This window comes from Pseudophryne corroboree (genome assembly GCF_028390025.1).
Source record: "Pseudophryne corroboree isolate aPseCor3 chromosome 3 unlocalized genomic scaffold, aPseCor3.hap2 SUPER_3_unloc_14, whole genome shotgun sequence".
Taxonomy (NCBI): domain Eukaryota; kingdom Metazoa; phylum Chordata; class Amphibia; order Anura; family Myobatrachidae; genus Pseudophryne; species Pseudophryne corroboree.
The window spans coordinates 1,030,676-1,102,764 of NW_026967502.1; the positions used below are offsets into that span (position 1 = coordinate 1,030,676).

Below are 72,089 nucleotides of genomic sequence, written 5' to 3' on the forward strand. Positions count from 1 at the left end.
ATGTTTTGCACAGAAATCAGCTCATGTTAGACATGAGAGAGAGCACACAGGTGAGAAGCCATTTCCATGTTCTGAGTGTGGGAAATGTTGTGTAAGTAAATCACAACTTGTTACACATCTGCGCAGTCACACAGGTGAGAAACCTTTTCCATGTTCTGAGTGTGGGAAATGTTTTGCATGTAAATCACATCTTGTTATACATCACAGAAGTCACACAGGTGAGAAGCCATTTCCATGTTCTGAGTGTGGGAAATGTTGTGTAAGTAAATCACAACTTGTTACACATCTGCGCAGTCACACAGGTGAGAAACCTTTTCCATGTTCTGAGTGTGGGAAATGTTTTGCATGTAAATCAGATCTTGTTATACATCAGAGAAGTCACACAGGTGAGAAGCCATTTTCTTGCTCTGAGTGCGGGAAAAGTTTTACCTGGAAATCCAATCTTGTTAGACATCAGAGAGAGCACACAGGTGAGAAGCCATTTCCATGTTCTGAGTGTGGGAAATGTTGTCTAAGTAAATCACAACTTGTTACACATCTGCGCAGTCACACAGGTGAGAAACCTTTTCCATGTTCTGAGTGTGGGAAATGTTTTGCATGTAAATCAGATCTTGTTATACATCACAGAAGTCACACAGGTGAGAAGCCATTTTCTTGCTCTGAGTGCGGGAAATATTTTACACACAAATCACGACTTGTTACCCATCAGCAAAGTCACACAGGTGAGAAGGCATTTCCATGTTCTGAGTGTAGGAAAGGTTTTGCACACAAATCACATCTTGTTATACATCAGAGAACTCACACAGGTGAGAAGCCATTTTCTTGCTCTGAGTGCGGGAAATGTTTTTCACAGAAATCAGTTCTTGTTATACATCACAGAAGTCACACAGGTGAGAAGCCATTTCTATACTCTGAGAAATAAATCATCTCTTGTTGCACACAATAGACATCACTCAGGTGAGGAACCATTTTAATCTTCTGGAGTATACTTATCATTGCCATGCGTTGTTCTTCAAGGTTCTTATCCTATCTCCTATGCTTTTTGCAATATGCATGTTACCACTGGGTGAAATAATCAGATGTCATGCCCTCATCTACCACTGCTATGCAGATGACCTGTCTTTTGCTCCAGGTACCCAGTACCAATCCTAAATGGTTGTCTAGCTGAGCTCCAGGTGTGGTTGATGTCAGTTAGCTGTGATTCAGTCCTGGTGAAACAGGTCTTTAAGCTCACCACCAAAGGGCAGAGCTACAGCTCAGCTTTGCAAACCAACCAGACTTACGCTTGGGGGTTCAGAGTTACAAAATGCTGATCATGTGCGGAATCTTGGTGTCCTGGATAGTGGAGTGACACTTAGACATCAGTATCTGCCACAATCAGATCCTCATGTGAGGAACATAGCCAGACTCCAGCACTTATTTCCCTCAGAAGATCTACCTACAGTCATACATACACTTGTATCATCACACATAGACTACTGCAATGTCCTCTACCTGGGTCTCCCAGCAAAAGAATTGCACCGCTTGTAACTTGTACAGAATGCAGCAGCCAGGCTGTTACCTAACCAGCCCGTTCCTGCCACATAACACCCATTCTCTGCTCCCTTCACCGGCTGCCTGTAAGATGGTGACTCTATTACATAATCTTACTGACTCTCCCAGCCCTACATGACCAGGGTCTATGGTACCAGAAGCAGCTTCTGCCTCCATACTGACTTACTGTAGGGTCCTATTACAGAATCTTACTGACTCTCCCAGCCCGACATGACCAGGGTCCATGGTACCAGAAGCAGCTTCTGCCTCCTTACTGCCCTGCTTGCTTTCATCTGCAGATGAAGGACTGTTACCAGCAGTACCAAGAATCCCCATGAAGTTCTGAGATGTCAGGGGTGAGACAGGGTGGTAGCACTAGTGCTGTAGCAGGGGCTGCAGGAGGCACTGTCTGTGGGTAATATTGTTCCCAAGCAGCACTAAAGTGTCAGAGGGGAGACAGTGGTGGCAGTAGTGGGGGGGGGAGGCGGGCGGGTGGCAGTTGGGAGAGATGGGGCGGTGGTGATGACAGTAGTGGGGAAGACAGAGTGGGTGGCAGTAGTCGGGGGAAACAGGGCGGTGGCAGTAGGGGGAGACAGGGCGGATGCAGTTGTGGTGGAAAGACAGGGCAGTGGCAGTAATGGGGGAGACAGGACGGTGGCAGTAGTGGGGGAGATAGGGCTGGTAGCAGTAGTGGGGGGAGACAGGGTGGAAGGCAGTTGGTGTAGACAGGGCGGTGGCAGTAGTGGGGGAGACAGGGCGGGTGGCAGTAGTGGGAGGAGACAGGGTGGTGGCAGTAGTGGAAGGAGACATGGCGGTGGCAGTAGTGGGGGGAGATGGGGCAGGTGGCAGTAGTGGGGGGAGATGGGGCAGGTTGCAGTGAGGAGGAGACAGGGCGGGTGACAGTAGTGGAAGGAGATTGGGTGGGTGGCAGTAGTGGGGGGAGACAGGGTGGATGGCAATAGTGGGGGGGCGGATGGCAGTAGTGGGGGGACAGAGGGTGGTGGCAGTAGTGGGGGAAGACAGGGCGGGTGGCAGTAGGGGGGGGGACAGGGCGGGTGGCAGTAGTGGAGGGAGACGGTGGTGGCGGTAGAGGGGGGAGACAGCGCTGATGGCTGCAGTGTAGTACCAGGGGATGCTGGAGGCAGTAAAGAGGTGTATGGGTCCCACACAGAACCAGTTCATAATTAGACTTAATGATGATTATTCTTCCTTATTTCTAATTAATCCCTTGTGTGTGTTACTGTTATTTGCTGTGTCAGCCTTTATGTGTGTTCTGTGTAATAATCCTGAAAGTAGTGCTGCTACCGATCTCATATCATTTGTAGTAACTTGGAAAAGATGAGATATGAGGTGCACTCTGGAAGCTTATAGGGGGTTAATCAGAGATGAACGCAGATGTGACATCACGCAGCCCCTGGAAAATGGCACCGGCCCGCCCGCGTTCACCCCTCAGAGATGCAACCGCAACGTGTGTCTGCACGGCCGCTGCGCATGTGCATTTTGTCACCAACAGCAAACTGCTGCTGGCCGCTATTGCGGCTGGGTCTGAATGACCCCCATAGACTTTTGGCTCCTGATATGTATCTGTTTTACTTACCTGCATTACTATAATGTAACTTGAATTGTTTCTGTGCTTTAAAGGATATTTTATCCATGTGCAGAGTAAAGTATTTTTTACATTTAAAATATGGAGAATCTGTGTATTAAAGATATGAAATAAAGTTGTTTAAAAACAAAATATTTCCATTGAGTCTTTTTATGTGTCTGTGTATTATCTTATTTCCAGATAATTGTCGCTATGATGACAGAAACAACTTCCTGTTAATGTGTCACTTGTATTGTTACTTTTGTGTCCAGCGGGTGGGCTCGGAAATGTTATCCTTTTCCTCGCAGCCCCAGTTGCTGGAGAAAATGAAGGAGGAGCTGTTGACAGGTCACGTTCTGCTTGAGTTGACAATTTTCTCACCAGCAGGTCTTTCCACCTCTGCAGACTTGTGTCTGGAAAGAGAGATACAACCTAGGCTTTAAACCTAGAACCGACCATGGTGGCCAAAATGTAGTGCTCTGATTTCAACAGATTGACCACCCTTGAATCCTGGCATAGCGAATGAAGGGCTCCATCCACAAGTATTTCCAGGGAAGACGTTAAGTCTGAGGGACTATGCACAGGCCCAAATGATAATTGTTTTATGATCCTTCTATGTATGAACCAACCGATAGAGGGAATAATCCGAAAGTGTTAATACCAAATATTAGCTAATCTGGTTGGAGGTGCGCCATTAAGCAAATTGCAATGACTGGTTAAGGGGTTTAGAAAAAAACACTAGTGGGCTTATATCTAAAGAAGCCTTAATGTGTGGCGCACTCTTTTTTTTCTTTATGTTTCATGAATAAATGAAAACATAACTTATTATTTTTATTTAAGATAGATTTTTCAATAGGCATAACATAAGGCAATTGATTTAGATAAAAAATTATTGTGTTTTTTGCGCTAGATAAACAGTTAAAAAATGCAGCATTTACACTTCAGAAAAATCCACTAATTTTCCATACACCAAATACTACAAGATATTAAGTGTACTAATTGCGCAAATTCTGTTTGTATGATTACATATAATAAATGAATATTACTTCCCTTCTCTTTCTTTGTGGGGAGAGCAATAACTTCTAAGGTATCACCACATATTGAAATATTTAGACTGAAAAAGATAATACACACAATAGTGTAGACATCCAATTCAAAAACAATAAAAAATGTATTTACACGCCACACTCACAATATATCAAAGGGATGAAAGCGTATAATAATCTCTGCATTGAAGGGAGGTAGATGTTTCTGCTGGATTCTTTTAATATCCTCCTGTGCTTTGCTGAAACAAATAAAGCAATAGTGCAGACTCCCACTTAAAGGAAAGAAGTTTAATAAAAATGCACTCACAAACAAGTTTTAAAAGCATGTAATATCACTGGTGTTAGAGATGACTGTGTACTCATCAATCCAAAAGGCCCACAGAGTTCCGGATACTCCTAGGATTATTTCCAGGATCAGTCCTATGCCTCTATTCACCAGGTTAGAAATAACCACACCGCTTAATGCATTTCCAACCCTGCTGGGTTCTTCATCAGAAGCGTTTGTGGCTAAACAACAGAATGTTACATTTATACCCATCCAATTTACCCCCATAATATCCATCAGCTGTGTCCAATAGTACACCTCCCGTTTCCGCTTTCAAAAATCGCAGGGAGAGGTGGTGACATAACCATCCTCCAATAGGAGCATATCTTCCCACTCCCACCGCCGCTGACGGCGGGCAGAAAGTGACGTCATGCGTGCCATCTGGTCTAATGCGTTCCATGTGCCGAGGTTTCCACTGAACAAGTACTTCCTGTTCCCGTCGTCAATGGAAATGGGCGGGATATGACGTGGTGAACATCTTTCAAGGTCCCCCGGAGTCATTCTTATACGGAAGTATGCGTTCCATGTCTACACATGCGGTCCAAATCGGCACCATGTTTATTAAATAAGTCCATTCCCATTCAAAAAGAAAAGTTCTTTTATGCAATCGGCCTCTGGTAGTTTTCCATTATTAGTCCCATAGATATGCAAAACCAAAGAAAAGATATAAATCATTTTAGTACTATGATATTAAAATACATAGATGATTAGTTTTATACATGATACAAAAATATATATAAATAAATAAAATTACGAATACATATACACGGATGATGGCATAGGAATGAATATAAATATCAATATATCAAAACACTTTAAAAAACACTTTAAAATCCACTTCATTTCAAAATCGGTATTTAATCCTTTAGATTGCAGAGTACTTAATTAAAAAATCCATTTCATCTCATTCTCCGCTAATCTACTTTATATATCTTTAGACCGCCATGTGGGTTTAATCTGTTCTATTCCCCAGAACCTTTTTACAAAATATTCTTTCTTATCATGTTGAGTTTTAAAATGGGCTGAAAGAGAAAGTGTTTCCAGCCCTTTCCGAATGTTATACACATGTTCTGTGAGATGGGTCTTAAGATTTCTGCTTGTCCTGCCTACATAGATCAACCCACATGCACATTCTATGCCGTAGATGACATTTTTTGATTCACACATCATAAAATCATTAATTCTGTACGTGTCATTAACCATGAATTCAGTAATTTTACTGGACTTACTCTTAACTGTCCTACACATCAGACACTGGCCACATCTATGGAAGCTCTTAGTTCTGGTGCTGGCTCTCGTATTGTCATCTATCACACTCCTTACTAGTTTATCCTTCAATGATGGCGCTTTCCTATAGATGAAAGTAGGTCTATCAGGTATCTCTTTTTCTATAACTGGATCTTTCTGTAATAAATACCAATTCTTTCTAAAAATTCTTTCAATATCTTTGTGCAGGGGATTATACTGGCTGATAAAAGACCACTTATTCCTCTCATCTTTAGATTTCTTCTCTTTTTCTTTTAAAAGGTCATCCCTATTGATGTTTTCTACTTTAGCCTGTGATTTATTTAAGAGATCTACTGGATAACCTTTATTGATAAATCTGTTGGTGGTTTCTATAATTTGTTCATTACAGATAGTTTGGTCACTACAGTTCCGCTTAATATGTGTAAATTGGCTAAACGGAATACCGTCTAGCCAATTCGGGTGATGTAAACTACCCATTTCTATATATCCATTAGAATCTGTTGCCTTCCTAAAGGTTTTGGTTTTAAGGGTGTCTTCTACATATATACATAAGTCCAAAATGGAATTTTCTTTTGTACTACTAGTTGTTACAAATTTAAGATTAAAATCATTCTGATTCAGTCTATCCATGAAGGCTAGGAGGTCCACTTTCTGTCCATTCCAAAGGAATAGGACATTATCGATATATCGATGCCAGTATACCAGATCTGCCCCCAGTCCATCCACCTTAAAGATGTTATGACCTTCCCAATATGCCATGTATAAATTGGCATAACTGGGGGCAAATCTGGTACTTATGGCTGTCCCCACTTGTTGGATGTAATAAGTGCCATCAAAATAGAAATAATTATCTAAAATGAAACCTATACCATCCAGGATGAATTTTTTAGTTAAATCGTCATAATCACTTTTGTATAAAAAATAGGAAATTGCTTCCAGACCCTTCTCTTTCTTAATAACAGTATACAGGGTGCATACATCTGCACTGCATAAAATGGTGGAGCTAGTGTATTGCAAGTTGGTAAGTTTTCTCAATACATCGCCCGTATCTTTCAGATACGCCTTTGTTTTTGCGACCATAGGCTGCAAAAAATAGTCAATTAGTGCTGACAGATTTGATGTTAGACTATTGGTCCCTGATATTATTGGGCGACGAGGTGGGTGGAGGGGGTCCTTATGAACTTTCAGTAGAACATAAATTGTTGGTATAGAAGGTTCTTTTATATTAAGGAAATCATATTTTCTCTGGCTGGGTCCACAGGATTATCCACAGGATAACATTGGGATATTGTCGAGCGACAGTGATAAAGGCACTAACACAGTCACGAGCTTTCTGGCCTCCCAGGATGCATTGGGGCCTCCACTATATAGTCCCGCCCACTGACTCAGTCAGATCAGTTTTTGCTTGGTGCGGCAGGAAGCCACATGGTCACAGGGCTGCTGTGAGAGCAGCCTCGAGCTTTTATTATTTTATTTTTATAGACTTACTATATTGTTTTTTGAGAAACTTATCTTAACAGCGTCTTAAACGCATACTAGAAGGAGTCGCTCCAACAACTCCCCACCGGGTCGCAACAACGCTTAACTTCGGGTATCAGTGCTGTCTCGACGGGTGTCTGTGTCGGATGTTCTAGCAGGTCCAGCAGACATAACCAGGCTGTGGCCGGAGCATGGGGAGACGGTGAGTCTATGGACTTCCTCTTACTAGAGGGGTCAGGACACAGCTACACTGATTTGGTGGAGACTACAAACAGTGTGTTGATGCGCCGAACATCTCGAGTGTGACAGCACTACGCTCCGGGGATCATAGGCGCCAGGACTAGGTAGAGGCCGCGATCCTTTGAATTTTAGTCAACAGGGGGATTCAGACGCTCTCCTTGCCGCCCCTCCTCCGAGTTCATGGCCAGTTCCCGCGTGTCTCTCGTTTCATGAACTAGATGACCTCACTTCCGGCTCAGACGCTACCACGAGGGTACTCGGTCGCAGCTTAGAAGCTGCGGTTGTGTACACTGGATATAAACCCGCCAGACCGAGTCGCAGGCCTTAGCGTCTGCATACACGTGGAAGTCGCTCAGCATCCATGTCCGTTGGTGAGTGTCCGTGTCTGTTATCAGTTATCAAGAGTGGCAGTGTACACCAGTAGCGTCTGAATCCACTCAGCGTCTTACGAGCATATTTGCTTGGATATGGAAGTGTGGTGAGTCTCCCTGTATCCCGCTCTCCGGAGGCAGGGTATACAGTACTAAAAATTCTCTCTACTTCTTAGTATGCATTGTTCATTTTTAGTACCTATTGCATATGAGACCTGTATATTACTGTGCTTTCTGCATGCTATATTGAAAAAAGAACCAGTTTAAAACAGAAGTACAATTTTCCTACTTATGTATAAGTTGTTATGGAGGTTGTATTCTCATATGACAATGTCCAATGCTTTAACATGTGACTGACTGCTAGTATGTGTGCTGACTTTTCTGTGTAATGTCAGTCCTGTTCTGACCCTCAAATCAGGTGCACTGTGGTCAGATTGATCTCACCTCTATATACTGACATATAGGATGATTTTCAGTCACAAATTGTGTAGTCATTAACAGGTTAATACCATGTCTGTAAGCGGCAAAAGTGATGAGGAGAATTTATCAAGCACTCCTACAGCCCTAACATGCTTATCTTGTAAGTCAGGGGTAATTGATATGAATCAATTGGTCACTTATGAGGGCTTGTGTGCAAACTGTTTAGCTTTTCAGCGAAGTAAGAAACAGGGGTTGGTTCAACCGCCAACAGAGCCACCATGGAATATGTTCGCAAAGACTCTGTCTTCAATAGCGGACAGGTTAGCTCTGGTAGCACCACCTCAAGGGTTAGGTTACACTATGAACCCATAGATGCAGCTCCCTTCCTATGGTTTGGTTCCAGTAGCCTCTACAAGCAACCAGGGGACAGGTAAGACTAAGACAGATATGTCTGTGTGGCAGACTACACAAGATGATACATCGGATGATGATGATACAATAGATTCAACTCAGTTTGATGATCAGTCGCAGAGCTTTAGTTCAGAGGATGTAGCTGATCTTATTAATGCTGTGAAGGCTGTTCTCTCGTTGGAAGAGCCAGCCAAGACAGTGTTAAAAGCTAAAGCACCTGTATTTAAACAAACAAAATCAGTGAAAGCTGAATTCCCAGCATCAGATGAGCTGACGGAAATTATGGATGAGTCTTGGGCAGCGCCCAGTAAAAAGTACAAGATTCTTAAGAGATGGGATTCTTATTATCCATGTCCTGCTGTGGATTGTTCGAGGAGAGAAGTTCCTCCAAAAGTAGATGCACATGTTCTTCGACTCGTGCATAAATCTGTTTTACCACTGTCATCTACCTCATTGAATGATGTCACAGACAGGAGGGTAGAGAGCCTGTTGAAAAATATTTTTTCTCTAGTAGGAGCAGAAGTAAGACCTGCTATGGCTTCGGCCTGGATAGCAAAGGCAATGGGCGAATGGATAGAGGAACTAGAGAATAGCATCCCTTCTCCTACTAGGGAGCATGAGGATCATTTTTGCCGTTTAAGACAATCTGCACAATATTTGGAAGAAGCAGCAATTGATATGGGTACAGTTGCTTCTAAAGCTCCAGCCTTGACAGTAGTCGCTCGGAGAGCAGTTTGGCTATGTACCTGGAAAGCAGATGCGAAATCAAAGAAAGAATTGGAAGCATTGCCTTTTGTCGGTAATATATTATTTGGAAAACACTTATCGGATATCCTAGAATCAGAGGCTGAATCGAAAAAGGTCAGATTTCCGGCTGCTTATAACCCTAAATCCAAGGGTTTAAAATTTTGCTCATTTCGTTGGCAAAGCGAAAGCTAAAGAGGAGCCTAAGCAACCCCAGTTTTAATCCAGGGGCAGGAAGCAGTGGGCTAGCAAAAGCCAGCTTCCAAACCTGAACAGAAACCCTCAGCCTGAAGAGACGGGCCTCCGCCTGGAGGATTCCAGGGTTGGGGGCCGACTCCTTCTTTTTGCACACATATGGCAACAGTCAACAGCAGATGCTTGGGTGCAGAAGGTAGTATCTCAGGGGTATGGGTTCCCATTCAGGAGACAGCCTCCTCAAATATTTTTTTGCACCAGCCCGTCTCGTATAGAGTCGAAGGACAATGCCCTGCAAGAAGCAGTCCGAAAATTACTGCAGTCAGGTGTGATTGTCCCAGTACCTCCATCACAAAGGGGACAGGGGTTTTACTTCAATCTATTACTAATCCAGAAGCCAAATGGGTCATATCGACCAATTCTAAATCTGAAAATGCTGAACAGATACATATGGATCCCGAAGTTCCACATGGAGACGTTGCGCTCCATAATGTTGGCTATGGAACCTGGAGATTACATGGTATCTCTGGATGTACGGGATGCTTACCTGCATGTGCCTATAGCACTGTCACATCAGTGTTACCTCAGGTTTGCCATCCTCCAGGAACATTTCCAGTTCCAAGCTCTGCCTTTCGGGCTAGCTACAGCACCCAGGGTGTTTACCAAGATCATGGTGGTTATGGCAGCTTGTCTGCGCAAACAGGGGATAAGAATATTCCCATACCTAGACGACCTGTTAATCTTAGCACAGTCTCAAGATTTACTGTTGAGCCATCTTCAACAGACGATAGTTTGTTTACAGAGACACGTGTGGCTCATAAATTGGGAAAAGTCATCCCTGAATCCGTCATAGCGGATGGTTCATTTGGGAGCCATATTGGATTCAAACCTACAGAAGGTTCTCTTACCAGAGAAAAAGATAGTCAAGGTGCAGGTTATGGCTCAGGAAGCGTTGCAGGCCCATACAATGTCAGTCCATGCAGCAATGCGACTGTTGGGTCTGATGGTATCAACCTTCGACATGGTGCAATATGCGCAATTCCACTCCAGACCGTTGCAGCCCCTTATTCTGACCAAATGGAATGGAAATACTCAGACGATAAAGAAGCAGATGATAAAGATTCCAGTAAACGTAAAAAGGTCTCTAGCGTGGTGGCTACAGACAGACCATTTAAACAAGGGGAGACCCTTTTGGATAAAAGAGTGGCAAGTACTGACAACAGATGCCAGCCTGCAAGGTTGGGGGGCGGTACTCGAAAGCCTATGGTTCCAAGGAAAATGGACCGCAAGGGAAAGTCGCCTGCCAATAAATCTGTTAGAAATAAGGGCCATTCACTTGGCTCTGGTTCAGGCAAAGGACAATCTACAAGGAAGACCAGTCCAGATCCGCTCAGACAATGCGACGGCAGTAGCATATCTCAATCATCAAGGAGGAACTCACAGCAAGAGTCTGATGGAGGAAGTAACTCCCATTCTAAGATGGGCTGAACTCCATCTCCCAGCATTGTCAGCGGTGTTTGTCCCGGGTGTACTAAACTGGGAAGCAGACTTTCTCAGTCGGCACACCATTCAGGAAACCGAATGGGCACTACACCCAGAAGTGTTTCAGACACTGGTGAACAGATGGGGTGTACCAGAGATAGACCTTATGGCGTCTCGTCTAAACAACAAAGTTCCGAAGTACGGATCGAGAATAAGGGACCCAGGAGCGGTCCTTGTAGACGCACTGTCAGTAGAATGGAGGTTTCAGCTGGCATATCTGTTCCCTCCAATATCTCTGTTACCCAGAGTAGTGAGAAAGATAAAACAGGCAAAAGGAGCGATCATTCTAATAGCTCCAGCTTGGCCAAGAAGGCATTGGTACACAAATCTGTTGAGAATGTCCGTGGAAGCACCGATATTGCTCCCTTAACGTCCAGATATGCTATTTCAGGGACCTTGTTGTCACAGTCGTCTGTATCGCCTATCTTAGAGGCTAAAGGATTTTCGAAACAAGTAATCCAAACTATGCTTAGAGCAAGAAAGCCTTCTTCAGCCCGTGTGTATCATAGAATATGGCAAGCGTAGCCAGAGTATCCTTGTGTGGAATGAACCCCTGCTTTTAGATAAGCAGCAATGTAATTAAGAGATCTATGGCCCTCATTCCGAGTCATTCGCTCGTTCTTTTTTTTCGCATCGCAGTGAAAATCCGCTTAGAGCGCATGCGCAATGTTCGCACTGCGACTGCGCCAAGTAATTCTGCAATGAAGATAGCATTTTTACTCACGGCTTTTTCTTCGCACCGGCGATCGTACTGTGATTGACAGGAAATGGGTGTTACTGGGCGGAAACACAGCGTTTTATGGGCGTGTGGTTGAAAACGCTACCGTTTCCGGAAAAAACGCAGGAGTGGCTGGAGAAACGGGGGAGTGTCTGAGCGAACGCTGGGTGTGTTTGTGACGTCAAACCAGGAACGACAAGCACTGAACTGATCGCACAGGCAGAGTAAGTGTGGAGCTACTCTAAAACTGCTAAGTAGTTTGTGTTCGCAATATTGCGTATACTTCGTTCACACTTTTAAGAAGCTAAGATACACTCCCAGTAGGCGTAGGCTTAGCGTGTGTAACTCTGCTAAATTCGCATTGCGACCGATCAACTCGGAATGAGGGCCTATGTTCTGTGTAATTGGTCACTGTTACATACACATTTCTGGTGTATTTTACGGTGTGTAGATTACAGGTTTCCTTGCATAATGGGTATTTGTTAATGGTATGTGGTAATAAATGTGGAATTGTAGCCATTATGAGCACAATGTGATAAATCACTGAAACATTATCAATGGATATAATGTGCGGATTTCTGGTACCTATAATCTGTGCACGAGTACACACATTTATACTTTAACCATTGACTATTTCTCTACAGGGGGAATAACATTATAAGTATAGTCCCTATTACCTGTATTTAACATTGGTAAGTGCCATACAGCATTCTTTGAAAGGTTGGTGGACGTTATCAAAATTCCTGAGCAATAACGTTTGGGAAATAAGGTGTAGCATTATTGCATAAACATAAGTTGTAACCTGGAGAAAGTCCAATCCATTGAAGATATTGACAAAATGCAACAAATGTACATACAGTATGCTCTGGATTATAAGCAGTATTTGCTACATTTCTTTGTTACAATTATATTCAGTTAAATTAAATGTAAGAGTCCCCAGCCTGGATAATCAGTGATGTTGGTGCACTTTGTTATGGATTATGCAAGGCTCTTGGTACTAGAGGTATAATTATCACCCTACTATCCTGTATGAATTAATGCTGCATATAATAGCGTCTTTTAACAATTGAAGGACCACAGTTATATACAATAAGTTAGTTTATTAATACATTTTCAGAAACACTTCACCACATAAGTTCATGTTTATTACATGTGTGTTAGAGAGACATGGGGTTCAGTACAATCAATACGTTTTCCTAATTATCTTCGTAATGTCTTCATATTACCCCACTTATTTTATTGATAGATAATAAAGGTTACGTTTTAAAATATTATAATCATGTCAACTTAAATATCAAAAGTATCAAAAAGAGTGCTCCAAAAAGCAATCTATTTCTTCTATTGGTCTTTCCCAACAGAATGCGTATAAGTTTGTTCAGCTTTCTTTGATTGTAGGAGCACCTCCAGCTTTGTGAATCACTTGAAATCCAAATTTTGGTATAAATCTATAGCTGGTTTTGTTAATTCCATTAGACTAATACTATATTCTTTGTCTGGTGCGGGATACAAAAATATTAGGCTCCTGCAGCTCTACAGACCCAACCATGCCGGTTTCCATATCCTCTGGCTGGTTATCATTACTGGGCTGAGGACTCCATGGCTGCACCAGGCCTGGAGATTTCAAGGGGCCTCCTCTTCCCCAGGAAGGTCTATCAGTATATGTAGCTGAGTACAAAAATGTCAATATATAATTGAGTCTCTCTCTCTCTCTCTCTCTCTCTCTCTCTCTCTCTCTCTCTATATATATATATATATATATATATATTAGTACGCTTAGCTTAAAAAATATATGTGAATATACATAGCTAAGTTAAAATAGGTGACTATATATATATATATATATATAGATAGCTGTGACAAAAAATAAACAAGAGCACCTCCTAGTGCAAATAGCTGATGTAGATCAGCTCAATTGTGAAAAAGGCGTATAAGTGAACCCGTACCATATAGCAATCAGAAAATGGCTGATCTTATACTCTTTATCTTGAGATCCACACAGAGTTGTTGACACCACCAGGACTTTTTCATTAGTTTCATGAAGATCCAAAAGACATAAAAGCATAAAAACCCACATAGTGTAAAACCACAAGACAAGCTCAGAGCACTACAGGACTGCTAGTAGCTGCTGGTACATTAGTTAGAAAGGTATATCGCTTATCTGAATCTCAGCATCCAGCCATGAGTACCCAACGTGTTTCATCCAGGTGGAGCAAGTGTCCTCACCCCCAGACTTCCTCAGGGGTAATGACTGGCCTAGTGCCAGACAGGGTTTATATAGGGCTAACAATTAGCATAGTTAATGATTCCAATATGGCCAACACAGGATATCCTGTAATATGAATAAGGTATATCCCTTCTGTTAACTTATACCTAAACCCAATTTACAGACATTGTAACCAACCCTCTCAAGGTTATATATGTATAGAAATGCCTCTTTACCATAATACAGGTTGAGTATCCCTTATCCAAAATGCTTGGGACCAGAGGTATTTTGGATATGGGATTTTTCCGTATTTTGGAATAATTGCATACCATAATGAGATATCATGGTATTGGGACCTAAGTCTAAGCACAGAATGCATTTATGTTACATATACACCTTATACACACAGCCTGCAGGTCATTTTAGCCAATATTTTTTGTAACTTTGTGCATTAAACAAAGTGTGTCTACATTCACACAATTCATTTCTGTTTCATATACACCTTATATACACACAGCCTGAAGGTCATTTAATACAATATTTTTAATAACTTTGTGTATTAAACAAAGTTTGTGTACATTGAGCCATCAAAAAACAAAGGTTTCACTATCTCAGTCTCACTCAAAAAAGTCTGTATTTCGGAATATTCCGTATTTCGGAATATTTGGATATGGGATACTCAACCTGTAATTGCATCTACTGCACATAATAAAAATATTATTATTCATATTTTTGTGGTAATCCGAATCTCCGGAAAACTGGAAGCGGAAATGACGCTCCGTTATTGCGAGCATATAATGGTCTAACAACCAGAGTAATCATGGCCACCAACCCGGAACTGAGTGGCAGGGCCAGCAACAGAAATCACAGGGCCCGGTACACTGATATCTCTGGGGGCCCTCCCCTTGACCACCCCTCTCCCATGCACCCACCATATCACCCCCACTGCACATACACATTCCCTACCTGTGCCAAAACATGTATCACCACATATAAGACATTCTATTCCTGTCATTGTTATGTACAAGTACAGAAGATGTCACACAATAAGCTGTGCCAATGTCCAACGTTTCAGTCCTGGGAAACATTTTATCAACAACATAAAATAATCATCAAAACCATCCCTTATATACCAGATCCCTATCATTGTAAAGTGACCAGACATCGTGCCTCACCAGTCGCTGGGGCTACAACATCACCGATATATGACATGTCCCACTACATTACACCCGCACCAGGGTCAGGGGTTCCTGTCTGCAATGCCATGGACACAGTAGGATGGTATTGGGATCCCAGTGGTACGAAGACCAACATCTGTATTCTGATGTGCAGAATCCTGACAGCTGCTAAGTATTCTAACCCTTCCCTTCTACCCCCTTAACCCTAACCCTACATACCAGTAGCATAACCCTAACCACCACCCCCCACAGCCTAACCCTCCCTCCTTAGTGCTTATTCTACCTTTTTATTGCCTAACTGTAGCCCTCCCTTCCTGCAGCCTAACTCTCCCCATTGTGCCTAAACCTAACCTCTCCCCAGCCCTGCAGACTAAGCCTAACCCTCCCTATTGCCTAAACCTAACCTCCCCGCAGACTAACCATAACCCTCCCCTTAGTGCCTAAACCTAACCTCCCCCAGCCAGCAGACGAACCATAACCCTCCCTAGTGCCTAAACCTAACCTCCCCACAGACTAACCATAACCCTCCCCTTAGTGCCTAAACTAACCTCCCCCAGCCAGCAGACTAACCATAACCCTCCCTAGTGCCTAAACCTAACCTCCCCGCAGACTAACCATAACCCTCCCCTTAGTGCCTAAACCTAACCTCCCCCAGCCAGCAGACTAACCATAACCCTCCCTAGTGCCTAAACCTAACCTCCCCACAGACTAACCATAACCCTCCCCTTAGTGCCTAAACCTACCCTCCCCCAGCCAGCAGACTAACCATAACCCTCCCTAGTGCCTAAACCTAACCTCCCCGCAGACTAACCATAACCCTCCCCTTAGTGCCTAAACCTAACCTCCCCCAGCCAGCAGACTAATCATAACCCTCCCTAGTGCCTAAACCTAACCTCCCCACAGACTAACCATAACCCTCCCCTTAGTGCCTAAACCTAACCTCTCAGCCTCGCAGATTAACCTTAACCCTCCCCTTAGTGCCTAAACCTAACCTCCCCACAGACTAACCATAACCCTCCCCTTAGTGCCTAAACCTAACCTCCCCCATGATCGGTTCGTGACAGTATGCTATAAAAGTACAGGGGTGCTGCTGTTAAAATAATATTACACTGGCCCTGTATGCTGTAAAAATTTAGGGGTGCAGGCCCTGGCACCCCCATGTTTAGCTGAGTCCCTGCTGCTGCACCACTACGATCTATTTTGACAGTGTGTTGTGTGACACCACCACAGTGGCAGTTATTACCCTTCCATTCTGCTCCCTCGCCTGAGTATCTTGCTATATACAAGTCCTCTCTTCAGGATAGCACCTGTGGGCACATCTGTATATCTAGTATAAAAAGTACAACTGCACCAATGGGATGGTTGTAATCACCAGGACCGTATTATGCAATCCTATTGACCCTTGGCTGTCGTGTGGACTCCTACTTTTCTGGACTCTTGGTGCTGCAGGTTGGTCTCTGAATATATTTTACTTGCTAAACATCTTTGCAATTTAGCCTAATCTCTGCCTCCATGCTATCCATGTGACATATCTTGCATGCACCCATGAAACCGCCAATGCTGCATACTGCCTGTTATAGAACCACAAGCCTTCTAACTTTTGGTCTTTTTATTGCTGTTTACTATTTCTATCTCCGGACAGGCAATATGCCTCCTAAAAGGTCCAAAATCTCTGCCCTTGCACCTCCTATTAAATTTGTCTCCAATCGTACTCCTGAACCTATGCCAAAAGGGAAGTTCAGTGCAGCATCAACATCCACTGTTGCACCCTCCCCTCTTCCTACTTCTGGGCCTGACCTCGCCACAGATGCACCTCTTACAGTCTGTACGCTACACCAGATGCTTCAGGCTTTACGGACAGACTTACTCAACTTACGGGTGAGGCGACCGATATAGGCATCCGCACTAATAACTTAGAGCAGGGCTGGCCAAACCGGTCCTCAAGATCTACCAACAGTTCATATTTTCTGGGCCTCCTGGAGATCTGTAGAATTGTCAGTTAGGAATGAATGCAGCACATCTTAATTAGTAATGACTACACCTGTGCACCAGCTAGGTGGTCTGGAAAATGTGAACTGTTGGTAGATCTCGAGGACTGGTTTGGCCAGCTCTGACTTAGAGGATAAAGTCCAGGAGTTGGTCTCTTCTCATAATAAACTTCTCACCTCTCACAACTCAGTCTTGGCGGAATTATCGGCAGTTGAAGACAAGCTAGCCGATCTCGAGGATAGATCTAGAGAGAACAATATCAAGATCAGGGGCGTTCCAGAAACAGTGTCGTCCGGTGAACTTCAGTACTTTGCTCTGTCCCTCTTTAAAAAAAATTGTTGCCTTCAGTAGAAGACCGGGATCTGTTGATTGATAGAATCCATCGCTTGACGAAGCATCGTTCTGCTCCCAGTAGCTCTCCTAGTGACGTCCTCCTGCATCTCCATTTTATTCACATCAAGGAGGACATTCTCAAGGCCACTCATATGGCAGAAGACATGGATGTCTTGGATAACTTACAAATATTTCCGGATCTATCAATCCACACTATAAATAAACACAGATCTTTTCAACCAATCACGAAAGCCCTCCGTGACTGGGAAATACAGCATAGATGTGGATTCCCGGTTAAAGTGCTAGTTCGAAAAGACAACTCCACTTATGTCATCTCATCGTTGGAAGCCGGTGTCAAACTTTTGACGGACTGGAGCATCCCTGTCTTGGCCCCTCTGTCCTCTCAAGGTCCTCCTGTGCAACCAGACTGGTCCAAAGTGGGTTGACAATCTACTAACTCAATACCTCCATTCTCTCTGGTTCTTGTTGAGTTGAAGGCACCTAGTGCCGGGACAGTATCTGTTCTCTGTTTCTAATGACTCTCCACATTTATATGGTTTGTCCATGGCATGTGTCTTCGCCTTTGACCGGACTTCTGTTAGAGTGCTTCCTACGTTGGCACTGGGTTCTGTTATTACATCCGCAAGTATCGTTCATTTATGGTATCTATATATGGTATTTGATGTATCTCATGTGCTCCCATACTTAGTTTGTATGCTTATCTCTTGTGGTTCTCATATGTTACGTTACGTATAAGGTTTCATGGGTGAGGCTTGCAATGGCCTCCCCCCACCAGTTAACTATGTTGCCATATTGGGGTTTTTTTGTGGCACCTACTGTGGTCCGATATACTAGGCCTTTTGGGTTCTTTTCAAGTTTTTCTGGTTTTCCCCATCCCCCTTTTTTTATTTGATTTTTTTTTATTCCCTGTCCCTTCTAAGTTCTTCCGACAGGTACACCCATGGCACCCATAGGTACTTTTGTTTTTATGATCATTGATGGTTAAGGTAATTTCTCTTAATGTTAAAGGCCTGAACTACCCCCATAAATGTCGATTGGCCCTTACTTCATTTCACCGCTATAGAGCTGACATTGGGGGTCATTCCAAGTTGATCGTAGATGTGCAAAATTTTGCACAGCTACGATCATGTTCCCTGACATGCGGGGGGATGCCCTGCACAGGGCTAGCCCACCCCGCATGTCAGTGCCGGCCCCCCGTAGAAGTGCAAAGGCATGCCTTTGCACTTTAGGAGTAACTCCCAACCAGCGCAGCTTTAGCGAGCTGGCCAGGAGCTACTCCTCACTCCCCGGTCTGCAGTGGCTGTGTATGACGTCATGCAGCTGCTGTGGCCCGCCCCCCGTTCGGTCCGGCCACGCCTGTGTTGGCAGGACCGCGCCTACGAAACGGAAGCCAAATGCCGCCATTTCGCCCATCGATCGCCTCTGCCTGTCAATCAGGCAGAGGCGATCGCTGTCCTGCTACAGTCTTCGGCCATCCGGCATGAGCAGGTGCATTACGGCGCCGGCGCAGCAGGGACCCATTCGCCCTGCTGCATTAAAATGCAGCGAGTGAACGGGTCAGAATGACCCTATTGTGGCTTTTCAAGAGACACATTTTTCTTCTTCATCCCCCCTAGTTTTCCATGATCATAGGTACCCCACCTGTTATACTACTGATGGCCCCACTAAACGCAATGGCGTGGCTATATTATTTCATAGACATACCCCTTCTACTCTGCACCGACAAATCAGATAAAAATGGTCGTTATCTTATTCTTATAGGTACAGTACTATTGACAATACCTTGGTAACCTTAGTATCTATATATGCCCCTAACTCCCATCAAATCCCATTCCTACTGGAAACCCTTGAGGAATTATATAAAATTAGGCTATTATGTGATTTTAATTTAGTCCTCGATCCTAAAGTCGATAGATCTTCCTCACAAGGCCCTAGCCCTTCTCCTCGAGATATAGGCCCGTCCCTTGCTTTCAGGAAGCTACTTATGGAGTTCGACGTGTATAATGGCTGGCGCGTTTCTTCCATTACAGAGAGAGACTATACTTTCTTTTCTGCTGTTCATAGTAGTTATTCCAGGATTGATCTTATTCTTCTAGATAAGAGGACTCTTCAACATACTCAGAAAATTTAAATTCTTCCCGGTACTTGGTCTGACCATGCCCCTATATTGTGGTCCTGGGATGTATGTTCTTTCTCTCCCCCCCCCCCCCCCGTTGACTCCCAGAATATCAATTGCCGAATTCTGAGACTCTTAAGGCCCTTACAGATTCTCTGTCAATGTATATGCAAACCAATACCCCTGACGATACCTCTATTTTTACGTATTGGTGTGCTTTGAAAGCGGTACTACGTGGCACGTCCATCCAAAAAGGGTCTCAACCTAAGGCTCGCTCTAGGAAAACACAAGCTGACTTGGAGTTATCTCTATGGTCTTTGGAGTCTCAGAATCAAACCCATCCTTCTCGGGCTTTACATAAACAACTCAGGAGGTGCGGAGCCAACTTCAGATGCTTCTCATGCTTCGTATACAATCTGCCCTGGCTCACCTTTGCAGTAAATTTTATACAGCTGGGAACAAAGCCACCCGTTTGTTAGTGCACAAACTTCATGGTCGCCAGGCCTGTAACCGTATTAGATACCTCATTGCCCCTTCAGCTAAACCATGCCTTAATCCCCTTGATATTGCTAATTTATTTTCAATATTCTATGCTAAACTATATAACTTACACGAGGACTCTTCTATACCTCAGCCCTCTGTGGCTTCTATCTCCGCTTTTTTAGATGACCTTCCCCTCCCCTCCTTGGATGAAGACACCTTGACATCTCTGAATGCCCCTTGGTCTTTGGAAGAGATACAACTCGTAATTCGGCAATTGCCAAAAGACAAAGCTCCTGGGCCTGGTGGCTTTATTAACTCTTTTTACTCTACATTTAGTGAGATACTTTACCCTATCCTCCTGCAACTCTATTCCCAAGTTTCCACTATTGGATCTTTCCCGGCAGAAATGGTTGAAGCCCAAATCATAACTATCCCAAAACCAGGTAAAGACCCCTCTGACTGCAAGAATTACCGGCCTATAGCCCTCCTTAACACCGATCTGAACATTTATGCTAAACTAATAGCTAATCGATTAAATCCTTTTCTCCCACAACTCATGCATCCAGAACAAGTGGGTTTTGTCCTTGGCCGTCAGGTCCCTGACAACACTCGAAGAGTCCTTGATTTAGTTGAGTGGTCTTCCCGTACTGAATCATCATTTATCTTACTCTCTCTCGATGCCGAAAAGGCATTTGATCGCTTCCATTGGGGTTATATGTGCCAGATGTTGTCCAGGTTTGGACTCCAAGGGGACATCCTTCATTCTATATTAGTTCTCTATGAAGGCCCTTCTGCTAGAATATTTAGTAATGGTTTTCTTTCCTCCCCGTTTCATATCTCCAATGGTACCAGGCAGGGGTGCCCCATTTCTCCATTGATATTTGTGTTGGCTATTGAACCCCTTGCCCAAACAATTCTTCTCTGTCTGAAATTTCCCGGTCTTACGGTTTGTAATACCTCCCACAAACTCTGCCTCTTTGCAGACGATGTTTTATTGTTTGTATCTGATCCGGGGACTTCATTACCCATCCTACATGAAATTCTAGGACGCTTTAGCGCTGCTTCATACTATAAGTAGAACCCACGAAATCGGATGCTCTTCCTATTAATATCCCAACTACAGTTTCAAAACTTTTAAAGACGCGTTTTCCATATATGTGGAAAGACTCCTTCCTAACAAATTTGGGAGTCTCCATCCCTTCTCATATCCAGAATGTACACTCTGTCAATTATGTGCCGCTATTGGCTCAACTGACTTCACTGACTTCTGCTTGGATGGGTCTGAAGGTCTCCTTGTTGGGTTATTTATTCGGAGCCATTCCTTCCGCAGTTCCTCGTAAACTGTTAACCCAGATGTGAAAGTTAATGCTGTCATATATTTGGAAATGTAAACCTCCTCGATTGGTCTACGCATGTATGATTCGCTCTAAGTCCCTGATTTAACCACGTATCACGAAGCATCTATGCTCTCCCAACTATGCGATTTATTTCTCCCCCTCACTCTAAACCGTGGGTAGATCTAGAACGTGCCCTCTTTCAGGATTTCCCCCTCAATGACCTTCTGTGGCTACCCCGACAACTCCACCCCCACTATTCATTATCACCTTCTGCCATAGCCGATACCTTAACAATTTGGGACTCTAGACTCTCGTCTTCCTTTGATATTACTGTTCCCACTAGAAAAATGTCTGTCTGCATTAAATTATTACCTCGTCTTCATTTCTCCTACTGGAGACGTTTAGGTATAGATTCCCTTGCTGATGTCTTCTCCCCATCTTCTATTTTGTCATTTTCAGAACTATGCGCTAAGTATAGTCTCGACCCCTCAGTTTGGCTCTATTATTACCAACCTAAACATTGGATCGACGATATGACTACTAGCCCTAATGTCTTCTAATTTCACTCCAGCACTATCCTGAACCGATTGGCTAAAACTTCATCTCGTGGAGCTATATCTGTTTGGTATGGTCTGCTAACACCTCCAGATGCCACGGCTAAATCTGCCGTTCAAATTAAGTGGGAAGCTGAACTCCATTGCACATTCTCTCCTAAACAATGGTAATCTATTCACTTTTCTTCCTTCTCCCTTTCTACCTGTACCAACCACACTGAAATGCATATTCAACTTTTAGATTGTACTTCACCCCATATAAACTACATAACATTTGGCCAACTAACTCTAAATTCTGTTGGCGCCTTTGCCACTATGAAGGCACACTCTTACATATTTTTTGGGAATGCTCTACGTTCCTTTTGGGATAAAGTATATGACCTTATCCATTCGATCACTGGTCTTCAATTGACTCAAGACCCTTCTTTAGCGTTGCTGCACTGGTGCCCTGACACTGTCCCCAAATCTACTCGTTATGTCCTTGGTCACATTCTAATTGCAGCCAGAGCTGCAATTGCTCAAAACTGGAAATCTCCCTCCTCCCTCCCTTCGAAAGTTATTTCTAAGACCCAATTCCATTTCGAGATGGAAACTATACTCTACGATTCCCTCTTCTCCCATTATGAAGTGGCTTCCATGGCATACATATATTACTGAGACTAAGGGAGTTTCCCCTTCGTCCCCCAACTTACAGAGCCCTCCATGTGACTTGAGAAGCCCTTTATCTGAAGAATATTCATGATTTGTGATTGTATATTTTACGTGATGCTTTTCGATGTCCTGTCTCTCCCCCTATATTATTTTTTCCCTATTGTTACCCTATTCTCTTTTGTTTTTTTCTGTATTCTTGTTTTAATTCTTTAATATGAATAAAAATGTAATGTTGAAAAAAAAATCAGGGGTACAGTTGTTAAACTAAAAGCACACTGTTCCTGTATGCTGTGAAAATCCAGGGGTGCTGGTAGTCTTGTATGCTGTAAAAATTCAGGGGTGCTGCTGTTAAGATATTACACTGGTCCTGTATGCTGTAAAAATGTAGGGGTGCAGTTGTTAAAATAAAAGCATACTGGTCCTGTATACTGTGAATATCCAGGGGTGCTGGTACAGTCTTGTATGCTGTAAAAAATTCAGGGGTGCAGTTGTTAAAATAAAAGTAAAACTGCTCCTGTATGCTGTTAAATATAGGGTTGCTGATGTCTTAATAATATTACACTGGTCCTGTATGCTGTACGAATACAGGGGTGCAGTGAAAATAAAGGGGAACTGCACTGTGTGCTGTAATAATAAAGGGGTGCTGTCCTGTGGAATTGAGAACAATTTGGAGATCAGGAACCACTTCCAGTTCCTAGTATTGGTGCTGAAGCTGCTGCTGCCACCAGTCATGACATTTACGATGCAATTCCATCAATGTCGTCTGCTAAGGCCGATGTCCAATGTCATAGAGGGCGTGTAAAATCCGAGAAACAAAAATAAATAATAAAAAAAATAATGATTATCTGATGAAATACATAAAATTGCCAATATGCCATTCAGGACATGAAGTGGCAAGGAAAGGCTAAGGCCTTGGCCTATATTCATGACTGGTGGCTCAGCTCCTCATGAGGATGGAAGCCCTCCTCCCTCTTGAAAAATTAAAAACATTAAGCTTGTTAAAGCACAGGAAAAAACAACTGTGCTTTCAGAGATATCACAAATCCCCAAGGAGAGTCCAAATGTGTCCGTGGTTGCGATGTCTAGGCCTGACCTTCCCAAGACTATATGGAAAGAGGAGGCTCCTACCACCATTTGCATGCCCCCTGCAAGTGCTGGGAGGAGTACCACCAGTCCAGTTGCTAATATTTAGATGGAGGATGTCACTGTAGATGTATACCAGGATGAGCAAGATATTGGTGTAGCTGGCACTGAGGAGGAAGTTTATGATGAGGATTATGATGGAGATGTGGTTGGTTTGAATAAGGCACCAGTGGAGACAGTTGTTGTCCATGGGATGAGAAAGCACATTGTCATGCCTGGGAAAAATACAAAAAAGCCACCTCTTCGGTGTGGAATTATTTATCTACAAATCTTGACAACAGGTGTCAAGCTGTGTGTTGCCTTTGTCAATTTGTAATAAGTAGGGGTAAGGACATTAACCACCTAGGAACATCCTCCCTTATACGTCACCTGCAGCGCATTCATCAGAAGTCATTTCCAAGTTCAGAAACTTTGGGTAATAGCGTAAGCAGTCCACTGACACCTAAATCCCTTCTTCCTGTTGTACCCAAGCAGTCCTTTGTGAGGAAGATGAAATATGACAGCAGTCACCCTGTTGCAAAGCAGATAACTGGGGCCATAATAACTATGCTGGTGGTAGACGTGCGTCCAGTATCCGCCATTAGTGCAGAGGGATTTAGACAGCTGATGGACATTCTGTGTCCCCGATACCAAATCCCGTCTAGATTCCACTTCACTAGGCAAGCGATTCCCGGACTGTACAGGGACATTAAGAAAAGTGTCCTCTGTGTCCTGAAAAATGAGGTTGTACCTAATGTCCACTTAACCACGGACATGTGGACAAGTGGAGCAGGGCAAACTAAGGACTACATGACTGTGACAGCCCACTGGGTAGATTTATTGCATACTGCAGCAACAACAGCGGCGGCACCAGCATCTCACAAATGCCAACTCATTACTAGGCAGGATATGATGTGTATCACTGTATCACCGGTTTCCAGGAGAGGCACACCTCTGACAACCTCTTACGGAAACTGAGGTACCTCATCACACAATGGCTTACCCCACTTAGACTCTCCTGGGGATTTGTGATATCGGACAATGCCACCAATATTGTGCGTGCATTACATCTGGGCAAATTCCAGCACGTCCCATGTTTTGCACATACAATTAATTTGGTGGTGCAGAATTTTTTTTAAAAACGACAGGGACGTGTAGGAGATGCTGTCGGTGGCTCGAAAAATTGTGGGCCACTTTCAACATTCAGCCACTGTGTGCCAAAGACTGGAGCGCCAGCAAACACTCCTGAACCTGCCCTGTCATCACCTGAAGCAAGAGGTGGTAATGAGGTGGAATTCAACACTCTATATGCTTCAGAGGATGGAGGAGCAGCAAAAGGTCATTAATGCCTATACATCCACCTACGATACAGGCAAAAGAGGGTGAATACACCTGACTCAAGTGCAATGAAGAATGATTTCCGTGTTTTGCAAGGTTCTCGAACCCTTCAAACTTGCCACACGTGAAGTCAGTTCAGACACTGCCAGCTTAAGTCAGGTCATTCCCCTCATCAGGCTTTTGCAGAAGCAGCTGGAGAAATTGAAGGAGGAGCTAATACGGAGCGATTTCGCTAAGTATGTGGGACTTGTGGATGGAGGGTTTATATCTAAAGAAGGCTTAATGTGTGGCGCACTCTTTTTTATGTTCCATGAATAAATGAAAACATAACTTTTATTATTTTTATTTAAGATAGATTTTTCAATAGGCATGACATAAGACAATTAATTGTCAGCCTGGAAAGACAAAAACTTAAGGAAAGATATAAAATAATTTATATACCAGCATTACCTATGTATGGGTATATGGGTAGAGCAATAATTGATATAAGCAAGTGAAACATTGAACATATATGTTTCTTTGTGCCTTTGAGAAAGATCCCACTGAAATACATTAGGTAGTAACACTGTCTTAACGTGTGATACGCTACGGGTAGTAACAAAGTGGTCATTGTAAGACATAGTGGTTACCACAAAAAGGCTGCTTAGGTTGTATGCGGTAGTAACGCTCTGCAGGGAGCACTTAGGTTATATGCAGCAGTAGTGCTCTGCAGGGAGCACTTAGGTTGTATGTAGTAGTGACGCTCTGCAGGGAGCACTTAGGTTGTATGCAGTAGTAACGCTCTACAGGGAGCACTTAGGTTGTATGCAGTAGTAACGCTCTGCAGGGCGCAGCAGTAAAACAGTTTTTTTCTGAGATCACAATCCCGTTGTGAAAGGATCTCATAAATTTGATAAATAAAACCTGTGTTTAAATTCCTTTTATATTTCACTTGCTTATATCAATTATTGCTCTACCCATATACCCATACATAGGTAGTGCTGTTATATAAATTATTTTATATCTTTCATTAATTTTTTTGTCTTTCCAGGCTGACAATCAATTGCCTTATGTCATGCCTATTGAAAAATCTATATTAAATAAAAATAATAAGTTATGTTTTAATTTATTCATGAAACAAAGAAAAAAAGAGTGCGCCACACATTAAGGCTTCTTTAGATATAAGCCCACTAGCGGTTTTTTTCTAAACCCCCTAACCAGTCATTGCAATTTGCTTAATGGCGCACCTCCAACCAGATTGGCTAATCTTTGGTATTAACACTTTCGGATTATTCCCTCTATCGGTTGGTTCATACATAGAAGGATCATAAAACAATTATCATTTGGGCCTGTGCATAGTCCCTCAGACTTAACGTCTTCCCTGGAAATACTTGTGGATGGAGCCCTTCATTCGCTTTGCCAGTATTCACGGGTGGTCAATCTGTTGAAATCAGAGCACTACATTTTGGCCACTGTGCTCGATCCTAGGTTTAAAGCCTACGTTGTATCTCTCTCTCCGGACACAAGTCTGCAGAGGAGGAAAGACCTGCTGGTGAGAAAATTGTCAGCTCAAGCGGAACGTGACCCGCCAACAGCTCCTCCTTCATTTTCTCCAGCAACTGGGGCTGCGAGGAAAAGGATAACATTTCTGAGCCCACTCGCTGGACACAAAAGTAACAATACAAGTGACACATTAACAGGAAATGGTTTCTGTCACCATAGCAACAATTATCTGGAAATAAGATAATACACAGACACATAAAAAGACTCAATGGAAATCTTTTGTTTTTTAACAACTTTATTTCATATCTTTAATACACAGATTTTTCTCTATATTTTAAACTTCAAAAATACTTTACTCTGCACAACATGGATAAAATATCCTTTAAAGCACAGAAACAATTCAAGTTACATTATAGTATTGTAGGTAAGTAAAACAGATCAGGATAGCCAAAACCCTATGGGGGTCATTCATACCCAGCCGCAATAGCAGCCCGCAGCAGTTTGCTGGTGGTGGCAAAATGCACGTGCGCATCGGCCGCACAGACACACACATTGCGGCCGCATCCCTGAGGGGTGTACGCGGGTGGGCCGGGACCATTTTCCGGGGAGGCTGCGTGATGTCACATCTGCGTTCATCTCTGATTAACCCCCTATAAGCTTCCAGAGTGCACCTCATATCTCATCTTTTCCAAGTTACTACAAATGATATGAGATCGGTAGCAGCACTACTTTCAGGATTATTACACAGAACACACATAAAGGCTGACACAGCAAATAACAGTAACACATACAAGGGATTAATTAGAAATAAGGAAGCATAATCATCATTAAGTCAAATCATCAACTGGTTATGTTGCGGGACCAATACACCTCGTTACTGCCTCCAGCATATCCCGGTACTGCACTGCAGCCATCCCCGTCTCCCCCCCCCACTACTGCCACCACCCTGTCTCTCCCCACTACTGCTACCGACTTATCTCCCCCCACTATTGCCTCCGCCACATCTCCCCCAACTAGCCCCTCCTACTACTGCCACCCACCCTGCCTCCCACTACTGCCACTGCCATCTCCCCCCACTACTGCCATCACCATGTCTGCTTCCACTGCTGCCACTGCCCTGTCTCCTCCCCACTACTGTCACCCACCCCACCTCCCCCACTACTGCCACTCCGGGACGTGCAGTGATCTAAATGGCTCAGGAAGTACTGGCTAGAGCCAGATTTACACACAACATATGAGCCAAAGTGTACATGTGGGCATTATACACAGGTGCAGTAGTATATACATCCGGGCATTATACACAGGTGCAGCAGTATAAACTCTTGGAAATTTGGTGACTTTTGATCAGAGATGTGCGGAAAAGATACACAGGTGGGGCACTGCCTCCCCTGCCATAGACTTTTTACTCCGGAGTTTTGGTTATAAACATGATTAGAATAATGCAAAGAAGATATTTATAAGTCTTTGTATTTTTCGTATACAGTAAAAACTCTTGCACAAACATTAGTATAACAGGAAAGGCTCTGCCTCACCTCACTGCACTGCTGCCACTACCCTGTCTCCCCCCACTACTGCCACTGCTCTGTCCCTCCCCCCCCCCCCCACAATTGCACTTGCCCTGTCTCCCTCTGACACCTCAGCGCTGCTTGGGGACAATATTACCCATAGACAGTGCCTCAGGCAGCTCCTGCTACCGCACTAGTGCCACCACCCTGTCTGTCCCTCTGACATTTCAGCACTGCTTGGGGATTCTTGGTACTGCTGGTAACAGTCCTTCATCTCCAGATGGAAGTAAGAAAGCAGGGCAGTAAGGAGGCAGAAGCTGCTTCTGGTACCATGGACCCTGGTCATTTCGGGCTGGGAGAGTCAGTAAGATTATGTAATAGTCACCATCTTACCGGCAGCCGGTGAAGGGAGCAGAGAATGGGTGTTATGTGGCAGGAACGGGCTGGTTAGGTAACAGCCTGGCTGCTGTATTCTGTACAAGCTACAACCGGTGCAATTCTATTGCTGGGAGACCCAGGTAGAGGACATTGCAGTAGTCTATGTGTGATGATACAAGTACATGTATGACTGTAGGTAGATCTTCTGAGGGAAATAAGTGCTGGAGTCTGGCTATGTTCCTCAGATGAGGATCTGATTGTGGCTGATACCTGATGTCTAAGTGTCACTCCACCATCCAGGACACCAAGATTCCGCACATGATCAGCATTTTGTAACTCTGAACCCCTAAGTGTAAGTCTGGTTGGTTTACAAAGCTGAGCTGTAGCCCTGCCCTTTGTTGGTGAGCTTCTATCATAAGGACCTGTTTCGCCAGGACTGAGTCACAGCTAACTGGCATCACCCACACCTGGGGCTCAGCTAGACAACCATTTAGGATTGGTACTGGGTTCTCAGTACCTGGAGAAAAAGACAGGTCATCTGTATAGCAGTGGTAGATGAGGGCATGACATCACCCAGTGTTATGCACACCAGTGCCTGCAGGAATGTACTGGTGCCAGAACTGTTATGCACTCCAGTGCCTGCAGGAATGTACTGGCGTTTGAACTGCTATGCACTCCAGTGCCTGCAGGAATGTACTGGCGTTTGAACTGTTATGCACACCAGTGCCTGCAGGAATGTACTGGTGTCTGAACGGATAGGTATGCAAAACAAATGAACTCACAGACAGACTGGGGAATATGACATTACGTACACAGAAGGTGATAGGGTAACAAAATACACACAAAGTGAACAGAGAAGCCCAGAGGCTAAGGAACTGGGTGTCTCCCTAGTATTAGAACTGCTCAGATGGAAAAGCAAGATGTTGTGTTTTAATACGTAGAGAACCCGAAATGCTGTTGCTAAGGGCAACAGCAAAACCCTAAAGGGTTACCAACGGGTGTGGCAGTAAACTCCTTGGTCAGAGATGGAATGATAGACACAAGGAGAGTCTCCACAATCCTAATTCTCACTTGCAGTGCACAGGTTCAGCTTACTGCCACTAAGCTGACACCTGAACACCTTGCACAGTGAGACAGAATTTAGGCAGGCAAGTCTTAGAATACAGCCGCAAACTTGCTAAGTTCACAGAGTAGTAAAAGAACCCCAGCAAGCTAAACGACTGACTCCAGTTTTACTGCTAGGTCTGGATTGGCAGAGTGTAGTACCAAATCCCCAGGCCTATTTGCAGTAAGCAACAACAAATACAAAGCTACACAGTACTGGCTAACTTTCAGGAACTGACTAACCAACAAAGATTCAGCAGCATCTGCTTGACCTGAGAAGAGGCCTTATAAAGCAGGTGCTGTCCACGCCCCACTCAGACCTCACAGACTGTGAGCACAAAAACCAGCACCGGATCCCTTGCCGTGCACAGAGCCTGTAACCACTGCACAGCAAAAGACCCGAACCGGAGTATCAGCTGCGCTCAGGTTACTCCGCTAGCACTTGTCTCCCGGTTGCCATGATGATGTGGCAGCACAGGGCAGGAGACCCTAACAGTACCCCCCCTCTGACGAGGGGTCAAAGAACCCCTACCACCGGGTTTATCGGGGAACTGCGAGAAGAAAGAGCGTATCAGTCTGGGGGCATGAAGATCACAACTGCGCACCCACGACCGCTCCTCCGGGCCATACCCCTTCCAGTGCACCAAAAATGACAGCCGACCCCGAACCATCTTGGAGTCAAGAATCCTTTCAACAACAAACTCCCTCTGGCCACGTATCAGAAGAGGGGAAGGTTTTCCACTGGATGAAGGATTACTAATCGCCCGTTTTAAAAGGGAACAATGAAATGTTTTATTGATACCCAAAGAACGGGGCAGATCTAACTGAAATGCCACCGGATTGATAACCCTGGTGATCTTATAAGGGCCGATGAACCGGGGGCCTAACTTATGAGATGGCTGTCTCAACTTCAAATTCTTGGTAGACAACCAGACGAAGTCTCCTAATTTGAAGCTGCAGGGTCTTTTCCGCTTATCAAAAACCCTTTTGGTCACTAATGACACAGACACGAGGGCTTTCTTCACTTTCCGCCAAATACCTCTAAGGACCGAAACCACAGAGGAACCACCAGGCGTGGAGTCCAGGGGGTCAAAAGAATTGGCCTTAGGATGATGCCCATACACACAAAGGAAGGGAGAGATCCCTGTAGCAGAGTGAGCAGTGTTGTTATATGCAAACTCCGCCATGGACAGATGAGCAACCCAGTCAGTCTGACACTTGGAGACATAACACCTGAGGAACTGCTCCAAGGACTGGTTCACCCTTTCAGCCTGCCCATTAGACTGCGGATGGTAGCCTGACGACAAGCTGACAGAAATCTGGAGATCGGAACAAAATGCCCTCCAGAATTTGGCCACAAACTGGGATCCGCGGTCAGAGACCACATCAAGTGGCAACCCGTGGAGACGCACAACATGCAGCATAAATAATTCAGACAGGCGTCTGGCCGATGGCAGCCCAACCAGTGGAACGAAGTGCGCCATCTTCGAAAACCTGTCAACGACAACCCAGATGGCTGTCATCCCCGAGGATTTGGGCAAGTCCACCACAAAATCCATTGAAATGTGGGTCCATGGCTTAGATGGGATAGAGAGTGGATGTAATGGGCCAACAGGAACCCCTCTAGGAGTCTTATTTCGGGCACAGATGTCACATGCCCGAACCCACTGATCCACATCCTTAGCCACCGAGGGCCACCACACCGCCCTAGATAGCAACTCCCGAGTTCTGGCAATACCCGGGTGACCTGCCGACTTCTTGGCATGGAATTCCAGGAACACTCGCTGTCTTAACCTAGGAGGCACAAACAAAAGACCTACCGGAAGGTCTGGAGGAGCCTGCTCCTGTGCTCTAAGGACTAATGATAAGAGGTCCTGGGTAATGCCCACTTTAATACATGATGGGGACACAATGGGCAACGGCTCCTCGGTGGTCTCCTGGATTGGAGCAAAACTCCGCGAGAGCGCATCAGCCTTGATGTTTTTTGACCCAGGGAGATATGTTATCAAAAAATTAAAGCGAGCAAAAAACAAAGCCCATCGTGCCTGCCTGGCATTGAGACGCTTCGCTGACTCTAAATATGCCAGATTCTTATGGTCGGTGAGAATTGAGACCACAAACTTAGCCCCCTCAAGCCAGTGTCTCCACTCCTCGAGTGCATCCTTAATAGCCAACATCCCGGTTACCCACGTCATAATTCATCTCGGCAGGCGAAAATTTACGGGAAAAGTAAGCACAGGGATGAAGGCGATTATCAGACACTCCCATCTGAGAAAGCACTGCCCCAATACCCATCTCAGAGGCATCCACCTCCACCACAAAAGGACGCTCTGGATCTGGGTGTCGCAGCACCTTGGCCGATACAAATGCCCTTTTGAGACGGGCAAAAGCCGCTTTAGCCTCACAAGACCAGTGAGCAACATCCGCCCCTTTCTTAGTGAGTGCCACCAAGGGCGCCACTATAGACGAAAATCCAGCGATAAATCGTCTATAAAAATTCACAAAGCCCAGGAAACGCTGAAGCGCCTTCAAACTAGTGGGCTGCACCCAATCCAGGACTGCCTGTACCTTGGAACCCTCCATTTGGAAACCTTCTGGGGAGATAATATATCCTAGAAATGCGATTTGCTGAACTTCAAATTCGCACTTCTCCAGCTTCGCCCCAAGCCGGTGGTCTCTGAGTTTCTGGACGACTAAGCGTACATGCTTCCGATGTTCCTCCAGGGAATGGGAGAAGAAGATTAGGATGTCATCTAAGTATACAACTAAGAATCTATCCAAATATTCCCTGAGCACATCATTCATGAAATCCTGGAAGACTGCCGGGGCATTACAGAGCCCAAAAGGCATCACCAAATATTCATAATGCCCTGAGTGGGTATTAAAGGCAGTCTTCCATTCATCCCCCTCTTTTATTCGGATTAGATTGTACGCACCGCGTAGGTCAATCTTAGAAAAAATGGTGGCAGTACGAAGCTGGTCAAACAAGACCGAAATGAGGGGCAGTGGGTATGAGTTTTTAATCGTGATACGGTTCAATTCCCTGAAGTCGATGCAGGGTCGCAACGAACCGTCCTTTTTACCCACGAAGAAGAACCCCGACCCAACTGGAGACTGTGAAGGTCTGATAAATCCCTTAGCCAAGTTCTCCTGAATGTACTCTGCCATAGCCTGAGTCTCAGGACGTGACAGGGAGTACAACCTGCTCTTGGGAAGCTTAGCATTTGGCAACAAATCAATGGCACAGTCATAGGGGCGATGGGGAGGTAGTACCTCTGCAACTTTTTTGGAGAACACGTCCGCAAAATCTGCATAACACCCTGGCAATCTTAACTGCGAGAGCCTGACTGGAAGGCTCAAGCAACTCCTGAAACAATCAGTACCCCAACTAAAAATCTCCCCAGAGACCCAGTCAAATTGAGGATTGTGGGCCCTTAACCATGGTAACCCCAACACCAATGGGGCAAAAGTACAGACAGTCACATAAAAGGACAATTTTTCAGAGTGTGTGGCTCCAATAAACAAAGAAATCTGGCTAGCGCAAGAGGTAATTTTACCTTGGGATAATGGATCCCCGTTTAACCCACAAATCTCAATTTCCGATGCCAAGGGTACTAAGGGAACAGAGTGTTTCAGGGCGAATTGGCAGTCCATAAAAACCCCGTCGGCCCCACTGTCCACAAAGGCCTCAGTCTTGACAGTTTGACCAAGGATCTTCAAGGTCACCGGAATGATAAAAGGTCTTCTTGGGAAATTCTGACTTCTGCCCTGACAGGATATTTGGGGGGTCCCGCACCCTAGATTTGTACCCCCCAAAATGTTAGGGACTTGCCCGACTAATGAGGTCACCTGGACGCGGTGGGCAAGCCGTTACTTATGGCCATAACTAAGCGAAGAACCTCGCTTAAAATGCAAAATTTTATTGCAATTATTATTATTAATAATTTGGTAATGTTTGAATTGTGCACCTGCAACCTTTTTCTTTGTATGCAGTTCTACTGAAAGGTCTCCGCAGGGTCGCACCTCTCATTACCGGTGTGCAACCCAGGACCCCTCCCCTGACAGGATATTTCCCATCACCCTCAGGCCCTGAAGTTTTCCGGCTTTTCTGGGCATGATACTACCACATGACCTTTATTCCCACAGTACAAACACAACCCCTGCTGTCTCCTCCGCGTCTTCTCACGCGAGGAGAGGCGGGTAGCCCCAATCTGCATAGGCTCCTCGGAAAATTCCTCAGAGTCTGAGGTTCCCTTGGGAAAGAAGGAAACCTCAGTCTCCCTTTCAAGCCTACGCTCTCTCAGCCGTCTATCCACCCGGATGGATAACTGCATAAGCTGATCCAAGCTATCAGGCAAGGGATATTGTACCAGTTGGTCCTTTATCTGGTTAGAAAGACCTCTTCGGTACTGGTGTCTCAGGGCTGGGTCATTCCACTGGGTATCATGAGCCAACCTCCGAAACTCCGTACAGTAAACCTCAACTGGCCTTCGCCCTTGCTTAAGGATCGAAATCTGAGCCTCGGCTGAGGCCGTCTTGTCAGGGTCATCATACAACATGCCCAGTGCCGTAAAAAAAGCATCAACACTTTTAAGCGACGGACATTCAGGCTGCAACCCATATGCCCAGACCTGTGGGTCTCCTTGTAGCAAGGAAATCACTATGCCCACCCGCTGAATCTCCGACCCAGAAGACTGAGGCCTAAGCCGGAAGTATAGCTTCCAGCTCTCCTTGAAACAAAAGAACTGCGAGCGATCTCCAGAAAAACGATCCGGGAGATTTACTTTCGGCTCCTTAACCCCTGAAGGTGCTGCTGCTGCGGGAGCTCCGCCAGCGGCCTGGGAGGTGTGCATTTTAATGGACAAATCATTAAATTGTCGAGTCAGGACCTGCACCTGATCGACCACCTGTTGCAACGTATTTTGAGGGGTATGCTCCATATTCCCACAAAATTTCAACAGGAGTATTAGGCTGCTGAATATGTTATGCACACCAGTGCCTGCAGGAATGTACTGGTGCCAGAACTGTTATGCACTCCAGTGCCTGCAGGAATGTACTGGTGTTTGAACTGTTATGCACACCAGTGCCTGCAGGAATGTACTGGTGTCTGAACGGATAGGTATGCAAAACAAATGAACTCACAGACAGACTGGGGAATATGACATTACGTACACAGAAGGTGATAGGGTAACAAAATACACACAAAGTGAACAGAGAAGCCCAGAGGCTAAGGAACTGGGTGTCTCCCTAGTATTAGTAATGCTCAGATGGGAAAAGCAAGATGTTGTGTTTTAATACGTAGAGAACCCGAAATGCTGTTGCTAAGGGAAACAGCAAAACCCTAAAGGGTTACCAACGGGTGTGCCAGTAAACTCCTTGGTCAGAGATGGAATGATAGACACAAGGAGAGTCTCCACAATCCTAATTCTCACTTGCAGTGCACAGGTTCAGCTTACTGCCACTAAGCTGACACCTGAACACCTTGCACAGTGAGACAGAATTTAGGCAGGCAAGTCTTAGAATACAGCCGCAAACTTGCTAAGTTCACAGAGTAGTAAAAGAACCCCAGCAAGCTAAACGACTGACTCCAGTCTTACTGCTAGGTCTGGATTGGCAGAGTGTAGTACCAAATCCCCAGGCCTATTTGCAGTAAGCAACAACAAATACAAAGCTACACAGTACTGGCTAACTTTCAGGAACTGACTAACCAACAAAGATTCAGCAGCATCTGCTTAACCTGAGAAGAGGCCTTATAAAGCAGGTGCTGTCCACGCCCCACTCAGAACTCACAGACTGAGCACAAAAACCAGCACCGGATCCCCTGCCGTGCACAGAGCCTGTAACCACTGCACAGCAAAAGACCCGAACCGGAGTATCAGCTGCGCTCAGGTTACTCCGCTAGCACTTGTCTCCCGGTTGCCATGACGACGTGGCAGTACAGGGCAGGAGACCCTAACACCCAGTGGTAGCATGAATATTGCAAAAAGCATAGGAGATAGGATAAGAACCTTGAAGAACAATGCATGGCAATGATGAGTATACTCCAGAAGATTAAAATGGTTCCTCACCTGAGTGATGTCTAATTTGTGCAACAAGAGCTGATTTATTTCTCAGAGTATATAAATGGCCTTTCACCTGTGTGAGTTCGCTGATGTCTAAGAAGATATGATTTCCGTGTAAAACATTTCCAGCACTCAGAACATGGAAATGCCTTCTCACCTGTGTGACTTCTGTAATGTGTAACAAGATTTGATTTCCGTGTAAAACATTTCCCACACTTAGTGCAAGAAAATGGCTTCTCACCTGTGTGACTTCTCTGATGTATAACAAAGTGGGATTTCCAGGTAAAACTTTTCGCGCACTCAGAGCAAGAAAATACCTTCTCACGTGTGTGACTTCTCTCATGTGTAACAAGATGTGATTTCCGTGTAAAACATTTCCCACACTCAGAGCAAGAAAATGGTTTCTTACCTGTGTGACTTCTGTGATGTCTAACAAGATGTAATTTTTGTGCAAAACATTTCCCACACTCAGAACATGGAAATGGCTTCTCACCTGTGTGACTTTTGTGATGTGTAACAAGATGTGATTTTTGTGTAAAACATTTCCCGCACTCAGAGCAAGAAAATGGCTTCTCACCTGTGTGACTTCTGTGATGTATAACAAGATGTGATTTACTTGCACAACATTTCCCGCATTCGGAGCAAGGAAACAGCTTCTCACCTGTGTGACTTCTGTGATGTATAACAAGATCTGATTTGTGTGCAAAACATTTCCCACACTCAGAACATGGAAATGGCTTCTCACCTGTGTGACTTCTGTTATGTTTAACAAGAGATGATTTGTATGCAAAACATTTCCCACACTCAGAACATGAATATGGCTTCTCACCTGTGTGACTTCTGTTATGTTTAACAAGAACTGATTTCTGTGCAAAACATTTCCCACACTCAGAACATGGAAATGGCTTCTCACCTGTGTGACTTCTCTGATGTGCAACAAGTTGTGAATTCTGTGTAAAACATTTCCCACACTCAGAACATGGAAATGGCTTCTCACCTGTGTGACTTCTCGGATGTCTAACAAGACGTGATTTCCGTGCAAAACATTTCCCACACTCAGAACATGGAAATGGCTTCTCACCTGTGTGACTTCTCTGATGTATAACAAGATCTGATTTGTATGTAAAACATTTCTCACACTCCGGACATACTGGCCTTTCACCTGCCTTACCTGTGTGTGGGTTAATACACTTTGTGTTCTGTGTAAAACATTTGGTATCTATAGAACATGGAAACACTATATCTGTCAGAGCTATAACAGATGCACCAATATCAGAGTGATCAGGAGAACATTTCCCAGGATCAGGGGGATCAGCTGATAGAGCTGAATGTATAATTGGGGTAATGGGGTTATCTCCTGGAGAATCCTGTCTACTGTCATTATCTTTTATGTCACAATCCGGGGATAACATTACATGTCCTTCTGAGATATTTCTGCTTGTGTGTCCATCTGCTGGAAATAAAATACATTATGGAAATGTGACATTATCTGTAACAATATTAATCTTGTAAACAATAGAAGACGACTCTCTGGGACACTTAATTGTAAATGTGTGTGTATAATAAAACATAACTTTTACTGAAGGCATTATAATATTGTGTCTCAGACTATCATTGTGTCCACCCTCCTGAGAACACTCACAATAACAAATGTAATATTATAATAAGACTTATATATATATCTCTCTTGTACTGGTAACTAACCATAAAGTATAAATGGAGATGTAGTCACTCGCCAAGTCCTATGTCAGCACCAATGTAAAACAATGGATGGGGAACATATCGTATGAATTGGAGATTCTAGATGAACAATAACATCAGTCATATGAGTTGATGGATCAGAGAAATGTCTCCTAACGTTACTCCTGGAAGCATTGGTAAGGTAGCATTCCTTTATGTGTGTGCTCATACGCTGGTAAGCCTGTTCATGTGTTACTCACCCTTATATAAGGTATATTGCTACAGCAGAGTAGGTGTGGCACAAGGTACTTTACATGCAATACACCATATAATACCCTGCAATCATCATCATCATCACCTGCTAGGTTATAATCCACTCTTACACCCTCATCATCAGTGTCTTACCTCTATTCTCTCAATAGTAATAAGGATGATGTGTGTACGGTAAGTATGATACAGAGAATTACATATCAGAATCTATACAGCTGCCGCCATACTTCTGCTTCTCATACGTGTGCTACTGGCAACAGTGAACATCTGAGTGAGAGTGCAGGGAAGACAGCAGAGTCTGATGAGAAAGAGATTGGATCTGCCTTTGTAGGGCTGTACCACACCTGTCACCCCTGTTAGTATATAAACTAATAAATAAGAGGAGTGTGGTCCATCCAGACGTGCTTTCTGGAGCTCTCCTCACTAAGTGGCTATTTATCTACCCTACCTGAGAGCTCTCAGCCGCCGCTGGGACCAAGACCCAATCTATTAAGTCACCCCACTCCTACTGCCCTAAAGCCGCTGGCTACGCTTACTCCGGGCAGCGTTTACTGCCGCAGCCTAGCAATGCTGCTGAAGCCACAGGCTGTATTCTGGTCACCTGACTTGGAGGTGCTTTTGGCTGCAGGGGTGGGATGGTTAGGGTTAGGCTGTGGGTAGGTGGGGGGTTAGAGTTAGGCATCCCCAGAGAGGGATAGGGTTAGGCTGCTAGGGTGGGGGGGGCTAGGCTGTGGGGGAGGGAGGGTTAGGCTGCAGAGAGAAGGGTAAGGCTTAGCACCACTGGGGAGGGTTAGGGACAGGTTGTGGGGGAGGGAGGGCTAGGTTTAGGCTGCAGGAAGAAGGGTTAGCACCACTGTGGAGGGTTAGGGACAGGCTGTTGGGGAGGGAGGATTAGGCTGCAAATAGGGGGTGTTAGGCATCCCCAGGGGAGGGTTAGGCTGTGAGGGAGATAGGCTGCGGATAGGGGGGGTTAGGCACCCCCCGGGGAGGGTTATGCTATGGGGGAGGGCGGGTTCGGTTGTGGGGGAGGGAGAGTTAGGGTTAGGCTTCAGGGAGAAGGGTTAGCACCGCTGGGTAGGGATAGGAACAGGCTGTGGGGGAGGAATGGTTAGGCAGCGTGTAGGGGGGGTTAGGCATCCCCCAGGGAGGGATAGGCTGTGGGGGAGGGAGGGTTAGACCAGAGAGTGTTGGGAGGAGACTGGTCAGATCTCTGGGCTGGTAACACACAGTGACATGATGTGAGGAGGAGAGCAGGAGTATAATAGGGGCTGATGGCTCCTGATGTATGAGATACACCAGAGAGTGTGGGGAGGAGACTGGTCAGATCTGTGGGCTGGTAACACACAGTGACATGATGTGAGGAGGAGAGCAGGAGTATAATAGGGGCTGATGGCTCCTGATGTATGAGATACACCAGAGAGTGTGGGGAGGAGACTGGTCAGATCTCTGGGCTGGTAACACACAGTGACATGATGTGAGTGGGAGAGCAGAAGTATAATAGGGGCTGATGGCTCCTGATGTATGATACACCAGAGAGTGTGGGGAGGAGACTGGTCAGATCTCTGGGCTGGTTACACACAGTGACATGATGTGAGGCGGAGAGCTGGAGTATAATAGGGGCTGATGGCTCCTGATGTACAATATACCCTAGAGAGTGTGGGGAAGAGACTGGTCAGATCTCTGGGATGGTAACACACAGTGACATGATGTGAGGGTGAGAGCAGGAGTATAATAGAGGTGATGGCTCCTGACTCCATACTGGGAAAAAACAAATTCCTCATTAATTTGTACTGACAGAGGAGGGTGTAGGATAAGAGATTGATGTAGTGACTGAGGAAGGAGAATATGTGACTCTCTTCTATAATAAGTGTTTATTACTCACCTGTGCTGATATCTGTAGGGATCTCCTCCTCCTTACACTGCTGATCACCCCTCACATACGTCTCTTCTTCTCCCTCTGTATCTTCTGTCTCTATATCAGTCACATATGTCTCTTCTTCTCCCTCTGTATCTTCTGCCTTCATATCAGTCACGTACATCTCTTCTCCTTCTATATCTTCTGCCTTTATATCAGTCACATACGTCTCTTCTCCCTCTGTATCTTCTGCCTTCATATCAGTCACATACGTCTCTTCTTCTCCATCTATATCTTCTGCCTTCATATCAGTCACATACGTCTCTTCTTCTCCCTCTATATCTTCTGCCTTTATATCAGTCACATACGTCTCTTCTTCTCCCTCTATATCTTCTGCCTTTATATCAGTCACATACGTCTCTTCTTCTCCGTCTATGTCTTTTGCCTTTATATCAGTCACATACGTCTCTTCTTCTCCCTCTATATCTTCTGCCTTTTTATCAGTCACATACGTCTCTTCTTCTCCCTCTATATCTTCTGCCTTCATATCAGTCACATACGTCTCTACTTCTCCCTCTGTATCTTTGATTTTAATATTATTTAACTGGGCTTCACCCTATGTAAACAAGACAAATATAATGACACACAGCTCCTCTACACAAATATAGTGACAGTCACTTTGGTTTATTGGGGAGACCCTATAGCCCACCTACCTGATCCTCCTGTGGGATCCTGTGATACTCCTCTGTACAGTCCTGGGTATACAGAGGACGGGGACATCTCTCTGAGATATCTCGGTTACTGGGTCCTTCTGTAGGAGACACCAGTGACTGAGTGCAGTGTATATATGTGATTATCAGATGATGTGTGTATATAGGGGGCCCCCATACCTGCTCTCCCCTGTACAATACATGACAGTCTCCTCTTATCCAGAGATGTGAGGGGCCGGTGATTCTCCATCATCACGTCCTTGTACAGACCCCTGTGTTCCTCTATATACTCCCCCTCCTGCATGGAGACATAGACAGTGACATCATGACACCTTATAGGAACCTGACACAGAGTGATACAGTCATCACCCAGACACGTCCCCTGGTGTTACTGTATAATGTACCATTCCCAGGAGTCACCTCTCCAGTCATCACCCAGACACATCCCCTGGTGTTACTGAAAAATGCCCCATTCCCAGCAGTCATCTCTCCAGTCATCACCCAGACACATCCCCTGGTGTTACTGTATAATGCCCCATTACCAGCAGTCACCTCTCCAGTCATCAGCCAGACACGTCCCCTGGTGTTACTGTATAATGCCCCATTCCCAGCAGTCACCTCTCCAGTCATCACCCAGACACATCCCCCGGTGTTACTGTATAATGTCCCATTCCCAGCAGTCACCTCTCCAGTCATCACCCAGACACATCCCCTGGTGTTACTGTATAATGCCCCATTCCCAGCAGTCACCTCTCCAGTCAGCAGCTGAATGATCTTGTTGGTGAGTTCCAGGATCTTTTGGTCATTGGGTCTCTCATGTATTAGTGAGTCAGGTGGAGGCACTGGGATGTGGCTCTGGGTTCTACTCAGACCTCCTAACACACAGGGATGGCTGTTGAGTATCTCACACTCATTGGATGTCTTCTTCACTACTGTGTAATCCTGAGTAAGGGAGGAGACATCAAATATCAATATATACACTCCCAGACCCCCCCCTCACCTCCCCAGGCATGTCCCTTTATTATTACTATAGGTATAAGTGACTTCACAGTGATGCTTCTAAATCATCTCACCTCCCCAGTCATGTCCCTGTATTATTTCTATAGATATGAGTGACGTCACTATGAAGCTCCAAAATCCCTTCACCTCCCCAGTCATGTCCCTGTATTATGACTATAGATATTAGTGACGTCACTGTAATGCTCTCGGATCCCCTCACCTTCTCAGTCATGTCCCTGTATTACTACTATAGATAAAAGCAATGTCACTGTATAGCTCCCAGATCAGCTAACCTCCCCAGTCATGGCCCTGTATAATTACTATAGATATGTGATGTCACATTGACGCTCCCAGATCCCCTCACCTCCCCAGTCATGTCCCTGTATTATTACTATTGATATAAGTGATGTCACTGTGACACTCACAGATTCCCTCACCACCCCAGTCATATCCCTGTATTATTACTATAGATAAAAGTGACATTACTGTGACGCTCCCAGATCCCCTCACCCCACCAAGTCACATCTCTGTATTATTGCTACAGATATAAGTGAGGTCATTGTGACGCTCCCAGATCCCCTCACCTCCCCAGTCATGTCATTGTATTATTACTATAGATATGTGACTTCACAGTGATGCTTCCAGATCCCCCCACCTCCCCAGTCATGTCCCTGTATTACTATAGATATGAGTGACGTCACTGTGACACTCCCAGATCCCCTCACCTCCCCAGTCATGTCCCTGTATTATTACTATAGATATAAGTGAAGTCTCTGTGAAACTCCCAGATTCCCTCACCTCCCCAGTCATGTCCCTGTATTATTACTATAGATATAAGTGAAGTCACTGTGAAACTCCCAGATTCCCTCACCTCCCCAGTCATCTCCCTGTTTTATTACTATAGATATAAGTGACATCACTGTGCCACACCCAGATCACCTTACCTCCCCAGTCATGTCCTTGTATTATTACTATAGATATGTGACATCATTGCGCCTCTCCCAGATCCCCTCACCTCCCCAGTCATGTCCCTGTATTATTACTAAGATATGTGACTTCACAGTGACGCTCCCAGATCCCCTTACCTTCCCAGTCATGTTCTCGTATTACAATAGATATAATTGGTGTCTCAGTGACAATCCCAGATCCCCTCAACTCCCCAGTCATGTCCCTGTATTATTACTATAGATGTGAGTCACAGTGACGCTCCCAGATCCCCCTCACCTCCCCAGTCATGTCCCTGTATTATTACTATAGATATAAGTGATGTCACAGTGACTCTCCCAGATCCCCTCACCTCCCCAGTCATGTCCCTGTATTACTAAAAATAAGTGATGTTAGTTATGCTACTATACTCCCTCACCTCCCCATTAATGTCCCTGTATTATTACTATAGATATAAGTGACTTCACAGTGACGCTTCTAAATCATCTCACCTCCCCAGTCATGTCCCTGTATTATGACTATGGATATTAGTGACGTCACTGTAATGCTCTCGGATCCCCACACCTTCTCAGTCATGTCCCTGTATTACGAATATAGATAAAAGTCATGTCACTGTATAGCTCCCAGATCCGCTAACCTCCCCAGTCATGTCCCTGTATTATTGCTATTGATATATGTGATGTCACTGTGACACTCACAGATTCTCTCACCTCCCCAGTCATATCCCTGTATTATAACTAAAGATAAAAGTGATGTCACTGTGACACTCAGAGATCCCCTCACCCCTCCCAGTCACATCTCTGTATTATTGCTACAGATATAAGTGATGTCATTGTGACGCTCCAAGATCTCACCTCCCCAGTCATGTCCCTGTATTATTACTATAGATATGAGTGACGTCACTGTGACGCTCCCAGATCCTCTCACCTCCCCAGTCACATCTCTGTATTATTACAATAGATATAAGTGACATCACTGTGTCACTCCCAGGTCACCTTACCTCCCCAGTCATGTCCTTGTATTATTACTATAGATATGTGACATCATTGCGCCTCTCCCAGATCCCCTCACCTCCCCAGTCATGTCTCTGTATTATTACTATAGATATGTGACTTCACAGTGACGCTCCCAGATCCCCTCACCTCCCCAGTCATGTTCTCGTATTATTACAATAGATATGTGATGTCACAGTGACAATCCCAGATCCCCTCAACTCCCCAGTCATGTCCCTGTATTATTACTATAGATGTGTGTCACTATGACACTCCCAGATCCCCTCACCCTCCCCAGTCATGTCCCTGTATTATTACTATAGATATAAGTTAGGTCACTGAGACACTCCCAGATTCCCTCACCTCCCAAGTCACGTCCCTCTATTATGACTACAGATATTAGTGATGTCACTGTGACGCTCCCAGATCCCCTCACCTCCCCAGTCATGTCCCTGTATTAGTACGATAGATATGTGATGTCACAGTGACGCTCCCAGATCTCCTCACCTTCCCAGTCATGTCCCTGTATTATTACGATATATGTCACGTCACTGTGCATCTCCTAGATCCCCTCACCTCCCCAGTCATGTCCCTGTATTGCTATAGATATTAGCGATGTCACTGTGACACTCCCAGATCCACTCACCTCTCCAGTCATATACGTATTATTAATATAGATATAAGGTCACAGTGGTGCTCCCAGATTCACTCACCTCCACAGTCATGTCCCTTTATTATTACTATAGATATAAGTGATGTCAATGTGACACTCCCAGATCCCCTCACCTCCCCAGTCATATACCTGTATTATTACTATAGACATAAGTGATGTCACAGTGATGCTTCTAGATCCCCTCACCTCCCCAGTCATGTCCTTGTATTATTACTATAGCTATAAGATCACAATGATGCTCCCAGATCCTCTCACCTACCCAGTCATGTCCTGGTATTATTACTAGAAATATAAGGTCACAGTGATGCTCCCAGATCCTGTCACCTCCCTAGTCATGTCCCTGTATTATTACTATAGATATAAGTGATGTCACTGTGACACTCCCAGATCCTCTCACCTCCCCAGTCATGTCCCTGTATTATTACTATAGACATAAGTGATGTCACTGTGACACTCCCAGATCCTCTCACCTCCCCAGGCATGTCCCTGTATTATTACTATAGATATGAGTTCACTGTGATGCTCCCAGATACACTCACCTCCCCAGTCATGTCCCTGTATTATTGCTATAGATAAAAGGTCACAGTGATGTTCCCAGATCCTCTCACCTCCCCAGTCATGTCCCTGTATTATTACTATAGATATAAGTGATGTCACTGTGACACTCCCAGATCCTCTCACCTCCCCAGGCATGTCCCTGTATTATTACTATAGATATGAGTTCACTGTGATGCTCCCAGATACACTCACCTCCCCAGTCATGTCCCTGTATTATTGCTATAGATAAAAGGTCACAGTGATGTTCCCAGATCCCCTCACCTCCCCAGTCATGTCCCGGTATTATTACTATAGATGTAAGTGATGTCACTGTGACACTGCCAGATCCTCTCACCTCCCCAGTCATGTCCCGGTATTATTACTATAGATATAAGTGATGTCATTACCCTCACCTACCCAGTCATGTCCTTTATTATTACTATAGATATAAGTGATGTCACTGTGACACTCCCAGATCCTCTCGCCTCCCCAGTCATGTCCCTGTATTATTACTATAGATATAAGTGATTTCATTGTGACACTCCCAGATCCTCTCACCTCCCCAGTCATGTCCCTGTATTATTACTATAGATTTGAGTTCACTGTGACGCTCCCAGATCCACTCACCTCCCCAGTCAGCAGGTAAATGATCTCCAGGGTGATATTTATTATCCTCTCAGTCCTGTGACTCCTGTCTTTGTCCATCCTTGATGAATTAGAGAGAATACAGAAGGTGTGATGTGTAATAAAGACTCCGTTCCTCACAGCTGGAGTTCTTTGGAATAAATATAATACATAAAACATATTGCACATGTAACATAGTAAATATGGAATAGAGTGGTCATTAAGTCTCCTATTTCCCCACAGCCATAGAGTCCTGGTCAGTGTCTCCGAGGTTCCTGTGACCCAGCCCCATAAGGTTGTACTGCATAGTGGGCCTGATCTAGAGTGTAGCGCTATTGTGGGTGGAGTCACAATTAGCTGATGTTCAGTACACTGTGAAGGGACAGGGTCTCCTGGAAAAGCGGCAGGAGCCAAGCAGGGGAAAGGTTGCAGGAGAAAGGCGGCAGGAGACAGGCAAGGGAATGTCGGCCGGAGACAGTCAAGGGGTGGCAGGAGACAGGCAGGGGGAAGGCGGCTGGAGACAGGCAGGGGGAAGGCGGCTGGAGACAGGCAGGGGGAAGGCGGCTGGAGACAGGCGGGGGGGGGCGGCAGGGTGGGGGTGGCAGTAAACTGGCATGAGGCTGTAGGGTGGGTGGTGGCAGGAGACATGCACGGGAAAGGAGGCAGGAGACAGGCAGGGGAAAGGCGGCCGGAGACAGACAGGGGAAAGGCGGCGGGAGACAGACAGGGGAAAGGCGGCGGGAGACAGACAGGGGAAAGGCAGCCGGAGACAGACAGGGAAAGGCAGCAAGACACAGATAGGGGAAAGGCGGCCGGAGACAGACAGGGGAAAGGCGGCCGGAGACAGACAGGGGAAAGGCGGATGGAGACAGACAGGGGAAAGGCGGCCGGAGACAGACAGGGGAAAGGCGGATGGAGACAAACAGGGGAAAGGCGGCCGGAGACAGACAGGGGAAAGGCGGCCGGAGACAGACAGGGGAAAGGCGGCCGGAGACAGACAGCGGAAAGGCGGCAGGAGACAGACAGCGGAAAGGTGGCCGGAGACAGACAGGGAAAGGCGGCAGGAGACAGACAGGGGAAAGGCAGCCGGAGACAGACAGAGGAAAGGCAGCCGGAGACAGACAGAGGAAAGGCAGCAAGACACAGATAGGGGAAAGGCAGCCGGAGACAGACAGGGGAAAGGCAGCCGGAGACAGACAGGGGAAAGGCAGCAAGACACAGATAGGGAAAAGGCAGCCGGAGACAGACAGGGGAAAGGCAGCCGGAGACAGACAGGGGAAAGGCAGCCGGGGACAGACAGGGGAAAGGCAGCCGGGGACAGACAGGGGAAAGGCGGCAGGAGACAGGCAGGGGAAAGGCGGCAGGAGACAGGCAGGGGAGCAGCCGCATGGAGTAACATGAGATGGGGCTCGGACGGGGTCAGCAGCAGCAGCCACGAGCGGGGTACAGTGCCAGCTGCCTGCAGGCTATAACCCGGCCCTCCCATACCAGAGGCTCCTGCAATGCTAGACACACAGCCCCCTGCCTCCTACCCACACCCTCTGCAGCCTAGGAAGGATGAGCTGCTGGGAGCCCCCTGAGGCGGATGAGCGAGGAAGCCCCCTGGAGGAGTAAGTGCCGCTCTCTGTGCCTGCTTCTAGATGCTGCCCTCCCCTACTTGCTGCATGGGTGCAGATGTTGGCAGCGCACACAGCAAGAAAAAACAAGGTTTGTTGGTGCTGGGCAGGTCTGTGATGGAATACACCTTAGGATTAGCAGCCACCTGGAGAGGGGTAGCCGGCCTCCTCATACATAGAGACAAATGTGGGGATACCAGGTAGGCGCTCTATCCAAATGATGCAGCCAAAACATAATTAAAAACACTGTTTATTACACACAAGAAAATAAAAACAATATAAACAGTAATATAGACCAAAACACATACTAATGGGTGTTACCCTGAGGTATATGATATCTCTGGTATAAATGATATACACAATGAGTATACACAAAGGTATTACTGATAAAATCAATGTAAAAGGAAAACGCTGATCCTTCTACATAGGAGACTCTCAGAGGATTTGTCAGTCTCTTATAGTAAATTAGCAGCGCACAGTGTGAGTGAGAAGAAATCCTCCAGCTGATATGGTTCATACAGGAATGTGTCCTGAACCAGAATGACCTTTATATGGTAATTGTCCATCCGCTTAGTTCCGATGTAACAACAAAGTGAGTTACATGTGTATAGATGTGATGGTGGTTAGTAGTCACTGCACCAGTGTTGGTAGTCCTTGCGGCACAAAGTTGATACTACAGACCCGCTCCGTATCACCCTTTGCCCGGGTGAAGAAGCTGCGGGCGGCGCGGTCTGCTATAAGCTGTTCCCTGTCGTGCGGTGCAATGTGGATGCGCAGAGCCGCTGTCTCGTACTCCCAGCACGGGTAAGGTTTGTATCAGCAGCACAGTGTCTGGACTTACCCGGAATAGGGAGGAACACATGGTGCAGTCTCTCCACGATGTTCATTTCACATTTGCCGGCAATTGGTGAACCATCAGCTACTGGAGGTTGTATCTTCTTCTGTGGGCACTACAAGTATCAGCGATACCTCTCTCTGTGCCCTCAGCGCGTTTCTCCGCACACCGGGCAGCTTTTTCAAGAGCTGGAGGATTTCTTCTCCCTCACACTGTGCGCTGCTCATTTACTATAAGAGACGGACAAATCCTCTGAGAGTCTCCTATGTAGAAGGATCAGCGCTTTCCTTTTACATTGGTTTTATCAGTGATACCTTTGTGTATACTCATTGTGTATATCATGTATACCAGAGATATCATATACCTCAGGGTAACACCCATTAGTATATGTTTTGGTCTATATTATGGTTTATATTGTTTTTATCTTTTGTTGCGTCATTTGGATAGAGCGCCTACCTGGTATTCCCCACATTTGCACACAGCACGGGGCACAGTAACAGGCCGGCTGCCGGCACGTATACAAAATAATAGGTTGCCTATAGAATAATAGTAAACGCCAGGCACAGCTGCTGCAGAAACTCTTGTTACATACATGACGTCAGTCTCTTCTGATACTGGCATTATATAATACAGCCCGGTGTCTCTACAGCAGATGGGCGTCATTATACGTGTGGCGCCCTCCTAGCGGACATTCCACGTTACACCATTATAGTGACGTGACTGCTGGGGGGGGGGGGGGGGGGGCTCAGCCTGCAGCTGTCACACTGCCAGTGGTGTAGTAATGCTCTGCAGCTGTCACACTGCCAGTGGTGTAGTAATGCTCTGCAGCTGTCACATTGCCGGTGGTGTAGTAATGCTCTGCAGCTGTCACACTGCCGGTGGTGTAGTAATGCTCTGCAGCTGTCACACTGCCAGTGGTGTAGTAATGCTCTGCAGCTGTCACACTGCCAGTGGTGTAGTAATGCTCTGCAGCAGTCACACTGCCAGTGGTGTAGTAATGCTCTGCAGCAGTCACACTGCCAGTGGTGTAATAATGCTCTGCAGCTGTCACACTGCCAGTGGTGGAGTGATGCTCTGCAGCTGACATAATAATAATAAATAACAGGACACCACAGGCTAGTAGTAAAGTAAGACGCCATTACCTGATCTCCGCGGACACTGGGAGTATACGCCCCCTATGTGTGTATAGCGCCCCCTATGTGTGTATACCGCCCCCTATGTGTGCATACAGCCCCCAATGTGTGTATACCGCCCCCAATGTGTGTATACCGCCCCCTATATGTGTATACTGCCCTCCTATGTGTGTATACAGCCCACAATGTGTGTAAACCGCCCCCTATGTGTGCATACAGCCCCCAATGTGTGTATACTGCCTCCAATGTGTGTATACCGCCACCTATGTGTGTATACCGCCCCCTATGTGTGTATACTGCCTCCAATGTGTGTATACCGCCACCTATGTGTGTATAGCGCCCCCTATGTGTGTATAGCGCCCCCTATGTGTGTATACCGCCCCCCTATGTGTGTATACCGCCCCCCTATGTGTGTATACCGCCCCCTATGTGTAACACCCTGTATGAGCAGTGAGATGAGTGTGAGCAGCGCTGTGTGTGTGTATGACACGGGTAATATACTCTCCATGCACCACACACTGCAGCACATACACCCTGCCCGGCAGGAGAGGGGGCGGCGGCCATTACCTGGAGGAGACCGGGGGCGGAGCTCTGTGTACAGGAAGGGGCGGGGCGATGTTTCCGGGTCACCGTCTGTATAGCGCAGTCAGTCAGCACCGCCCACCCTCCCGCTCGTAGGCCGCTGCGTCCCGTCCCTCAACATAAATCCCCGCCCACTCTACCCGCCATTGGTTGGAGAGTCCCGTCACTCATCGTGACGTGTTTGGGAGGGAGAGTGGGCGGGGCTGGGAGGAATGGGCGGGAGAAAGGTAAATGAGTGATTGGACCTTGCGACCAATAGCTAGAGACAGGGGCGGGGCTGGCTGAGTGACGGGTTGCTGCAGCCTATGAGATAGTGGGCGGGGCTGGTGCCTGATCCCGTGCGATGAATTAGACGCTGACCCCGAAATACTGTCCCTGGTAACATCTCCTGCCCTCTCCTGTCTCCTCCCCCTGCCCCCCATACCCCCTCCCCTGCTGCCCCATACCCCCCTACCCTGCTGCCCCCTACCTCCCATACCCACCTACCCTGCTGCCACCTGCCTCCCATACCCCCCTCTCCTGCTGCTCCCGGCCTCCCATACCCCCCTCCCCTGCTGCTCCCGGCCTCCCATACCACCCTGCCCTGCTGCCCCATGCCTCCCATACCCCCCTGCCCTGCTGCTCCCTGCCTGCCATATCCCCCTACCCTGCTTCCCCCTATACCCTGCTGCCCCCTGCCTCCCATAGCCCCTGCGCTGCTGCCCCCTATACCCCCCTGCCCTGCTGCCCCTGCCTCCCATACTCTCCTCTCCTGCTGCCCCCTGTCTCCCATACCCCATTCTCCTGCTGCTCCTGTCTCCCATACCCCGCTCCCCTGCCTGCCTCCCATACCCCCTCCCCTGCTGCTCCCTGCCTCCCATACCCCCCTCCCCTGCTGCCCCATGCCTCCCATACCCCCCTCCCCTGCTGCTCCCGGCCTCCCATACCACCCTGCCCTGTTGCCCCCTGCCTGCTCCCATACCCACCTCCCCTGCTGCCTCCCCTGCTGCTCCGGCCTCCCATACCCCCCTGCCCTGCTGCTCCCTTTCGCCACAGTTGCCCTAGCCTCCCATACCCCCTGTCCTGCTGCCCTCTATACCCTGCTGCCTCCCATACCCCCTGCCCTGCTGCCCCCTGCCTCCCATACTCCCCTCTCCTGCTTGCCTCCCATACCTCCCTACCCTGCTTCCCCCTGCCTGCCTCCCATACCCCCTCCCCTGCTGCCCCCTGCCTTCCATACCCCCTACCCTGCTTCCCCCTATACCCTGCTGCCCCCTGCCTTTCATACCACCCTCCCCTGCTGCCCACTATACCCTGCTGCCCCCTGCCTCCCATACCCCCTCTCCTGCTGCCCCCTGCCTCCCATACCCCCCTCCCCTGATGCCCCCTGCCTCCCATACCCCCCTCCCCTGCTGCTCCGGCCTCCCATACCACCCATGCTGCCCCCTGTCCTGCTGCTCCGGCATCACATACCCCCCTGCCCTGCTGCTCCCTTTCGCCACAGTTGCCCTACACTCCCATACCCCCCTGCCCTGTTGCTCCCTGCCTGCCATATCCTCCTACCCTTCTGCCCCCTGCTTCCCATACCCCCTGCCCTGCTGCCCCCTATACCCCCCTCTCCTGCTGCCCCCTGCCTCCCATACCCCGCTCTCCTGCTGCCCCTGCCTCCCATACCCCGCTCTCCTGCTGCCCCTGCCTCCCATACCTCGCTCCCCTGCCTGCCTCCCATACCCCTCCCCTGCTGCTCCCTGCCTCTCATACCGCCCTGCTGCTCCCTACCTCCCCTGTTGCCCCAGCCTCCCATACCTCCCTCCCCTGCTGCCCCCTATACCCCCTGCCCTGCTGCTTCCTGTTTACCATACCCCCCTCCCCTGCTGTCACCTATACCCTGCTGCCCCGGCCTCCCATACCACACACTCCTGCTTCCCCGGCCTCCCATGCCTTGCTACCCCCTGCCTCCCATACCCCCTCTCCTGCTGCCCCCTGCCTGCCATACCCCCCTCCCCTACTGCCCCCTGCCTCCCATACCCCCTCGCCTGCCTCCCATACCCCCCTGCCCTGCTGCTCCCTGCCTGCCATATCCCCCTACCCTGCTTCCCCCTATACCCTGCTGCTCCCTGCCTCCCATAGCCCCTCCGCTGCTGCCCCCTATACCCCCCTGCCCTGCTGCCCCTGCCTCCCATACTCTCCTCTCCTGCTGCCCCGTCTCCCATACACCACTCTCCTGCTGCTCCTGTCTCCCTGCCTGCCTCCCATACCCCCTCCCCTGCTGCTCCCTGCCTCCCATACCACCCTGCTGCTCCCTGCCTCCCTTGTTGCCCCAGCCTCCCATACCTCCCTACCCTGCTGCCCTCTATACAACCTGCCCTGCTGCTCCCTGCCTGCCATACCTCCCTCCCCTGCTGCCCTCTATACAACCTGCCCTGCTGCTCCCTGCCTGTCATACCCCCTCCCCTGCTGCCCCCTATACCCTGCTGCCCCCGGCCTCCCATACCACACACTCCTGCTGCCCCCTGCCTCCTATACCCCCTCCCCTGCTGCCCCCTGCCTGCCATACCCCCCTGCCCTGCTGCCTCCCATACCCCCTTGCCTGCCTCCCATACCCCCCTGCCCTGCCTGCCTCCCATACCCCCCTGCCCTGCTGCCCCCTGCCTTCCATACCCCCCTCCCCTGCTGCTCCCTGCCTCCCATACCCCCCCTCCCCTGCTGCTCCCTGCTCCCATACCGCCCTGCCTGCCTCCCATACCCCTCTGCCCTGCTGCCCCCTGCCTCCCATACCCCCCTGCCCTGCCTGCCTCCCATACCCCCTTGCCCTGCTGCTCCCTGCCTGCCATACCCCCTCCTCTACTGCTCCCTGCCTTCCATACCCCCCTCCCCTGCTGCTCCCTGCCTGCCATATCCCCCTACCCTGCTGCCCCCTGCCTCCCATAGCCCCTCCGCTGCTGCCCCCTATACCCCCCTGCCCTGCTGCCCCTGCCTCCCATACTCTCCTCTCCTGCTGCCCCGTCTCCCATACCCCTCTCTCCTGCTGCTCCTGTCTCTCTGCCTGCCTCCCATAACCCCTCGCCTGCTGCTCCCTGCCTCCCATACCACCCTGCTGCTCCCTGCCTCCCTTGTTGCCCCAGCCTCCCATACCTCCCTACCCTGCTGCCCTCTATACAACCTGCCCTGCTGCTCCCTGCCTGCCATACCTCCCTCCCCTGTGCCCCCTATACAACCTGCCCTGCTGCTCCCTGCCTGTCATACCCCCTCCCCTGCTGCCCCCTATACCCTGCTGCCCCCGGCCTCCCATACCACACACTCCTGCTGCCCCCTGCGCCCTATACCCCCTCCCCTGCTGCCCCCTGCCTGCCATACCCCCCTGCCCTGCTGCCTCCCATACCCCCTTGCCTGCCTTCCATACCCCCCTGCCCTGCCTGCCTCCCATACCCCCCTGCCCTGCTGCCCCCTGCCTTCCATACCCCCCTCCCCTGCTGCTCCCTGCCTCCCATACCCCCCCTCCCCTGCTGCTCCCATACCGCCCTGCCTGCCTCCCATACCCCTCTGCCCTGCTGCCCCCTGCCTCCCATACCCCCTGCCCTGCCTGCCTCCCATACCCCTTGCCCTGCTGCTCCCTGCCTGCCATACCCCCTCCTCTGCTGCTCCCTGCCTTCCATACCCCCCTGCCCTGCTGCTCCCTGCCTGCCATACCCCCTCCCCTGCCTCCTATACCCCCTGCCCTGCTGCCCCCTATACCCCATGCCCTGCTGCCCCCTGCCTCCCATACCCCCCTCTCCTGCTGCCCCCTGCCTCCCATACCCCCTCTCCTGCTACCCCCTGCCTCCCATACCCCCTCTCCTGCTACCCCCTGCCTCCAATACCCCCCTCCCCTGCTGCCCCCTGCCTGCCTCCCATACCCCTCTGCCCCCTGCCTACCTCCCATACCCCCCTCTCCTGCCCTGCTGCTCCCTGCCTGCCATACCCCCCTCTCCTGCTGCCCCTGGCCTCCCATACCCCACTCCCCTGCTGCCCCCTGCCTTTCTGTTTGTCACCTGCTGTGGTAAAAGGGGCATATCGATGTCTGTGTGTGTAATTACCAATTACCAAAGATAAAAGTGACGTCACTGTGACGCTCCCAGAACTCCTCACCTCCCCAGTCATGTCCCTTTATTATTACTATAGATATAACTGATGTCACTGTGACTGCTGGGAATGGGACATTATACAGTAACACCAGGGGCTGTGTCTGGGTGATGACTGGAGAGGTGACTGCTGGGAATGGGGCATTATACAGTAACACCAGGGGATGTGTCTGGGTGATGACTGGAGAGGTGACTGCTGGGAATGGGACAGGGGATGTGTCTGGGTGATGACTGGAGAGGTGACTGCTGGGAATGGGGCATTATACAGTAACACCAGGGGATGTGTCTGGGTGATGACTGGAGAGGTAACACCAGGGGACGTGTCTGGGTGATAACTGGAGAGGTGACTGCTGGGAATGGGGCATTATACAGTAACACCAGGGGATGTGTCTGGGTGATGACTGGAGAGGTGACTGCTGGGAATGGGACATTATACAGTAACACCAGGGGATGTGTCTGGGTGATGACTGGAGAGGTGACTGCTGGGAATGGGACATTATACAGTAACACCAGGGGATGTGCCTGGGTGATGACTGGAGAGGTGACTGCTGGGAATGAGACATTATACAGTTACACCAGGGGATGTGTCTGGGTGATGATTGGAGAGGACGTGTCTGGGTGATGACTGGAGAGGTGACTGCTGGGAATGGGACATTATACAGTAACACCAGGGAACGTGTCTGTGTGATGACTGGAGAGGTGACTGCTGGGAATGGGACATTATACAGTAACACCGGGGGATGTGTCTGGGTGATGACTGGAGAGGTGACTGCTGGGAATGGGGCATTATACAGTAACACCAGGGGATGTGTATGGGTGATGACAGGAGAGGTGACTGCTGGGAATGGGACATTATACAGTAACACCAGGGGATGTGTCTGGGTGATGACTGGAGAGGTGACTGCTGGGAATGGGACATTATACAGTAACACCGGGGGATGTGTCTGGGTGATGACTGGAGAGGTGACTGCCGGGAATGGGGCATTATACAGTAACACCGGGGGATGTGTCTGGGTGATGACAGGAGAGGTGACTGCTGGGAATGGGACATTATACAGTAACACCAGGGGATGTGTCTGGGTGATGACTGGAGAAGTGACTGCTGGGAATGGGACATTATACAGTAACACCAGGGGACGTGTCTGGGTGATGACTGGAGAGGTGACTGCTGGGAATGGGACATTATACAGTAACACCAGGGGACGTGTCTGGGTGATGACTGGAGAGGTGACTGCTGGGAATGGGACATTATACAGTAACACCAGGGGACGTGTCTGGGTGATGACTGGAGAGGTGACTGCTGGGAATGGGGCATTATACAGTAACACCAGGGGATGTGTCTGGGTGATGACTGGAGAGGTGACTGCTGGGAATGGGGCATTATACAGTAACACCAGGGGATGTGTCTGGGTGATGACTGGAGAGGTGACTGCTGGGAATGGGGCATTATACAGTAACACCAGGTGATGTGTCTAGGTGATGACTGGAGAGGTGACTGCTGGGAATGGGGCATTATACAGTAACACCGGGGGACGTGTCTGGGTGATGACTGGAGAGGTGACTGCTGGGAATGGGACATTATACAGTAACACCAGGGGATGTGTCTGGGTTGACAATGCCAAATTCCTTTGTCGTATAAACAACCCTTTATGAAGTCTAAGAACACTGTACGCTGTTTGCTTAAGAAGTACCGTAAAGGTACGCTATTTGCGTAACGATCGCTCAGCAGTAAGCGAGACGCTCAAGCGTCACGTTCGCTCACGGCCCAGTGATCACAGGACACGTTATTGGTTATCACTAGAGTAATGATTCGCTGTAGCGTAGCGTACGCTCGAGACCACGAGGAGGTCACCAGCGATGCAGACGCTCACAGCACTATACCTTTATGTTCAAACCTTATACCAATGAAATACACAGAATACCTTAATGTGAGTACAGGGTGTAAGTGCAACCTTGTGTAACCTGACTAACTACAAAGCTGCTTGAGCGTCACCGACGCTCAAGTGAACACTTAATACTATAGAAAATACACAGATACTGGTTTAGGGTCCAAAGCCTATTAACTGTATTATATCTAATATACTTGTAAAAAGGGGATAACAGTACAAATGATACACTACAATATAACAGAGACTTCCTAACCAAAATACAATACTATCTAATACAATACAATACTAGTCTAGGGGAGATATGAGAGAAAGGAAAAGGGAGAGAGAGAGAGAGAGTCGGAGAGAGATGAGAGAAATTGGCTCACAGAAAGACAATGATTACGGAGAGAAACTTACGCACAAAGGGTATGATCGCCTGCGCCTCGATATCCAGCTCCCGATTATCAGCAGATAACCGTTGATGAGAGAGAGTGAAGTTGGATATGGTCGGCCTGCCTATTTATGCCCCACACACAATGCAATCTCATAGTCCCTACAATCCCATTGTCCATTGGCCGAAGGAATTCGGCCCTGCATCATAACAAAAGGTCATAGGGTGATTCATACAGGTGGGCTGTGACGATTTCCAACAGCTCAGGTGGGTGGGATACTGGGTTTCCCGCCGCATACCTGAGTATGAGTAAATAATGGAAATGGACATAAACTTCTTATGTCCATAACTATTCGCACGAGCGATTAATACGCTCCAAACCAACACCGGAATATTGCTGATTAAATACTCTTCCGATGGGTACCAAACACTGCTGTATGATTCCTGTTAGACCCTTCGTACGATGCAAAGAGGGATTCCTTTAAACAGGGACCTTCTATGTTAACCAAACTTTCAGAAACTATCAAAGGGATCATGATCTATAAACTACATTAATTGTGAAAATATGTAACGAATGAGTCGCACGCTACGACTACATAAACTCTACCGTAAATACGCATACCGCGCCTGCGAGTGCACGCTATTGCGGGTATGCGCCTTCACGGGAGAGCGTACGCATGCGCAGCGCGGACCAGTGTGCGGTGCAAATATGGCAACGTGCATAGAGACATTTTTCTGACTTTGACAGTCCACCCTTTGGCAGTCAATAATAACTGCCACCTTCTAAAATATTTAAGGAGAAAAATGTAAGTCAGGGGTTAATTGATTTCCATGGTGGGGTAAGGAAGAAGAGTGGAGTAGGTGTGAAGAGGGTATGACCTAGTGAGAAAGCAGAAGCATGTGTGTATGAGTCCATGTTTGGAGGGTCATGTATCATCGTGCCGTACGTGTGGTAAATCAAGCTTCGAGGTATTGTGAAGTATACATTTGAATTCCTTCTTATCCCGTACTAAGGGTCTGTGGATGGGCTGTCAAACTCTACCGAGCTCATTTCGGCTTTCAGTTGTAACAAAATGGGGATGCACATTTTAGTTGATGCTACATGAATGGGGGAGGTATGTGGTTGCTGATATCTGTGCCTGTATTCCCTATCGACTATGTGTGTCATTACCTGAGGGTTGTAGAGATGAAGATAAAGAACACTTATGGAAAATGCAATGATATTCTATGTCAGGGAAATGTACATCTGTCGTCGAAGTTGTGTTCGGTATCTGTTGAGAGTCGTCTTCTTTGCGCTGTATTGCTCCTTGGGCATGAGCAAATAGCTTTGTCAGAGCCATCGGATTTACAAAAAATGTTGGGCTAGCGTGAGTTTAAAAGTACTAGGGAAACTGGGGATCCATGGCAAAGTTCATCAAGTGTCCATTTCTCAAGTGGTCAAAAGCTTCATCTTTGGTCTTGTCTGTTGTCTTGTCTGTATACCGTCTCGTCAACTTCCTCGTCCAAGGGGTCTTTGTATCTTGGAGAAAAGCAGAAAAACAGGTGAAAGAAACGGACCGTATAATCGCATTTTCATCACATTCTGGTTTCTATCATTGGGTCATAAATCAAATCCAGGTTAATTACGGTTTCCTCACTCCTCAAGCTCATCACTTTTGTACTTTGTTTGCACCTCATCAAAGCCTGCCCGCATCTAAATATCAATCCAATAGATATAACGACACCCAAGATACATAGGAGAAACTTTCCAACATCCATTATGACTCCTTGAGCCCATTCTCCTAAACCGGAGAACCAATTTCGCGGGTTCAACCATGACACCCAACCAGTCAGCTCATTACCTACAGCAGCAAGGGTGAGATTGTGTTTCCGACGAAATTCCCACTTTAATTGCAGAATATCGTCCATCTTTTGGTCTATGACCTCTACCGGATCCTCGGTGCTATTTGTGATATACGTGCAACACTTTATGCCGTACTGTGTTGCCAATGTAACACAATATCCGCCTGTTACTGCTGTAAGATAATTAAGAACCATCCTATGCTGAACTAGTTCTGTTTTGTAAGCTTGAAGTTCTCTTCCAGTGTATCTAAACGTGTCATCATACATTTCAGTGATATTATCTAACAAATTGGCGAGTGCGGAAATGTATCTATAATTCATCACACCTCGAGCGGTGCGAGTGAAATCTAACGCTACCAGAACCTGAATCCCGGTGGATTCATGGATAAGATCAGAGGCCGGATGCTCTAACCTTTCTGACAGTTGTCTTTTAACTCGGTGCTCGTAATGAGTGTGAGTATAAGGAGCTTGGGCACCACGGTATATGTCCTTCACTTTGTCATGTGTAACAGTCATCACTTCAGGCAATACTTTTCCAATATAACACAATCCTTCAGAGTTTGGGGCAAGCCACTTGTACGCCTTTCTCCCGCATATGAAATATGCGTCATCGGGGAGAACATAAGGGACGGAGAAGGACATGACCATGTTACAAACCTTCCAGGTGAAATCTCCTGACCCTAATTCTTCCATCTGCTTAATGCACGTATCAGTTTGTACGATATGTGCACAGTATCCTGGTGATACCTCTCCAACTCTAGTAATCCTATTTCCTAAGGTATATCGATACCGGAAAGATTTTCCTCTACTGGCTATGTGGCGTACAAGCTCTGTATCTGTAGGCATTCTATCTGCTCTGTGTGAAAAGGTCATGGTAAGGTTGCTCCATGACACTTCCCAATTTCCCGGCTTACGGGGATTGGAGATATTAAAACATAAGAGGGTCCTATCCACATGGTATTGGTGGAGCTTCAAACTAGGAGGGCTGGAGATGTTAAACCTCCGGTCCACCGGTCTCCCACCCTTTAGCTCAAGTACCTCCCCTACCGTTAAAGGAAATGGTACTAGCCCTGATTTACTATGACCCTGAGGTACTTGAGAGCATACCCAACAATCTGTTTTATTTAACACACTACCCATTAAGGAGTGATAGTCACTCCATGGATGCCGGTCCATATGGATATTAAAACTAGATTGGCATTATTGTTACAGAGCCTACAGATACGGTCTTTCTTCTTAAACTAACAATCCTTCAAAATGTTTACAAATAACAAGGTTGTTAGATCGTGTCCGGTACTCGCCTTTGCTTGGTGATTGGGTTGCTATTGGAAATTTACACCTCCGTCTCAGTCATCAGGACCTTTCTGGATCCTTTCTCGACCTCACTGGTACTCTCACCGAAACAGACTGCTCTGGTCAACATCATGGTTAACGGGAAAATCCATATCACAATCTCTTGGGGCAAGTCCATCTTACAGGAGGAGAAAAGAAGAAATTTGTAAAGGGGGTATAAGAAATCAGTTTGAGGGGGAGAGAACTTGTTACGATAATAAGTTCTCTCGTCTTGTTGTTCTTCTTGTTCTGCTGTCCTCTCAAAGGTGCTGTCTCTCAGTCTTCCAAACGAACATTCTGGTGATGCAATATTCCTTCCCAACCGACGATCTTTCTGTAAGGAGCAAAAATCTGGCATTACCATTGGTCCAACTGAGTGGTGACATAGCATCTTTAAACCATGGAAACATGAGTGGGAAGAGAGAGACAACAAAAAAAACAAAAGAGATAGAGAACAATTCATGTGCATATATACATTACATAACTCGACAATAACCATCAATAAGAAAAGAGAAACAAAGCATTTTTAAACATTGTCAACATTAAGAAAACATTGTTAGCATTAGAAAAACATTGTCAGATTTATTAGGCTGTCATATCTATGTGTCTACTGGTCTCCTTGAGCAGTCCCTCCCCACCAGCACCTGCATTACTCCACTGTCTGTATCTGGCCAGAAATACATTGTGGCGGAGGTCATGCTGGGGTTTGGTAGACTTCTGCAAGGACCAAGTGGGTATGCAATGTGTGAATTCTTACCAATACTCGTCAGAGATGGGGATAGAGAGAGAGAGAGAGAAAAAAAAACATTTCACTGATACATGTCAGGAATCGACTTACCACGCTGACATCCATCCGCCGCTGCGGACTCCGTCCTGGCTCCCTGCGGTCGCCTGTCGCCTGTGCTCCTGCCAGGGGACACCATCGCGGGCCTGGGAGCGCTCCTGTGACAGCGGGCGTGTAGCGCGCCGCGTCCCCGCTGGGCCGCGGCGTGGGCGCCGCCATGACAGTTTGCAAACAACCAGCATACAGCGGCCAATCCGGTGCTTGGCCGCACCCACTTTCCTTCACTCACCCAATCCCTGTGCACCAAGGGGTACATAAGAGACTGCAGGATCAGTCTGCAGGCATCCTGGACTTTGTGTCACTCCTGCGACCCATGTGAAAGGATCTGTTCCTGTTCCTCCCGTGTTCCAGGCTCTCTGGTTAAAGACTTGTACTCCTGGTTAATCTGCACAAGCTCCGTGGAACTTCAAGGCTCAGCAATACCTGCAATCTCCAAACAGGCTTCACACTCATCACCACCTTGTGTGCTTCAGCCTGCAGTTGAGACTGACTCCAGGTGTGTTCCATTCCTCCACCTGTGATACAGCTTGCTGCTGCCAGTGCTTCATCACCTGCACTGTGAAGTCAGACTCCTGCCTCTGCTACCAGGTTTGCCATTCTACACCTTGCTGCCAAGTTTCATGTTTTATCCTGCGCTGGTTTCCAAACCAGCATCATCTTCACAAGCACCTGTTCTTCTGTTTATCATTTTACCGGTTATTATTTCTCCAGTCATCTGTCATCCAATTGCCATAGACTTTCAGCTATTACGCTGTGTGATTGACATTTCCATTTGTTGTTATTATTTCTGCTACCATTCTGTTATCATCATCTGCTAATAAATATCATTGCGCTCATGCGCAGGAACGTTATCCAGCCTCCTCGTTTTCTCCCAGCTACCTCCACTGACCCACTAGCGCCCCCTCCGGGGACACAACCGAAACACAATCTGACAGTAAGTCCAGGATCGATGGACTCGGATGGTGGACGGAGTGTGGGGTCAGAGGCCTTGCAAAATCTGGTCTCCCGTCTGGATGGTCAAGAGGCTGCGCAGCAGCAGATGTTTCAATTCCTGCAAGGGATGTCCTCCCGGATAGATACACTACAGCAATCCCTGCCTAGTGTACTCACTCCTACTGTTCCTGTTACTCCAGCACCTGCCAGTGCGGTGAGTTCCTCTATGCCGGCTGCATCAGCTCCAGTGTCTCGTCTGCACCTGCCCGTGCCGAGCAAGTATGATGGCAGTCCAAAGTTATGTCGCGGGTTTCTCAACCAGTGTGAAATCCAGTTTGAGTTGTTGCCACATAATTTCCCCACGCCAAGATCCAAGGTTGCCTACATCATCTCCTTACTTTCTGGATCTGCTCTGAGCTGGGTGTCTCCTCTGTGGGAACGTGCTGACCCTCTGATTAACAACTACACAGACTTCGTGTCAACCTTCAGACGGATCTTTGACGAGCCTGGTCGTGCAACATCAGCTTCTGCTGACCTGATTCAACTTCGTCAAGGTACCCGTAGTATGGGACAATATGTCATTCAGTTCCAGACGTTGGCCGCAGAGATTCAGTGGAATAATCAGGCCCTGGTAGCAGCCTTCTGGCATGGACTTTCTGAACGGATCAAAGATGAACTGGCGACCCGCGACCTTCCTGTACAATTGTCTGAATTGATCTCCTTGTGCATTAAGTTGGACTCTCGCATCCGCGAACGCAATAATGAACGCGCCCGGAGTGAGCCACGCAGATCAAGGTTAATACCTTCTGTACAGTTCCAGTCTCCCTCTTCTGACGAGCCTATGCAGATAAATAGGTCCCGCCTAACTCCTGAAGAGCGGGCAAGAAGAATGCGTGAGAGACTCTGCCTGTACTGTGCGGCTGCGGGCCACCAGATTAACTCCTGCACAGTGCGTTCGGGAAACGCCAGATCCTGACTTGTAAAGGAGGAGTCAAGTTGGGATCTTTTAGTCAAGCTCCTTCTAATCAAGACCTTATCCTTCCTGTGACGTTAGAGACTTCAGTTGGGCTCCAGTCTGCGTCAGCATTAGTGGACTGCGGTGCTGCAGGAAATTTCATCACCCAAGCTGCGGTAAATAAATTTTGCTTACCCACATGTGAACTTTCTTGTCCAGTTTATATTACTGCTGTGGATGGTAGTCGAATCTCCAAGGGGAACATTTCTCATCAAACTGCCCCAGTGGTCCTGGGAGTTGGATTCCTACACTCTGAACTGATTAAGTTCCTGGTCATCCCTCAAGCCACCCAGGAGATCGTCTTGGGCATGCCCTGGCTCCAGCTACATAACCCACAGTTTGACTGGTCAACGTTGCAGCTTACCTCATGGGGTTCACATTGTCATCAGTCCTGTTTAGCCCAAGTGTGTCCCATAAAGTCTACCGAAGTTAAAACACAGTCAAGTCTCCCAGCAGCTTATCAAGACTTCTCAGATGTCTTTTGTGAAAAGGCCGCTGATGTCCTGCCGCCCCATAGGGAATGGGATTGTCCTATCGATCTCCTTCCTGGCAAGAAGCCACCTAGGGGGCGCACCTACCCGTTGTCTGTTCCTGAAACTGAGGCGATGAGCGATTACATCAGAGAGAATCTTCAGAAGGGATTCATCCGTCCGTCATCATCACCCGCTGGTGCAGGTTTCTTCTTTGTTAAAAAGAAGGATGGAGGACTGCGTCCATGCATTGACTACCGGGGTCTCAATGACATTACCATCAAGAATAGTTATCCATTACCACTCATTACCGAATTATTTGACAGAGTTAAAGGAGCCCGCATCTTCACCAAGTTAGATCTCCGCGGTGCCTACAATCTCATCAGAATCCGGAGTGGTGACGAGTGGAAGACAGCTTTTAACACTCGAGATGGCCATTACGAATACCTGGTAATGCCATTTGGGTTGAGTAATGCTCCAGCAGTGTTCCAACACTTTGTGAACGAAATCTTTCGTGATGTCCTGTATAAGTACCTCGTTGTTTACTTGGATGATATCCTTATCTTCTCCCAAGACCTTCCATCTCATCGTCTACAAGTCCGTGAAGTCCTCCGACGTCTTCGTGAGAATCGGCTCTACGGTAAACTATCTAAATGCACCTTTGAAGTTCCCTCTATACCCTTCCTGGGTTATATAATTTCCGGATCGGATCTTCAGATGGACCCGACAAAATTGGAAGCTATTGCCAATTGGTCCATTCCAAACTCTCTCAAGTCTATCCAGCGGTTCCTGGGTTTCGCCAACTACTATAGAAAATTTATTCAGGGATTCTCCACTCTCATCGCTCCTATTACCAACCTGACTCGGAAAGGGGCGAACCATTCCAACTGGTCAGAAGAAGCCTTAGCAGCCTTCCAGAAGATCAAGCTGGCCTTTATGTCTGCTCCAGTTCTGTCTCAGCCAGATATAAACAGACCATTCGAGTTGGAGGTAGATGCCTCTACAGTTGGGGTTGGAGCGGTTCTCTCCCAGAAGGGACCCGATGGGAAAGTCCACCCTTGTGGGTTTTATTCTCGCAAGTTTCTTCCTGCAGAAGCTAACTACTCCGTTGGAGATCAAGAACTACTGGCGATCAAGCTGGCTCTCGAGGAATGGAGATACCTCCTAGAAGGGGCCAAACATCCGTTCAACATCTACACGGATCATAAAAACCTGCTATATTTAAAGGCAGCTCAGTGCCTTAATCCTCGCCAGTCCAGGTGGGCTATGTTTTTCTCACGTTTTAATTTCAAGCTTCATTTCCGCCCAGGTTCGCAGAATGTGAAAGCTGATGCTTTATCCCGATCTATGGAATCCGAAGAGGAAACGCCTGACTCAGTGCCACATTCCATCCTGAGTCCAGTGGTGTTCGCTGCCTCTCAAGTCTCCCCAGCTCCTCCTCCTGGTAAGACTTTTGTTTCCCCAGAACTCCGTCCCAAGTTGCTATCTTGGGCCCATCAATCCAAGTTCTCCGGTCATCCTGGTGTCCTGAAGACCTTCAAGTTCCTCTCTGCGACATACTGGTGGCCAAAGATGAAAACCGACATCAAGGATTTCGTGGCATCCTGTCCTAAGTGTGTGCAGCATAAGACTCCTCGTCAGTCTCCAGCAGGTCAGTTACAACCATTGTCTGTCCCTAGTCGTCCCTGGTCACACCTGTCCATGGATTTTATCACCGACCTTCCTCCTTCTCAAGGACACAATACCATCTGGGTTGTAGTGGACAGATTCACCAAGATGGCTCATTTTGTTCCTCTCCAGGGTCTCCCTTCTGCCCCGAAACTTGCCCAAATCTTCCTACGGGAGATTTTCCGCTTACATGGTCTACCCTCAGAAATAATATCTGACCGGGGGGTACAGTTTGTAGCGAGGTTTTGGAGGGCCCTCTGTTCTGCCATGCAGGTCAAACTGAAGTTTTCGTCATCATACCATCCTCAGACGAATGGGCAGACAGAGAGAGTTAATCAGGAACTAGAGACATTTCTAAGATTGTATGTTTCATCTTCCCAGGATGACTGGTTCGATCTGCTCCCATGGGCCGAGTTTGCCCACAACTTCCGATACCATACTGCTACTGAAACAACACCATTCTTTGCAGTATATGGGCAACATCCCCGTGTTCCAGATTTCCAAGAACTCCCTCATATGGATGTTCCTGCTGCCACTACTGCTCTGACTCAGTTCTCATCAATTTGGAGAAAAATTCACGTTTCTCTCAAAAAAGCCTCCAGCCGGTACAAGTTCTTTGCCGACCGCAAGAGACGTGCGGTTCCTAATTTGAAACCTGGGGACAAGGTTTGGCTGTCAACCCGTAACCTCCGTCTCAGGGTCCCATCCATGAAGTTTGCACCACGCTTCATTGGTCCTTTCCCTGTCGAAAGAGTCATCAACCCAGTGGCCTACAAACTAAAGTTACCACCTTCTCTTCGAATACCTAACGCTTTTCATGTTTCTCTCCTCAGACCTCTAGTCCTGAACCGTTTTCAGAGTGCTCTTCCAGTTGGCCCCAAAATTCGAACTCAGCGGGGCGTGGAATTCGAGATCGGTAAGATTCTGGACTCCCGTTGCCGGTATGGACGTCTCCAGTACCTGGTCGATTGGTCCGGTTATGGCCCAGAGGAGAGAAGTTGGGTAAATTCGTCAGATGTCCATGCTCCAAGGTTGGTCCGTGTCTTCCACAGCACACATCCCTCCAAGCCTCGTGGGTGTTCGGTGTCCACCCTTAAAGGGGGGGGGTACTGTCAGGAATCGACTTACCACGCTGACATCCATCCGCCGCTGCGGACTCCGTCCTGGCTCCCTGCGGTCGCCTGTCGCCTGTGCTCCTGCCAGGGGACACCATCGCGGGCCTGGGAGCGCTCCTGTGACAGCGGGCGTGTAGCGCGCCGCGTCCCCGCTGGGCCGCGGCGTGGGCGCCGCCATGACAGTTTGCAAACAACCAGCATACAGCGGCCAATCCGGTGCTTGGCCGCACCCACTTTCCTTCACTCACCCAATCCCTGTGCACCAAGGGGTACATAAGAGACTGCAGGATCAGTCTGCAGGCATCCTGGACTTTGTGTCACTCCTGCGACCCATGTGAAAGGATCTGTTCCTGTTCCTCCCGTGTTCCAGGCTCTCTGGTTAAAGACTTGTACTCCTGGTTAATCTGCACAAGCTCCGTGGAACTTCAAGGCTCAGCAATACCTGCAATCTCCAAACAGGCTTCACACTCATCACCACCTTGTGTGCTTCAGCCTGCAGTTGAGACTGACTCCAGGTGTGTTCCATTCCTCCACCTGTGATACAGCTTGCTGCTGCCAGTGCTTCATCACCTGCACTGTGAAGTCAGACTCCTGCCTCTGCTACCAGGTTTGCCATTCTACACCTTGCTGCCAAGTTTCATGTTTTATCCTGCGCTGGTTTCCAAACCAGCATCATCTTCACAAGCACCTGTTCTTCTGTTTATCATTTTACCGGTTATTATTTCTCCAGTCATCTGTCATCCAATTGCCATAGACTTTCAGCTATTACGCTGTGTGATTGACATTTCCATTTGTTGTTATTATTTCTGCTACCATTCTGTTATCATCATCTGCTAATAAATATCATTGCGCTCATGCGCAGGAACGTTATCCAGCCTCCTCGTTTTCTCCCAGCTACCTCCACTGACCCACTAGCGCCCCCTCCGGGGACACAACCGAAACACAATCTGACAATACATTTACAACGTTTCACCTGGTCATTCCTGTGTCTTCAGTGAACGACCTCCCACTTTATTAACCGTTACCTCAGGCTTGCCTCCATTCCTAATAATCACCTTTCCTGCCTATGTGATCCCTGATTATAATGGTGTGTATTGTAATTTTGCTCATTTCTTGGTCTAGGGGGTCTAACTTTATGTGTGTTATTACAGTTGCTAGCATAATGCCCTTCTCTCCTACAATGATAACAAATCCTGGGCTTCCTCCACGTATCCATGGCCTGAGGTTTTGGTTGATTTGATGCCTCCTCAAACGCTCGGATGCTCATCATCATCAATCGTTTCCCCTGTACTTCCCTGATTCCTTGGATTTTATGATTATGGTGTTGTCTTTCTCTTGATCTACAATCTCTTGCAAAGTGTCCCTTTTTATGACAATTGTAACAGACTTCCATATCTGGATTTCTCGCAGGGGTGTGGGGCTTTTGTTGGGGTGGTCTTGTGGTTTGGGCCTGTATATTTGCTGCCATTAACTTATCTCTTTGTGACTCTCTGTATCTGGTGATATTCTGATCATGATTGATGACGGCCTCTCTTAGTGCGGTCACCGAGATATCTCTCCAGTTTGGGTTGGTGGTCTGTACCCTTGTTTTTAATTCATCTTTTAAACCATTCATCAATACCTTAACCGCTATTCCTTTATGTTGTGCATTTGTCTTGATGTCTGCGATCCCAGTGTTTCTAGCCATTATTTGCAGTGCTCGATTGAAATAATTAGAAACATTTTCCCTTTCGTTTTGCCTTATGGAGAAAATGTCATTCCACTTGACAGCAGCTGGGAAATATATTCCTAACTGTCGGTTAATCTGCCTAATACATTCCTGATTGTGTTCCTCCATACAAGGTACCTCCGTGTTTAATTTACAATCAGCAATGAATTTTTCAGGGTCAACCCTGGAGGGCAAACATGCCCTCAGCACTGTCCGCCACTCTTTGTTGGTGGGTTCTGTGGCGTTTCCTAGTTCTTTAATAAACCTTTGACATTTGGCTAGATTTTTCCTAGGATCAGGAAATTCAGACACAATTGATCTCAATTCGGTCCGGGACCAGAGACAGCGCATTGCACTGTCCTTGACGGGAATGATTCCCTGATCGTCAGTCTTCCCATTGGGGACTGGGATCACCCTGGCCAAATCGAGCTCAGTTACATCATCTGGTGTTGGTCTTACATTTTGGGGTACATCTGTTTGTGCGTGATATGAAACATTGTACGTACCTGTGGACACGACCTCACCTGACCCTCCGTTAGGGGGTTCGATTATTGCCTTTACCAATTTGGTCGCGTCCACCTGGATGGCTTTTGTGATGGTTGCTGGAAGAGGTGCTGACATCGTTCTGGGCTCACTTTCTTGTTTGTATTCCTGAGGGAGGTTTGACATGGGGTGCAACTTGCACAGGTTAATAGTTGTACATTCAACAGTATTACAATAATCATTGTTACAGTTATTACACTTATTCTTATAATCTATACTACAGTTGCTAAGAGCGTTTTTATTGTTCAACCTTGTGCTTTTCTCTCCGCAATCAACTCCTCTCCTGATGCCACTGTCTCTCCTCTCAGAAAAGTCAATTGAATCTCTTTGTAATTCACCTTCCTGTTGCCCTAACTGCAAATAATCATGATGCTGAATTCGTCTCTTTGTTGATTTTATGAGACATATCCTCCTCCTTAAATTTTGTAACACGTCTGGACTGAAGCTACCTATTCTTGGGAATTTGTCCCTGTCTTGTACAGTCATTCTCTCCCATTCATCACATAAAACTTCAGCGTGATTTCCATATTTCTCACACATCACATATCGTGCCGACCCGACTGGCCGGTTCCCTAAATCAACCCGAACCGAGGTTGATCGCCCCCTACCTGAACAAATGGCCCCCATAATCTGCAGGTGTTGCTTATTCCTCCTTGGATCTTTATCTCAAGGTTTTCAGCGAACCCTTACAAACAAACCAAGATGTCCTGGGCAGGCCGGCGGTGGTGGTTTACCAAGTACCCCACTTACTTCTCGCCCACGTTGGCCAGTACTGCAATTCACTGTAACCAGAGCTGCTGTACCCAACCCAGGGCCCCTGTGAACCTTCTGTTTACTGGAACATATGAGGGTTACCCGAAGGACACTTACTCTTTCCAGTAAAGTTGGGGTTGTTAGATAGTTCCTGAGTGACCAGCGAACTTCCCTTCCAAAAATAAAAAATTACACAAATCACGTCAGAATGTACAAATAGCGTTTGTGACCACTTTACTCTAATGGTATTAGGTCAGATTACTAACTACTGCACACAATTACATGCGGTCCAATCGTTCAGTACATAAGCACTACCTGTTATGTACTGAGAGATTAATGGAATCGATGTTTCCGGCCGCGATTCCTTCAGCAAGAGCTTGTGGCCTATATGGGTTCTGCACCAACGCCCCCAGGGGTTGTGCCACTGGACTTTTATAGCGGACCTCTTTGTCTATTTTACCTGTTACCTTATGACCTCCTGGTCTGTTACCTTATGGTCCGCTATACTCTAATGCTCAAATATTATTTAACCAAGGATGCCTCCCTAGCCACCGTATATGTCACTTACACGTATGTCCCTTGACGAGTACCCGACTTTCCTTTTTGGTTCAACCTCTAAGTTATATAAACTTATGTAATAAAAACACAACACACTCACTCAACACATGTACACTTTGTTTCTATATCTATTTCTGCGCAGAAATTATCTTCAGTCCAACTGTGTTACCAATTAGGAGCAGGATCTGTTAAACTAAATTTCAGATTTTCCAAAAAACAGATTTGCGTTATTTACCGCGTCGCGTTATCTACCGCTGTGCGTTAATTATCGCCTTTGCGTTACTTCACTTTATCACAGTTTGAGCTACGTGGGCGTAACCGGACGCTACGTTGCGTAATGTACGCTGCGTGCGTCTGCCTTTTGGATTGCGCACGCTAGTCCTTTGTTAGGGACACGTGTACGCAAAGAAAAGATCCACCGTAACACAATATATTTTTATCAATGTAAATGATCCCTGATCATCTACCGCAATCCACACTGACTGCCTTGTATCTCAGACAAACCGTGTGTTTGTTCTATACTTTAACTATTACCTCTACTATGAAATAACAGCAAATCTCTTTTAGCACTTTCTATCAACTATAAAATTTGGCAAACAGGAATAGTGATATACGAAAATGAAACAGAAAATGCAGATATATGTATGCGTGCGTGTATACGCAAGACAGAAGAGAAATAAAACAGTTTTAAAAGACACAAGCGTTTTGTTCTTACTTCCAGTTCCCGGATTCCTTCAGCACTCTTTATCTAAGCGAAGCAGACGCTTATCCCGTCAGCACTGCGAGACAACCTCCCACCCTTTGCTGGAGGGATAATGTCTGCTGATCTACCTAGTGCAGATATGAGAAGGATCGGACGAGTCCCCAATTGACAATGCCAAATTCCTTTGTCGTATAAACAACCCTTTATGAAGTCTAAGAACACTGTACGCTGTTTGCTTAAGAAGTACCGTAAAGGTACGCTATTTGCGTAACGATCGCTCAGCAGTAAGCGAGACGCTCAAGCGTCACGTTCGCTCACGGCCCAGTGATCACAGGACACGTTATTGGTTATCACTAGAGTAATGATTCGCTGTAGCGTAGCGTACGCTCGAGACCACGAGGAGGTCACCAGCGATGCAGACGCTCACAGCACTATACCTTTATGTTCAAACCTTATACCAATGAAATACACAGAATACCTTAATGTGAGTACAGGGTGTAAGTGCAACCTTGTGTAACCTGACTAACTACAAAGCTGCTTGAGCGTCACCGACGCTCAAGTGAACACTTAATACTATAGAAACTACACAGATACTGGTTTAGGGTCCAAAGCCTATTAACTGTATTATATCTAATATACTTGTAAAAAGGGGATAACAGTACAAATGATACACTACAATATAACAGAGACTTCCTAACCAAAATACAATACTATCTAATACAATACAATACTAGTCTAGGGGAGATATGAGAGAAAGGAAAAGGGAGAGAGAGAGAGAGAGACGGAGAGAGATGAGAGAAATTGGCTCACAGAAAGACCATGATTACGGAGAGAAACTTACGCACAAAGGGTATGATCGCCTGCGCCTCGATATCCAGCTCCCGATTATCAGCAGATAACCGTTGATGAGAGAGAGTGAAGTTGGATATGGTCGGCCTGCCTATTTATGCCCCACACACAATGCAATCTCATAGTCCCTACAATCCCATTGTCCATTGGCCGAAGGAATTCGGCCCTGCATCATAACAAAAGGTCATAGGGTGATTCATACAGGTGGGCTGTGACGATTTCCAACAGCTCAGGTGGGTGGGATACTGGGTTTCCCGCCGCATACCTGAGTATGAGTAAATAATGGAAATGGACATAAACTTCTTATGTCCATAACTATTCGCACGAGCGATTAATACGCTCCAAACCAACACCGGAATATTGCTGATTAAATACTCTTCCGATGGGTACCAAACACTGCTGTATGATTCCTGTTAGACCCTTCGTACGATGCAAAGAGGGATTCCTTTAAACAGGGACCTTCTATGTTAACCAAACTTTCAGAAACTATCAAAGGGATCATGATCTATAAACTACATTAATTGTGAAAATATGTAACGAATGAGTCGCACGCTACGACTACATAAACTCTACCGTAAATACGCATACCGCGCCTGCGAGTGCACGCTATTGCGGGTATGCGCCTTCACGGGAGAGCGTACGCATGCGCAGCACGGACCAGTGTGCGGTGCAAATATGGCAGTGTGCATAGAGACATTTTTCTGACTTTGACAAGTCATCACCCAGACACGTCCCCTGGTGTTACTGTATAATGTCCCATTCCCAGCAGTCACCTCTCCAGTCATCACCCAGACACGTCCCCTGGTGTTACTGTATAATGTCTCAATCCCAGCAGTCACCTCTCCAGTCATCACCCAGACACATCCCCTGGTATTACTGTTTAATGCCCCATTCCCAGCAGTCACCTCTCCAGTCAGCAGCTGAATGATCTTGTTGGAGAGTTCCAGGATCTTCTGGTTATTGTACCTCATGTATCAGTGACTGAGGTGGAGGCACCGTGATGGGGCTCTGGGTCCTGCTCAGTCCTACACACAATGCGATGGCTGCTGGGTGTCTCACACTCACCGGATGTCTTCTTCACTACTTTGTTAACCTGCAAAATGGAGAAGACATCAATATCAATGTAAATGCTCCGAGATCCCTCACCTCTCCAGTCATGTCCCTGTATTATTACTATAGATATAAGTGACGTCACTGTGACACCCACAGATCCACTCACCTCCCCAGTCATGTCCCTGTATTATTACTGTAGATATTAGTGATGTCACTGTGACACTAGAGATGAGCGCCTGAAATTTGTCGGGTTTTGTGTTTTGGTTTTGGGTTCGGTTCCGCGGACGTGTTTTGGGTTCGACCGCGTTTTGGCAAAACCTCACCAAATTTTTTTTGTCGGATTCGGGTGTGTTTTGGATTCGGGTATTTTTTTCAAAAAACACTAAAAAACAGCTTAAATCATAGAATTTGGGGGTCATTTTGATCCCAAAGTATTATTAACCTCAAAAACCATAATTTACACTCATTTTCAGTCTATTCTGAACACCTCACACCTCACAATATTATTTTTAGTCCTAAAATTTGCACCGAGGTCGCTGTGTGAGTAAGATAAGCGACCCTAGTGGCCGACACAAACACCGTGCCCATCTAGGAGTGGCACTGCAGTGTCACGCAGGATGTCCCTTCCAAAAAACCCTCCCAAACAGCACATGACGCAAAGAAAAAAAGAGGCGCAATGAGGTAGCTGACTGTGTGAGTAAGATTAGCGACCCTAGTGGCCGACACAAACACCGTGCCCATCTAGGAGTGGCACTGCAGTGTCACGCAGGATGTCCCTTCCAAAAAACCCTCCCCAAACAGCACATGACGCAAAGAAAAAAAGAGGCGCAATGAGGTAGCTGACTGTGTGAGTAAGATAAGCGACCCTAGTGGCCGACACAAACACCGGGCCCATCTAGGAGTGGCACTGCAGTGTCACGCAGGATGTCCCTTCCAAAAAACCCTCCCCAAACAGCACATGACGCAAAGAAAAAAAGAGGCGCAATGAGGTAGCTGACTGTGTGAGTAAGATTAGCGACCCTAGTGGCCGACACAAACACCGTGCCCATCTAGGAGTGGCACTGCAGTGTCACGCAGGATGTCCCTTCCAAAAAACCCTCCCCAAACAGCACATGACGCAAAGAAAAAAAGAGGCGCAATGAGGTAGCTGACTGTGTGAGTAAGATTAGCGACCCTAGTG

General features: G+C 47.0%; 1 protein-coding gene across 1 annotated transcript; it reads right to left on the reverse strand.

Annotated features, from left to right (window-relative positions):
• Positions 1 to 5,413: 5,413 nt before the first annotated feature.
• On the reverse strand, positions 5,414 to 49,207 carry LOC134983407 (zinc finger protein 267-like). The gene is made up of 8 exons (XM_063949098.1): positions 49,150 to 49,207; positions 45,002 to 45,080; positions 40,979 to 41,170; positions 40,409 to 40,526; positions 40,232 to 40,329; positions 39,546 to 40,134; positions 36,096 to 37,166; positions 5,414 to 6,600 (listed from the first exon to the last, which is right to left on the reverse strand). Exons 2-8 carry the CDS (start codon positions 45,077 to 45,079, stop codon positions 5,414 to 5,416), a joined length of 3,333 nt encoding a protein of 1,110 aa, XP_063805168.1. The 5' UTR covers position 45,080; positions 49,150 to 49,207.
• Between the last annotated feature and the right edge of the window lie 22,882 nt (positions 49,208 to 72,089).

Bases quoted from the DNA above. Each gene is read 5' to 3' on its own strand.
- LOC134983407 (XM_063949098.1), bottom strand. From the start codon at position 45,079: ATGGACAAAGACAGGAGTCACAGGACTGAGAGGATAATAAATATCACC. The intron at 40,330-40,408 runs GTATGGGGGCCC...TGTCTCCTACAG, and splicing joins TATTGTACAGGGGAGAGCAG to AAGGACCCAGTAACCGAGAT. The intron at 37,167-39,545 runs GTGAGTAATAAA...TTTTATTTCCAG, and splicing joins CCCTACAGATATCAGCACAG to CAGATGGACACACAAGCAGA.